Genomic DNA, 72,089 nt, shown 5'->3' on the forward strand with positions numbered 1-72,089 from the left:
CATGTTGGGTGCATCTTAAGGCTAATTCAGTGATGGGTTATTAGGGGCCTCTGGATCTCTGGTTTGGTAGGTATTGAGTGTCCTCAGTGTCTATCTCCTTCACCCTCATGCTGAAATCAGGTTCACTGAGAAAGCAGCACTCTTGCTCAATTCCTCTGTGGTTTCAGCTGGGGCTGGGGTAAAGTGCCCTGGGTTGATTATATCCTCAGGTCCCCCCCCCCATCTGAAAAAGAGAATCAGAATTTCCAATAGAGAGTGAAGTCAGTACAGGTAAAATGGGATAACCATTCTTAATTTAGAAAGAATTTAATGGGTGTAGGCTCTCTTATAGGCCATGATTAGTGGGAGCTTGACATTGGAAAGCAAAATCATTATCTGGATAGGATTCTGACTTGTTGTGTCCCGTTCCAGATATGGTTTCCTTTTCACTGAGCAGATATGTTAGCAAATCAAAGAACAGTTGGATATCCACCATGGCATTCTGCCACTATTGCACTTGTATGAGCATCACATCCAGTTGTTTGCTTCTAAGTAGCTTAGACTTTCAGTTGCTCAGACAGATGTTAGCCACTTTTCACTAGTAGCTCATGTAGTGCCTTCCAGCACTAAGTGGACTGTGTGGGGACTGGCTATTTCTTCACATCCTTGCCAACATTCGTTTTAATTTGATTTTTTAAAATGTTTTATATCTTTACTGGGGCAAGGTGGAATCTCATATTTGTTTTAATTTACATTTCCTTAATGGTAATGGATGCTGAACATTTTCTTTCGTGTGTGTTAGCTGATTGTAATTCTTCCTCTGAAAACTAATTGTGTAATTCTCTATTCAGTTCTCTGCCTGACTTTTGGAGTGGGTTTATTTATATTTTTATTGTTTAGTTTATTGAGTTATTTGTAGATTAGGCATCTGTCAGTGATATAGCTGGTGAAGATTTTCTCCCATCAGTGGGTTCTGCTTATGGTATGTTCATCTGTGCAAAAGCTTTTTAGCTTCATGAGTTCCTATTGGTTCAGTGCTTGTTTAATTTCCTGGGATACTGGGGTTTTGTTAAGGAAGTCTTGTCCTAGTCCTATTTCATGGTGCATACCTGCTATTTTTTTCTTCAAGTAGCTGAAGAATTTCAGGTCTTATATTGAGGTCTTTAATACATTTGCACTTGATTTTTGTGTGTGGAGACATGAATGGATCTAATTTCATTTTTATACATATCTTCATCCAATTTGTCTAACACCATGTGTTGAAGATGCTGTCTTTTCTCCAGTCTTCATTATTCATTACTGGCACCTTTGTCAAAGATCAAGCAGCTGTAGTTGCTTACCCTAAGGTCTGGGTCTTCAATTCTGTTCCATTGGTCTATGTTTCTGTTTGATTTCCAGTACAATGCTATTTTTGTTACCATGGGTTTGTAATACAGCTTTAGATCAAATGTGGTGATACCTCCAGAGGTGTTTTTTTTTTTTTTTCCCCCATTCTATATGAACTTTGAGATGTTTAAAAAAAAATCTCTGTGGGGAATGATGTTGGTATTTTTTTATTGGTATTATATTAAATCTGTATATTACTTTTGGTGGAATTGCCATTTTCACAATATACCTATCCAGGAGCATTGGAGGTCTTTCCATCTTCTCAAGTCCTCCTATATTTCTTTCTTGAGTGCTTTTTTTTTTAATTATTTATTTATTTATTTGAGAGCAACAGACACAGAGAGAAAGACAGATAGAGGGAGAGAGAGAATGGGCACGCCAGGGCTTCCAGCCTCTGCAAACGAACTCCAGATGCATGCGCCCCCTTGTGCATCTGGCTAACATGGGACCTGGGGAACTGAGCCTCGAACTGGGGTCCTTAGGCTTCACAGGCAAGCACTTAACTGCTAAGCCATCTCTCCAGCCCTCTTGAGTGTTTTTATGTTTTAATTATATAGGTCTTTCACATCCCTGGTTAGTGTTATTCCAAGGTATTTAATTTTTTTATTGTTGTTGAAAATAGGACAGCTTCACTGATTTCTTTTTTTGTATATTTTTCCTTTGCATATAGAAAAGCTACTGATTTTTATGCATTGATTTTTGTATGTTGCCACTTTGCTTAAGGAATTAATCACCTTTAGAAGTTTTGAGATAGAGACATTTGGGTCACTTATATACAGGATCATGTCATCTGCAAATAGGGCTAACTTAACTTCTTCCTTTCTATTTTTAATCCCCTTTATTACTTTCTCCTGTCTTATTGCTTGGGCTAGTTCTTCTAGTACTATGTTGAGGAGCAGTGATGAGAGTGGACACCTCTGTCTTGTTCCCAATCTCAGTGGAAACTCCTTGAGTTTTTCCCCAATAAGTATTATTTGGGCTTTTGGTGATTTATATATAGCCTTCACTCTGTTTAGATATAAACCCTATGTACCTATTCTTTCTAGTGTTTTGATCTTTCTAGTAGTGCTGTATTTTGTCAAAGGCCTTCTCTGCATCAATTGAGAGGATCATGTGGTTCTTATAGTTCAGTTTATTTATGTGGTGTATTGTGTCGACCGCTTTCTGTATGTTGAACCATCCTTACATCCCTGGGATGAAGCCTATTTGATCAAGTGGATAATACTCTTCATGGGCTGTTGAAGTTGGTTTGTAAGGACTTTCTTCAGGATCTTTGCATCTCAGTTGTAGCAGACAGCTTCAGTAACCTAAAACCAGTCTTAATGCCTGTTATTTTAACTTGCTTGAGTTTTCCAACTTAAATCCTTACATTTTTCAATCCAATATCTTTAGCCAAGCACTCAGTCCATTACAAATTTAACCTTGATCCAACTCTTTGGGCCTGGGTAGCAGAATGCAGCCAGCCCTTATGCCAGTAGCCTAGTTCCAACAAAGTCCTCTCCTTCCCCTTAGAAAGCTCATAAGGTAAGCCTCCAAGTTCAATTCTGTCTGCACTTAGCATTCTCAAACTCTCATCAGAATAGTCCATAATACTTGGTTTACCACTCCAGAAGGCATCTTCAGTTTCAAGTACCAAGTCCATGCCCTGCCCTCCAAAACAAAAGTCCCAAAGACGATGACCATCTCACATTCTAGTACCCAATTTCTGTTGCACACAGCTTCAGGTTTGCTGAGATGAATTTCCAAACCAGGCACAGTTATGGAGGAATGGATATTTACTGAAGCTTACACATCCAGGGTAAGTTCCATTATGGTTGAATAATTTGGCTCTGCTTTCACAGGTACAAGCAGTGAGAGAGAAGCCACAAGCCCTAAAGGCCAAAAGCCACAAGCCACACAGCACACTTCAGGAACTCCAGGGAATTAGGCATTTTGCATATCTTTAGATTGGAGTTTTAAATCCATCACAAGATCCTCCCAGTGACACCTCTTCCATCCAGATGGCTACAAATCAAATCCAAACTACAAACTAATAAAACTCTGAATATATTGGTGGCCATCTATTCAAACTGCCACATAAGTTCATCAGAGATATAGGCCTATAGTTTTATTTTCTTGTTGCATTTCTGTCTGATTTTGGTATTTGGGTGATGCTAGTTTCATGAAAGGAATTGTGGAGGATTCCCTGATCTCTGGTTATGTGAAACAGTTTGACAAAAAAAAAAAAAAAAAAAGGTTTTAGTTCTTCAATGAAGGTTTGATAGAATTTGGCTGAGAAGCCATCTGGTCCTGGGCTTTTCTTTGGGGGGAGGATTTGATTAATTTTCAATCTCCATGAATGTGATAGGTGTTTTTGGTTTTTTTTTTGGTGGTTTTTTTTTTTTTTTTTGGAAATTCATCTTCTCTGGGTCTAGTTTTGGTGGGTGGTATGTGTCTAGGAATACATCCATTTCTTCCAGATTATTCAGTTTTGTGGTGCAGAAGTTTTGGAAGTATACCCTGATGATTCTTCCAATTGCACTGATGTCTGCTGTGATCTCTCCTTTTTCATTTATGATTTTGTTAATTTGATATTTCTCTCTCTCTCTCTCTCTCTCTCTCTCTCTCTCTCTCTCTCTTGGTCAAATTGGCCAGGGCATTTCCAATCTTATTTATTGTTTTTTTTAAGAACCAGGTCTTCATTTCATCAATTTTTAAAAATTGTTTTCTTAGTTTCCAATTCATTAATTTTTCCTCTAGTCTTGATATTTCTTTCCATGTGGAGCTCTTTGGGATGGATTCTTCTTGTTTTTCCAATGTGTTTAGGTGGACAGTTAGGTTTTTAATTTGGGGTCTCTCAGTCTTTATAATGAAGGCATTCAGTGGTATGAATTTTCCCTAAGGACTGCCTTCAGTGTGTCCCGTAAGTTTTGGTAGGTTGTGTTTTCATTATCATTCAATTCTAGGAATTTTACAATTTCTTTTTTGATTTCTTCCATGACCCATTGATTGTTTAGAAGTGTGTTATTTAGTCTCCAGGAGTTGGTAGAGTTCTTGATGTGTCTCTTATTGTTAATTTCTAGCATTAAAACATTGTAATCTGACATGAATCCAGAAGTTACTACAATTTTCCATATTTTATTTAGGCATGTTTTATGGCCTAATATATGGTCAATTTTAGAGAAGATTACATGGGCTGCTGAGAATAATGGGTATTCTGTAGAGCTGGTATAGAATGTTTTGTAGATGTCCATTAGGTCTAGTTGATCTATGAGGTTGTTGAGCTGTATTATTTTCCTGTTGATTTTCTGCTTGGATGATCTGTCTGTTAATGATAGTGGAGTATTGAAGTCTCTGACTATGAGGGTGTTGGTGTTTATTTCTGTTTTATTGTCATGTAGATTTTGTTTTATAAACTGGTGCTCCTGTGTTTGGTACATATGTATTTATAATTGTGATGTGGTCATGTTCGATCATTTCCTTGATGAATAAGAAGTGGCCCTCTTTGTCCTTTTTAATTACTTTAGGTTTGAAGTTTACTTTTTCATATGTTACTATAGCAACACCCATTTGTTTTTTACTTCCATTTGCTTGGAATATCATTTTCCAACCTTGCACCTGTGGAAGTGTCTACTTTTAGTGGTGACATGGGTTTCTTGAAGATGGCAGATAGAAGGGTCCAGTGTTTTGATCCACCCTGATAATCTGTGTCTTTTGATGGATGAGTTAAGACCATTAATGTTTAAGGTTATTAGTTTGAGGTTTGAATTAATCCCTGCCATGGTGAGATGTTTTATGGAATTTGGTGGTTTCTTGTGTTTTGTACTATGATGAGCCTGGTCTATTTTTGGTTATCATGATCTTTTCCCTATTGTTTCTTGAGATTTCTTGTTTGGCTGGTCTGTGTGGAGTATTACCTCATGTATTCTCTGTAGGTTTGACTTTGTGTTCATATAATCATAGGGTTGATGTTATTTAAAATTTGTATTTACTTATTTTTTTAAATTTATATATTTGAGAACGACAGACACAGAGAGAAAGACAGATAGAGGGAGAGAGAGAGAATGGCCGCGCCAGGGCTTCCAGCCTCTGCAAACGAACTCCAGATGTGTGCGCCCCCTTGTGCATCTGGCTAACGTGGTACCTGGGGAACCGAGCCTCGAACCGGGGTCCTTAGGCTTCACAGGCAAGCGCTTAACCGCTAAGCCATCTCTCTAGCCCTGTATTTACTTATTTGACAGAGAAAGAGGGAGATCAAGAGACAGACAGAGACAGAGAAGAGAGAGAATGGGCACAGCAGGGCCTCCAGCCATTGCAAATCAATTCCAGACATTGTGCCTTTTTGTGCTTCTGGCTAAGGTGGTTCCTGGGGAATTGAACCTGGGTCCTTTGGCTTTGCAGGCAAGTGCCTTAACTGCTAAGCCATCCCTCCAGCCTGAGTTGATGTTTTTAATGGAAAGTTTTCCCTTTTGGGTTTTAGGGTTTCCATTGAGAAATCTGATGTTATTCTGATGGGATTGTATGTTGTGAGCTGTTTCTCTCCTTCTGCTTTTTAACACTCTTTCTTTGTTTTCATTATTAGGAGTTTTAACTATGATGCCCCTGGGAGAGCTTCTTTAGTCCTCTATGTTTGCTGATCTGTGGGCTTCTTGTATCTGGATGGGCTTCTCTTTTGAGAGATTGGGAAAGTTTTCTTCAGTAATTTTGTTAAATATGTTCTGTGTGCCTCTGGCCTGGATTTTCTCTCATTTGGGTTTACCCATGATTCAGATGTTTGGTTATTTTAGGGTATCCCACAGTCCCGTTGTATTATGTTCTCTTGATTTTTTAAGCTTAGCAAAGTTTTTGGCCTCCCAATCAATTTCTGCTGTCTTGTCTTCCAGGTCAGAGGTTCTGTCTTCCACATGAGTATCTCTGTTGGTGAGGGGTTGTAGAGAGGATTTTATAATTTCTATTTGATTTTTGTTTTCTGTTGTATTATTTTGCATTGTGTCCATCTAGCCTACTCACTCCATGCCATGCCTGCTCACACACCATCAAGCACAGGGAGCATGGAAGCAAAACTCTTATCAAGGGTATCTCTCCTCAGTGGTAGAAAAGGACACCTTGTCATAAATTCCCTGGGAAACTGATATTAAAAAAATATAGTAAAAAATATAGTAAAAAAATATAGAATCTGGTTCCTACCAGATAGAATCTGGTTCCTACCAGATTCTAGCCAAATCTCTTGATACTCTGTCAGCAGCATGTGGTCTCTTCAGCAACAGGGTCTTACCTTTTACCTCAGGTGAGTGAGTGAGTGCTTTGACAGAAGCATGTCTTGTTTGGGGGACCTTGTGGGTCTCTCTGATCAACAGGTTAATTTGGACTGTAACTGATTTCTGGTACTGGAAGTTTCAAGCCAGAGACAAATGTTTTAGGGTTAGGCTTCATCCCAACCTCTTGTGTGCCCTTTTTACCTGAAAAATCTCTGCATGCTCCTGTTGAGGATTGCATCATTTATTCTGCTATCCAGGAGAGTTTTCTATGGAACAAATTTATTTTAGATTCAGTTTTGTGTATACCTTACCTGCCCTCCCATGTACTTTTCCCTGAAAAACTTACATCCTTATTATGTGACCCTTGAGTTACCTATCAGATATGCCTTCAGTTCAAGGTGTTGCAGGTTAGAACCCACAGATGAGGAAAGATGTGGCATTTGTTTTTCTGAGCTTGTGTGATTTTGCTTAGTATGATCTGTTCCAAGTCTTTCCATTTTCCTACAAATTTTACTGTATCATGTTCCCTTATTGCTGAGTAGAATTCCATTGTATATATGTACCACATCTTTATTATCCAATCATCAAACAATGGGAATTTGGGTTGATTCCAGTTATTAGCTATTGTGAATTGAGCAGCTATAAACATGGTTGAGCAAATATCTCTGCAGTAGAGAGTGGAACCTTCAGGGTAAATGCCCAGTAGAAGAATAGCTGGGTCAGTTGGTAGCTCTATTTTCATCTTTTACAGGAGTATCCATATTGATTTCCATAGTGGTTGTACAAGTTCGCACTCCTACCAGCTGTGAATGAACATTCCTCTTTCCCCACATCTTCACCAACATTTATTGTGTGTTGATGTTTCAATGATTGCCATTCTGACTGACATAAGGTGGAATCTCATACTTGGTTTAAGTTGCATTTATTTCCCTGATGGTTAATGATGTTCAACATTCTCTTAAGTTTTATCCATTTGTCTTTTTTTTTTTACTCCTTTTCTCCCATACTTTGGGTAGTCTGTTGAGTCTGTTTATGGTATATTTGTCTGCACTGAAGCTTTTAGTTTCATGAGATCCCATTGGTTGAGTGATTGTAAAATTTCTTTGGCTATCAGGAGGTGTTATTCAGAAAGTCTTTGCCCACCCCTATATCATGGAGAGTTTCCCCAATTTTTTTCTTCCAGGCAATTAAGAGTTACAGGTCTTATGCTGAGGTCTTTAATCCATTTATAGTTGATTTTTTTTTTCTTTGAGAGGAAGAAGGGGCTTATTGAAGTTTACAGATAGAGGGAAAGTTCCATAATGGCAAGTCCATGACAGAGAAAAAGCCAACACCAAAAACAAGAGCAAAAAGCCCTGATGTTGATTTTTGTGCATGGTTAGTATAGTGGGTCTGTCTTAATTTTTCTACATTATCCAACTTGATCAGTACCATTTAATAAAGATGCTAACCTTTCTCCAGTTAAAGTTTGTAGTTCTTTTGTCAAAGATCAAGTAACTGTGGTTGCTTTAATTAGGGGCTGGAACTTCTATTCTATTGCATTGATCTATATGTATGTTTGTTTGCCAGTGCCATGTTGTTTTTGTTATTGTGGCTTTACATTTGGATATGGTGATACCTCCAAAGGCATTTCTTTTGCTGAGGATATTTTTGGATACCTGAGGCCTTTTGCCATTCCATATAAATTTTGAAATTACTGTTTTCCTTTCTTTGTGAAGAATGATGCTGGGATTTTTATTGGTATTCTTTGAATCTGTACATTGCTTTTGGTAGGATTGACATTTTCAAAATATTAATTCTACCTATCCATGATCAAGGAAGGCCTCTCCATCTTCTTATGTCCTACTCAATATCTTTCTTCAGTGTCTTTATGTTTTAAATATATAAATCATTCTTCTTCTTGGTTACTGTTTATTCCAAGGTATTTGATTTTTTATGGCTACTGAAAACGGGACAGCCTTACTGATTTATTTCTCTGTACTATCTTTTCCATATGGGAAGGCTACTGATTTTTTGCATTGATTTTGTATCCCGTCATTATGCTGAAAGAATTTATCACCTTTAGAAATTTTATGCTATAGTGTTTTGGGTCAGTTATGTATAGAATCTTGTCATCTGCAAATAGGACTAGTTTGACTTCTTCCTTTGCAATCAGTATCCCTTTTATATCTTCCTCCTGTCTTATTGCTCAGACTAGGATTTCTAGTACTATGTTGATGAGCAGTGATGAGAAGGACACCCCTGTCTTGTTCCTGATCTTACTGGGAACTACTTGAGTCTTTCTTCATTAAGTATGATTTGGGCTTTAGGTGCTTTGTATATGGCCTTTATTATGTTGAGATATAAACCCTCTATGCTTAGTCTCTCCAGTATTTTGATGATGAGATAATGTTGTGTTTTGTGGGTATGTGATGATCATGTGGTTCTTGTGTTTATGTTTATTTTTGTAATGCTACATTAATTGATTTCCATATGTTAAATCATCCCTGCCTTCCTGGGATGAAGCCTGCTTGATCAAGATAGATAATGCTTTTGATGTGTTGTTGAATTCAGCTTTTGAATACTTTGATCAGGATCATTTCATCTAAGTTTATCATGGATATAGGCCTGTAATTTTCTTTTCTTTTATTGCTGTATCTCTGTCTGCTTTTCATATTAGGGTGATGCTAGCTTCATAAAAGGAGTTGGGGAGCATTCCTTGTTCTCCAATTATGAGAAAAAATGGTTTCAGTTCTTCAATGAACGTTGTTAGAATTTGGCTGAGAATCCATCTAGTCCTGGACTTTCTTTTGGGGAAGAAATTTGTTTATCTTTCCAATCTCAATGTATGGGATAGGTTTGTTAAGGAAATTAATCTGCTCTGACTTTAGTTTTGGTAGGTGGTATGTATCTAGAAATTCATCCATTTCTTCCAGATTATCCAATTTTGTGGGGTAGAGGTTTTGGAAGTATTCTCTGATGATTCTTCCAATTTCATTGATGTCTGTTATGACCTTTACCTTTTTTATTTATGATTTTGTTAATTTGAGACTTCTATCTTTTTGTTTGAGCAAATAGGCCAGGGAATTATCAATCTTGCTTATTTTTTCAAAGAACCGGCAATTCATTTCATCAATTTCTTAAGTCTTTTCTTAGTTTCTAATTCATTAATTTCTGCTCTGATCTTGACTATTTCTTTCCATCTGGAGATCTTAGGGCTGGATTTTTGTTTTAGGTGGATGGTTAGGTTATTAATTTGAGATTTCTCTGCCTTTGTTATGAAGACATTCAATGCTATGAATTTTCCCCTTGGGACTGCATTCATTGTGCCCCATACATTTTGGTAAGCTGTGTTTTTATTGTCATTAAATTCTTGAAATTTTGCACTTTCTCCCCCCCCCCCTCCACTATATATTCACTGTTTAAGACTATTGTTCAATCTCCAGGAGCTGGTTGAATTCCTGATTAGTCTTTTGTTATTTTCTATCTTTAAAGCATTGTGATATAATATGATGCAGGCCATTATGTCAATTTGCATGAATTTGTGGAGGCATGTTTTATGGCCTAATATAAAATCTAGTTTTGAGAAGGTTTCATGGGCTACTGGGAAGAATGTCTATTCTGTAGACCTGTGGTGAAATGTTTTCTAAATGCCTGTTAGATCTAGTTGATCTACGGTGTTGTTGAACTCTATTATTTCCCTGATGATTTTGTTTGGATGATCTGTCTATTGGTGATAGTGGAGTATTGAAGTCCCCAGCTATGATGGTTTTGGTGTTTATTTCTGTTTAGTTGTCAAAAAGGTATTGTTATATAAACTGTGGTGCCCCTGTGTTTGGTGCATATAGATTTATGACTATGATGTTCTCTTGTTGGGTCATTCCCTTGATGAATACAAAGGCCACTTTTTGTCCTTTTTATTACATTTGGTTTGAAGTTTATTTTATCAGGTATTAATATAGAGCATCCACTTGTATCTTTTTTTAAATTTTTTTTTGTTTATTTAATTTATTTATTTAAGAGCAACAGACACAGAGAGAGAAAGAGTCAGAGAGAGAGAATGGGTGCATCAGGGCTTCCAGCCACTGCAAACGAACTCCAGATACGTGCGACCCCTTGTACATCTGGCTAACATGGGTCCTGGGGAATTGAGCCTCGAACCGGGCTCCTTAGGCTTCACAGGTAAGCGCTTAACCACTAAGCCATCTCTCCAGCCCCACTTGTATCTTATTTACATTTGATTGGAAAGTCATTTTCCATCCTTTCACCTGAGGACACATCCATATTTAGTGGTGAGGTGGGATTCCTGAAGACAGCAGATTTAAGGGTCCATTTTTCTGATCCACCCTGATAACTTGTTTGTTTTTATGGCTGAGTTAAGTCAATTAATATTCAAAGTTATAAATGTGAGGTTTGATTTAATCCCTTCCATGCTAGAAGTTTAGTGAAGTTGATGCTTTGAAATTTTTCATGTCTGCTCTAGTTTTGGTTATAGAGTTCATCCTTTTGTAGTCTCTTGAAGTTGGTTGTTTGACTTTTCTGTATGGAATATTTCCTGAAGTATTCTTTGTAGGTTTGTGTTTGTGTTTGTATAATCATAGAGCTGGCTTTGTTCATGTGGAATTTTCCTTTCTCCATCGATTATGAGGGATACTTTCACTGAGTACAGTACTTTAGGTTGGAAAACCTAGTTTTTTAAGACTTTGTAAGTGTTCCATTCCATGCCCTTCTGGCTTTCATGGTTTCCATTGAAAAATCCGAGGTAACTCTTATGGGATTTCCTTGGTATATAATGAGTTTATCTCTGGCTCTGTTTAGCACTATTTCTTTGTTTTCATTGCTTAGAGTTCTAACTATGATGTGCTTTAGAAAGCTTCATCTCTGGTCCTATATGTTTGTTGTTCTGTGAGCTTCTTATATCTGGATGAGCCTCTCTTTTGTGAGATTGGGAAAATTTTCTTCAGTACTTTTTTTTTTTTTTGGAGTTTTTTGTTTGTTTTTGAAGGTAGGAATTCACTCTAGCCCAGGCTGACCTTAAATTTACTATGTAGTCTCAGGGTGCCTTGAACTCTCAGCAATCCTCTTACCTCTGCCTCCTAAGTGTGAGGATCAAAGGAATGCCCCACCATGCCTGGATGGCAGTCATGTAAAAATTGCTGGCCGAAATCACCACCAAGAGCAGCTTGTGGAGGAAAATGGTTTATTTTGGCTTATAGACTTGAGGTAAAGCTCCATGATGGCAGGGGAAAACTGGTATGAGCAGAGGTTGGACATCACCCCCTGACCTCCATTAGGTCAGCAACAGGATAGTGTGCCAAACACTGGCAAGGGGAAACTGGCTATAATATCCTTAAGCCTGCCCCCAACAATACACTGCCTCCAGGAGGTATTTATTCCCAAATCTTCATCATCTGGGAATATAGCATTCAGAATACCTAAGTTTATGGTGGACACCTGAATCAGACCATCACATTCTGCCCCTGACTCCCATAAACTGGTAACCATCCATGATGTAAAAAGCAATGAATTCAGTCCCCATAGTTTTTATCAATCCTAATGATGTTCAAACATCCCCATAGTCCAAGGTTTTTTAACTGAGCTGTAACAAAAAAAAAAAAAAATCCCCAAAACTCATGATGACACAGAATAAACACTAAAAAAAGATGGCATTGGGCATAGCAAAGAAATATTCAACCAATACAAGATTTAAACCGGGCAAGCATCAAACTCTGTAGCTCCATGTCCAGCAACTCTAGTCAATGACAAGTCTCCAAGTCCAATAATTCTAACCACTGACAAGTCCCTGAAGTTCCAATTCCACCCCTCCAGCTAGGCTACTCACAGTCCTCCTAAACTTCATCAGGGCCAGCAGCTCTCCTAGGCAACCATCTCATGGTCCCAGCATCTCCAGTGGGTCTCCACTGCAACCAATGGTCCATCCTCATGGCTCCATCAGGTCGCATCCAGCAAACCTGATTCACACTGCCCATGGGCATTTACAGAACAAAAGACTTGCAAATTCAATGCCCCTCTCTTTCCTGCATTTTTTTTATACTCCATAATACTAGGTAGGATGCCAATTTGTTAATCCAGGAGCAGAGAATAAAGCAGACTTTGAAGAACAGGTCACTCTGAGCATTTAGGCCACTTCCAAAGAGTCTACATTATTACTATTGTCCCAATCTCAAAGGTTGTAATCCCTCATATAATTGCAGCTGAATGGGCAACTGTTTCAGTCTAAAGATTTCATTTTTTTTCTGTACCATGTCCCTCTGCTTACACCAGTCCATTTCTATGCAATGCAACTCTGCACAAATTCTCAGGATATGGGTACAACAGTGAGTCTTTCACATAAACTGCTTCTAACTCAGGCCAAGAAAAGCTCTTTCTCACCCTCACAAGCCAAACCTCACAGTTTATAGTTCTTACTGCATTCAGGTCTTTCAACTCACTGTGACTGGAATAGTCCATGAAGCTGTACTTACAGCACTTCAAGGTGTCTTTTAGGTCAATGTTTCAAATCCTTCCACATTTCTCTTGAAAATCAGCTCCAAAAGTCCAAAGCCACACAGTCAGGTGTCTAGCAGCAAATGACACCACTTCTCAGTACCAACTTTACTATTGTAGTCAGGTTTGCATTGCTGGCAGAAATCACCTAACCAACAGCAGCTAGTGGGCAAAAAAAGGTTTATTTTGGCTTACAATGTTGAGGGGAAGCTCCATGATGGTAGAGGAAAATGATGGCATGTACAGAGGGTAGATGTCACTTTCTGGCCAACATCAGGTGAGCAACAGCAACAGGAGAGTGTGCCAATCACTTGCAAGGAGAAACTGGCTATAATACCCATAAGCCTGCCCCCAACAATACACTGCCTCCAGGAGGTATTAATTCCCAAATCTCCATCAGCTGAGAACTTAGCATTCAGAGCACCTAAATTTTGGGGAGACATCAGAATCAAATCACCACACCTGGTGTTTCTTGGGTAATTTTGTTGAGTATGTTCTCTATGCCTCTGGCCTGGAATGTTCTACTTCTAGTGTACCCATGGTCTAGATGTTCAGATGTTTTAGGGTATGCCACAGTTCCCTCATATTCTGTTCATGTGATTTTTTTGAACTTAGCACAGTTTTTGGATTCCCACTTAATTTCTTCAGTCTTGTCTTTCAGTTTGGAGGTTCTGTCCTCCACTTGATTGACTCTGTTAGAGAGGGCTTTTAGAGAGGTTTTGAAAAGTTCTATTTGATGTTTGTTTTCAATTTTTTTCACTGTGTCCATCTCTTTTTTGAGGTCCCATTTCATTTCAAGGTCTGATTTTCTTGATGCTTCTTGGAATTCATTTTTGTATATGATCATATCTTTATTAAGCTTAATCAGCTGGTTATTGAGATCCTCTATTTGTTGACTCATTTATCTCCCTTTTGAGGTCTTTCTGGTTTCCTTCAATTAAATTAAGTCTAGTGAAAAAAAGCTGAGTGCTATAAGAAATGGCTGATTAATTTCATTTATGTGATTGTCAGTTTTTGTTGATTTGCCTCTAGTTCAGCAATTTTCTTGGTCAGGGTCACATAGCTTATTGTGTATTCATTTTGACATGGGGGCTTCCATTGTGGGACTAGGCATCTTTGGTGGAGCTCTCTGTTTTCCAAATTTTTTTTTTTTTTCACTGTAGTCTATTAGGAGGAAGCAAGTGTTTGTCCTTATAGGATCTTCAGTGAATGTTCTGTTTTAGGTTTGAATGGAACTTGAATAGGATGGGTTATAATCACAGATGTGCAGGTTGGGAGGTCACAAGTATAACAGGGGTATCTGAAACCTGGGAGATGGGAAAAGGGAGCTCAGGCCTACTCAGTCTGCTTTTGTACTCTTCAGCACAAGGGAACTGGGGGTTGCATAACCAGGAGCCAGGAATTCAGGAAGCAAAAGGCTTACTCTTGCAGGTTGCAGTCAGGGTCCCAGCAGCAGGGATAAGCGGCCAGGGATCTGGGAGTTGGGGAAGAACCTGAGAGCTCCGGCCTACTCACTCCTTTTTAAATTTTATTTTTAAATTGTTTTTATTAACAACTTTCATGATTATAAAAAATACCCCATGGCGATACCCTCCCTCCCACCCACTTACCCCTTTGAAACTCCACTCTCCCTCATACCCCCTTGCCATCTCAATCAGTCTCTCTTTTACTTTTGATGTCTTGATCTTTTCCTTCTCTTATGATGGTCTTCGGCAGGTAGGATCAGGCACTGTGAGGCCATGGATATCTAGGCCATTTTATGTCTGGAGGGAGCATGTTGTATGGAGTCCTGCCCTTCTTTTGGCTCTTACATTCATTCCTCCACCTCTTCTGCATTAGACCCTGAGCCTTGGAAGGTGTGATAGAGATATTGCAGTACTGAGCACTGCGGTCATTTCTTTCCATCACCAGGATACCTTCAGATTCATCCCAAGGCCACTGACATCTGAAAAGAGAAGATTGTCTACCAAAAGTGAGAGTAGCATTAATTTAAGGGTGTGAACATTGACAGAAGTGCTTAATGGGCAGTTTGATAAACATAGTGTATACATTTGGCCAGACAACATCAGATGTTACAACCCTAAGGCTTATGAATACACCTGTTTTAAGTTTTCCATATCAGGGATGTATTCCCTTCCCATGGAGCAGGACTCCAGTTCAATTAGAGGGCAGTTGGTTTCTACCATGACAGACATGCCACTATTGCACCCATTGGCTCATTTGGCCTGGCTGGCCAATAATAAGGCTTGCAATGTCCACTGATGAGTATGTTCACTGGTGATTTCTCTCCCATTGAACTGCATGCAGAATGGCTTCTTCCAGCTTTCTGTCAGCTGGTCTACATGGAGGAGGTTATCAGCTCAGTTCCAGCAAGTTTTCTCAGTGGCCTTGCAGCCAAAGTATATGGAGTTTTCAGCAATAGGGTCTTACCATCTATTCCTGGTGGGAAACCAAAGGCCTCGGCAATGGCCTATAATGTTTTGGGAGCATAAGGGATCTCCCTGACCAACAACTCACTGGAAGGTATTCCATCCCTGGCACTGAAAATTTTCTAGCAACAATCTCTAGCTCCTGAGTTTTCCATTGTCCAAAAAAGTAGGATTACATATGTTTTATTTATATCCTCTTAGATTTTGATTAGCTGTCCCTCCACCTTTCCTTTACTCAATCTCTTCCCCAGACCTCATTTTGGGCCTTTTCACCCCCATTAATCTATTCTTCTACTTACATATATACAATACCATCCTATTAAGTACCCCCCCCTTCCTTTCTCTTCCCTTTTTATCTTTTTTCTAGCTTATTGGCCTCTGCTACTGAGGTTTTTCCTTCTCACACAGAAGTCCAGTCATCTGTAGCTAGGATCCACATATGAAAAAGAACATTTGACGCTTGGCTTTCTGGGCCTGGGTTACCTCACTTAGTATAATCCTTTCCAGATCCATACATTTTCCTGCAAATTTCATAATTTCATTTTCTTTACTGCTGAGTAGAACTCCATTGTATAAATGTGCCACATCTTCATTATCCACTCATCAGTTGAGGGACATCTAGGCTGGTTCCATTTCCCACCTATTGTGAATTGAGGGCCAATAAACATGGTAGAGCATGTACTTCTAAGGAAATGAGATGAGTCCTTAGGATATATGCCTAGGAGTGCTATAGCTGGGTCATATGGTAGATCAATCTTTAGCTATTTTAGGAACCTCCGCACTGATTTCCACAATGGCTGAACCAGAGTGCATTCCCACCAACAGTGTAGAAGGGTTCTCTTTTCACATCCTCTCCAGCATATTTATGGTCATTTGTTTTCATGATGGTCACCAATCTGATGTGAGTGAGATGAAATCTCACTGTAGTTTTAATCTACATTTCCCTGATGACTAGGGATGTAGAACATTTTTTAGATGCTCATACACCATTTGTATTTCTTCTTTTGAGAACTTTCTATTTAGTTCCATAGCCCATTTTTTAACTGGCTTGCTTGATTTCTTATTATTTAATTTTTTGAGTTCTTTGTATATCCTAGATATTAATCCTCTATCAAATGTATAGCTGGCAAAGATCTTTTTCCCATTCTGGAGGTTGCCTCTTTGCTTCATTCACAGTGTCCTTTGCTGTACAAAATCTTTGTAATTTTATGAGGTACCAGCAGTCAATCTGTGGCTTTATTGCCTGAGCAGTTGGGGTTATATTCAGAAAGTCTTTGCCAAGACCAATATCTTGAAGGGTTTTCCCTACTTTTTCCTTTAGCAATTTCAGAGTTTCAAGTCTGATGTTAAGGTCTTTAATCCATCTGGACTTAATTCTTGTGCATGGCAAGGGAGAAGAATCTAGTTTTCATCTTTCTACAGATAAATATTCAATTTTCCTAACACCATTTTCTGAAGAGGCTGTCTTTTCTCCAATGAGTATTTTGGGCATTTTTATTGAATATCAGGTGGCTGTAGGTACTTAGACTTCCATCTGGGTCCTCTATTCTGTTGTATTAATCTACCTGTCTGCCTTTGTGCAGTACAATCCTGTTTTTGTTACTATGGCTCTGTATAGGTTAAAATCAAGTATAGTGATACCACCAGCCCCATTTTTGTTGCTCAGTATTATTTTAGATATTCGATGTTTTTTTTGGTTCCAAATGAATTTTTGTATTTTTTTCTATTTCCTTAAAGAATGCCATTGGTATTTTGATGGGGACTGCATTAAATGTGTAAATTGCTTTTGGTAAGATTGCCATTTTCACAAAATTGATTCTTCTGATCCAGGAACAAGGGATGTTTTTCCACTTCCTAGTGTCCTCTGCAATTTCTCGCTTGAGTGTTTTATAGTTTTCATTGTAGAGATCCTTTACTTCCTTGGTTAAGTTTATTCCAAGGTACTTTATTTTCTTGATGCAATTGTGAATGGGAGTGATTTTCTGATTTCATTCTCGGTATGTTTGTTGTTAGCATATAGGAATGCTACTGATTTGTGTGTGTTTATTTTGTATCCTTCTATGTGGCTATAGGTGTTTATCAGCTCTAACAGTTTGCTGGTAGAGTCTTTTATATATATAATATATAATATATATATTATATATATAATATATATATATATATATTTATTTAGCCTACTTGGTCCGGGTGAATGATCTTTTTGACATACTCTTGTATTCTGTTTGCCAATATTTTGTTGAGAGTTTTGCATATATGTTCATGAATGAGATTGTTCTGTAATTTTATTTTTTTGGTCTACTTTGCCTGGTTTTGGTATCAGGTTGATGCTGGCTTCCTAGAAGGAGTTTGGTAGGATTCCTTCTTTTTTCTATTTTATGGAAAAGCTTAAGAAGCAATGGCATTAGTTCTTCCCTGAAGGTCTGGTAAAATTCAGCAGTGAATCCAGCTGGGCCTGGACTTTTTGTATTTGGGAGCTTTTTGATAACTGTTCAGATCTCCATACTTGTTATAGGTCTATTTAAGTTATTAATCTCATCTTGATTTAATTTAGGTAGGTTATATAAATCAAGGAAATCATCCATTTCTTTCAGATTTTCATATTTAGTGAGGTATGTTTTTTATAGCATGTACCTAGGATTTTTGAATTTCTCTGGTGTCTGTTTGATGTTACCTTTTTCATCTCTAATTTTATTAATATGTGTTTCTTCTCTCTTTCTTTTGGTCTGACTTTCTAAGGGTTTATCAATATTGTTTATTCTTTCAAAGAACTAACTCTTTATTTCATTGATTCTTTGGATTTATTTTTATTTCTATTTCATTAATTTCTACCCTAATCTTTATTATTTCTTCCCATCTACTGATTTTTTGTTTGCCTTGTTCTTCTTTTAACAAGGCTTAAAGTGAAGCATTAGGTTGTTCACTTGCGACCTTTCTAATTTCTTAATATAGGCACTTAAAGCTATAAATTTACCTCTTAGAACTGCCTTCATTGTGTCCCAGAAATTTTGGTATGTTGTGTTCTCATTATCATTTGAGTCTATGAATTTTGTTTTTATTTCCTTCTTGATTTCTTCATTGACCCACTCATCATTTAGTAATGTATTGATTAGTTCCCATGATTTTGTGTATGTAGCTTTTCTTGCTATTGATTTGTAGTTTAATTCCATTGTGCTCAGATAGAATGCAAGGAATTATTTCAATTTTCCTGTACTTGTTAAGATTTGCTTTGTGTCCTAACATATGGTCTATTTTAGAGGATGTTCTGTGTACTGCTGAAAAGAATGTATATTCTGCAGCATTTGGATGAAATGTCCTGTATATATCTGTTAAGTCCATTCATTCTATGACCTCATTTAGTCCAGATGCCTCTTAGTTTATTTTTTCCTGGGATGACCTGTAAGTTGATGAGAGTGGGGTGTTGAAGTCCCCCACTACCACTGTGTTTGGTGTTATCTGTGACATTAGTTCTAGTAGTGTTTGTTTGATGAATTTGGGAGCACCCATGTTAAGTGCATATATGTTTAGGATTCTAATGTCCTCCTATTGGAGTATGTCCTTAATCAATATAAAGTGACCTTTCTTATCTTTTTTGACTAATGTTGAGCTGAAGTCTACCTTGTCAGATATTAAGATAGCAACCCCTGCTTGTTTTCTAGGCCCATTTACTTCAAACACCGTTTTCCAACCTTTCACCTTAAAATAATGTCCATACTTTGTATATAGGTGAGTTTTTTGGAGAAAACAAATTGTAAGATCCTGCTTTTTAACCCAGTCTGCAAACCTATGTCTTTTGGTTGAGCCATTAAGGCCATTGATATTAAGAGTTATTATTAAAAGGTGTGTATTTATATATTTGCTATATTTTTGTAGTTCTGGTTCTACCTTTGCTCTCTGTGTTAACTAATATTTGAGTATTGTTTGTTATTTCCAAGTTCCTTATATGTGTGCTTTTCCTTCTCTTTGCCATGAAGGATTCTTTCAAATATTTTCTGTAGAATTGGTTTTGTCTTAAAATTCTTCTTTAGCCTGCTTTTGTTGTGGAATGTCCTTATTTCTCCATTTATTTGAATGGATAGCTTTGCAGGATAAAGTAACCTTGGTTGACAGTTGTTATCTTTCAGAACTTGGAACACATCACAAGACTGGCTTTTAAAGTTTGTGTTGAATAATCTGCTGTAATCCTGATGGGCTTGCCTTTGTAGGTAACTTGATTTTTCTCTCTAACTGCTTTCATTTTTTTTTTTTTTCCATTGGATTGTATGTTTGGTAGTTTGATTATAATATGGATTGGAGAGGTTCTTTCCAGGTTTTGTCTGGCTGGTGTTCTAAAGGCTTCCTGTATCTGCATTTGTACCTCTTTCCCAATTTGGTGGAATTTTTCTTCTATGATTTTGTTTAAGATGCCTGCTATACCTTGGAGTGAAATTCTTCTCCTTCTACAATGCCCTGAATTCTTATGTTTGATCTTTGCATAGTGTCCCGAATATCTTGAAATTCCCATTCATACTTTTCTATTAGTTTGTCTTTCACTTTGTTGGACTGTATTAGATATGCCACCTGGTTTTCTAGTTTAGGTATTCTGTCTTCTTCATCCATTTGAGGTGAGATTTTCTACAGAGTTTTTTATTTCATTAGCTGTGTTCTTCATTGCTAGTAATTCTGGCTGGTGTTTATTAATTTTATTTCCTTATTTATGTCTTGTATTGATTTCTTTATTTCATTAAATTGGTGTCCTGAGTCTTCTTTGATTCCTTTGATTTATTCTTTGACTTCTTTGAACATCTTTACAGTCATTCTTTTGAAATCTTAGGCATTTCTTCTAACTCGTTCTCACTGTAGGTCATTTCTGATGCATTAATACTTTTAGGTGGATTTATATTGCCTTGCTTTTTAGTGTTTCTTGTGTTATAATGTAGATATTTTTGAATCTTGGATTAAGTTAATGCTTGGATTTTCTAGCTAGCTTGGTATTCTTAGCTGTATCAATTGATCTGATGTTATATATCTTCAGGGTAGGAGGTTAAGGTGTTAGGTGTGGCTCTTAAGACTCTCAGAGTATCTGCAAGGGTGTTCCTACATGTTTGGTTTGCCTGCTATGGTAGTATTCTAGTAGGCTGAGTGGAATAAAATACAGATAGATTCTCAAATATAACTAAACAATGTATACATTCAATGAAAGACAGCACCGAGTATTTATGCAAGAGTAGATATTATAACAACCAGATCCTCTATCCACAAAGAGGTTAAGATTTTTGGTCTGTTGAGGGTTCCAAGTCAGCTTGTGACCAAGTGAGACCCTTGCAATCCCAGTTACCTTTTTGGATGATTTTGGTCTCAGTTATGCATCCCTCTTTGGTGCCCTGTGGGTTCAAGTAGGCTGGCTGGATCACTGGACTTCTGTTCTGTTTTCTGGAGCTGGGCACTGGCTTTTCCTGTGGGGCAAGCTGAGCCTGGAAGCTGTGGCCCCACAAACCTGGCACCGCTGCTGCTGGAGCCTCATCTGCTGCTGCCTCTGCTGAAGCTGCTGCTGGATCCACTGCTGCTGTAGCTGTGGCTGCTGCTGCCAGAGCCAGCACTGCCAATGCTGGAGCTGGAGCCGGAGCCACTGCTTTGGCCTGCCTGCATGGGCTCTGGATGCCCTGGATCTCTCCTACTTCTCTGCTGCCATTTTAATTTCTTATACACCTCACTTTTTAGTAAAAGTGTGTATTTTGCTGGCTATTCTTTGGCTTTTTCTCCCCTATGCTGATTTGGTGTGGTTCCTAAGCCACCATCTTAACCGACAGTCATCCTATTTTTATTTTTATACAGAGTTTTATTTAATTGTTCAGTGCCTCTTAACTATATGGTCTGATCTCAAACTTGTGATTCTGACTCAGCTTCCCAAATAACTGGGGTTACAGGTGCATATGACTCTGCTAGGTTTACTTGTCCATGTTTTATAATTATCATAACTTTAAATCTGAAGTTTTGCTTTTATTTGCTATGCTTTTCATATTTCAGCTCAGTAGAGTCAAGCCCAGAAACCATATACCTGTGATCTGGCAGATGTTTCAGTATTCTAATTCAGAAGCTCATAAGCACAAATCTCCCCCTGAAATGTTTGTATTCCTGTACTGGGGAGAGCAGTAACAACTCCCACATGTCAACATTTTCAACACTTTGATATTTGGTGGATTAACATATTAATTTCAGAACTAAAGGCCTTTTCATAGTTGTAGAGAAATTATCTCCCTTATATATATCACCAAAATATTTTGCTTGTTGTGAACTCATTTTCATGGAAAATCTTATACTGTTCTGGGTACCATATACTCATAACTTAAGTTATTCTAAATATAACCATGACATATTAGTATTCTAAGGGCAACTAACTTGTCTTCTCTATCTCTTACATTGACTTTCTGACTTCTGTTATGTTATGAATTGAATACGGAATGCAGTACTGAGATTTTAAGTACTATATAGTCATCAAGACATTCAAGAAAGAGATTTGAAGGAAAGGATCACCACCCCCCTCTCTCACACACACACGCACACATACATATATCTTACTATAAGATATAACTTACTCAATATTTGGTCCTTGAAATGATTCTTAATAAATGATTGAAACCTGTCTTTTCTTTAAATTTATGGGTGTATATAGATAATAATAGAAACTGTGAAAATAGGTCTTGAAAGGTAGAATGAATTTTCCAAGCCAGGCATGGTGGCGTACGCCTTTCATCCCAGGACTTGGGAGGCAGAGGTAGGAGGATCGCCATGAGTTCGAGGCCACCCTGAGACTCCATAGTGAATTCCAGGTCAGCCTTCATTAGAGCGAGACCCTACCTTGAAAAAAAAAAAAAGAGAGAGAGAGAGTTTTTCAGTTGTGAAGCAGCAGGGAACTTTATTAAGCACAAAGTGATGGTAAAGGTTTAAGTACATGACCAAAGGGCCAGTTGGCCACTTGAAGTGAGAATGCTCAGGTGTCCTGGTTATTATATAGAGCTTCTTTTTATAGGATTTTAGTGAAGAATAAACTGGTTGCTAGGGGCATAGTTTGGGTAGTACTGTAGTTTGATTGGCATGTTTGGGTGTAGCGTAGTTTCTCTACTATACATGCTTCTTCTGGTGATGCATCTGATTTTAATCACATGTATTCCCATGATGCATAGGCACTGAATGGTAAATGGAGGGGTTCTCCCTATTTACTTTTGTTCACTGAGAAGGCACAGTTTGTCTTAGTGCACATGTACCCAAAACTCATTCATGCTGGATGGCTCTCTGCTGTCTGATCTGGACCTAAGAACATACTTGCATAGGTATAGATTTAAAAAAAAAAAAATCATTGCTGAGAGGAAGGGAAAACTAGTTTGTTGTGTCAAAAGGATGTATGAGATGTACCATGCAGCTCAGTACAGTTGGATTCCCAGGTTCCCACAGGTTTTTAGGTGCACTGTGTAAGAGGAGCGCATATTTGCTTAAACCAAGCAGGGTCCCAGGTGGCTAAACTATTCCCTGTGTTTGCCTGCCTCTCAAGCACTTTCTAAGCTGGGCATGTAGGAGGGTCATCATTCAAGGTCAGCCTAGGCTGCTGAGTAGATTGTGTTTCAATAAATAAATAAATAAGTAAATAAATTTCCATACCTGATGAGTTTTAAAATTAAATTAAGAGTTTGAAAACTTTTAAAAATATATTTTTTTAATGTTTTATTTTGATTTATTTATTTGAGAGAGGGAAAGAGGGAGGGGGAGAGAGAGAGAGAGAGAAGACAGGGCATGCCAGGGCCTCCAGCCACTGCAAACAAACTCCAGTTGCATGTGCCCCCTTGTACATCTGGCTTACATGGGTACTGGGAAATCGGACCAAGGTCCTTTGGCTTTGCAGGCAAGTGCCTTAATTGCTAAGCCATCTCTCCAGCCTGGAGATACTTTTAATATTCTTTCCACTCTATACCGTTGTGTTTAATTGAAATTACTTCAGGTTTTCTCCTAAGCCAAAATAAAAATAAAAATAAAAATAAAAATAAAAAAAGATAGCTAAGAAAGCAAACCAGAGTTCTCATCATTTTTATATCTTTTGTAACTATTTTCTATGCAAGTAGTAGTATTCAAAATGAGAGCAAGTTTCTTCAATAAAAAAATTATCTTTTCTTCAATTTTCTTCATCAATTTTATTTATTTTTTATTTATTTGAGTGTGACAGACAGAGAAAGAAAGAGAGAGCGAGAGCAAGAGAGAGAGAGAGAGAGAATGGGTGCACCAGAGCTTCCAGCCACTGCAAACGAACTCCAGAAGTGTGCCCCCCATTATGCTTCTGGCTAAAATGGGTCCTGGGGAATTGAGCCTCGAACAGGGGTCCTTAGGCTTCACAGACAAGTGCTTAACTGCTAACCAATCTCTCCAGCCCTCGTTTCATTAATTTTAAGAAGTTAAAATGAAAATTATTCTTTATTATACACAAACTTGAAGATAAGCCATTATTAGTTTCTTTTCCTTAGCACTGAGAAAATTTTATTACACTCAACAGTTTGAATTAAAGCAAGAGAATACCATAGCTCCTAATTAGAGAAAAAGCAATGTCTCTTAGCTTATACTTAGAGTTATTCTTAGAAAGTTATTGAAGACATAATAAATGTATCTATCATCTTTTTCATTAGTGATGTTATCAGAATTGTTATTCTTACTATAGAAATGACTGCGCATTATGGCAAATGGGATTCTTTTTTTTTTTTTTTTTCAGTTCTGGTGATTGGAAATACTGCTTTTCTGCATGAAGCAACTATACACTTGAATGACCCTTAGATGATTGGCATGGTCAATGTTCTGCAGTTAGATACTTTAACCACATTTCTAAAACCTAGAAGTGTTGAGCTGTGTAGATACCAAAGATTAAGAAAACAAAGTAATGCATTGGACTTAAACTAGTGTGCATTCTATTTAATTGAGCTGTTTACTAATGTTTTGTTTTAAATAACCAGGAGGGTGGGCCAGGAATTTTCCCAGTGGTTAGAGGTGTGTGTTTGCAAAGCCTGAAGCTCAAGTTCAATCCCTCAGCCTTCACTTAAAACCAGATGCACAAAGGGGTACATGCATTTGGTGTGTTTGTAGTGTCAAGAAACCCTGGAGATTCCTCCCATAACACACAGAGGTACAAATAAACAAAATGTATTTCAAAAAAACAACTGGAGGGCCCGTTTTTTCTGCAAGTTCCCAATCTCAGGAATGAAGAAGTCCCATGTGCCCTACTGCAGAGCCAGCCTGACATGCCACCTCTAATACTTGGATGGGCGTGTCAGCCTCTGGAAAGACACACATTTCTTCTTGGCTGTGATTTTGACATTTCACCTGGATATTTCCTGTCTTTGTAGGAGTGACCTCGCCCCTTTACTCTTTATCTTCTCTTTGTCAAGGTCATCTTCTCTCCATCTGTTCCTAGAACTGCTTATAGCCTTCATCAAGAAGCTCAGCCAGGCTGCACTTTCAAGCTAATTCTAATCTGAGCAAGAGGTTCACCGATAGCTTCTGAAAGTAGTGTAGAGAGCTGTTCTTGATCATATAATCTACATATTTGGGATTTCTAGCTAAACTGCACAATCTCTGCCCCACAAGGAAACAGTTTCACAGTTAGGAGACAAATATGCCCCCGCCTAGGAGTGAGGACATAAGTTCAGAGTCAATGGATTTATTCTGTTTGAATTTATTCATGCAATTAGTTTTCTTCTCAAAGTTTCCTCTCTGACATAAATTTATGCCCCCAGCCTAGTCAACTTGACCAGAACCCTTATATCCTACCTAGTTTTGCTAACTAGTTTCACAAAAGTGTTCTTCTCGTATCTGCTTTTTGTCTCTTTGGGAATTGGCTGGTTAATAGACCTTCATCCAAAAGACCCAAATTTAAATCAGATTGGGGTAACAGGGTATAACAAACACACACACACACACACACACACACACACACACACACACACCTCTGAAGTGAAGTTACACTTCTTTGTGTATTTTATTCAATGTCTCAGCAGGCCTCACAGAGATATACTGATAGACTGTTGAAGTATGAGCAATTCTTTACCACGCTTACACGTGGTTGCCTTGGCTATTGTCTTTACCTACTTTGTAAAGACAAATGCATGTCAGTTAGTCTGAACAGACTGGAAGTATAGAACTGCCACATCTATGTGATAGAGATCTTCTCTGTTTCCTGACCAGGATAGGAGTATTTCCCTATGAAGTCAAGATGGTCATGAGTGAACCCCACACTTTCTTCATAAAATTGGGAATTTCCTTAGTTTGAGATTCATAAACTGTGACACAATCTATTGTGTTTCCAGTATCTACCTGGGAACTTGTCCTGTGTTTCTTCCATGGAACTTGGGGAGACATGGAGCAACTGATTCTGAAATGGTGCCCCTTGCTCTTCTACCAGCATTGTTATTCTGATTCAGGACTTTATTGACTTTTGGTACTACTTAGAAAACTGTGGCAGGCTAACATAGCAGGTTCCTCAGAGTCTTGTTACTATTCAACTGATTCTATACAGTGGGAAAAAAGTAAATTTTGGAGTAACCTATATCAGCATTCCAATTCAGTTGCTCATGTGATTTGTCATCTCAGAAATGTAACTCCTGTCCCAGTTTCCGCATTTGTATCATCGTCCGAACGTTGCTGTTGAGGGTGGGGAAATGCGCGCATGTGAGCCACTTCACATATTTCCTGAATAGTGAGGTAAGGACAGAAACCAGGACATCTGTTCGCAGAGCTGTTCTTCCGGCTGCACCACATGGAGCCGGCAGAAAGGAGCACCAACTTGCTCCTGCCTGTTTCATACATTTCAGATACAGTGACTATCACAAATAAACCTTTCTCTGCAAATCTCTCATTAGATAGTTTCAGAGAAAAGGAATGTTGATGCAAAATTGGAGCATTTACGTAAATTTTGAGGGTTTGCCCGGATGGAGATTCTTGCTTCCTGGCCAGCCTGGCATTTTGCATGGAACATTTTTCTCAAGATGCAAAGAACTTACTTCCTTAATATCTTCAACTTGTTTTGGTGGTAGAATGTATGAAAACAGGTTTTGCATTTAACATCCAGTGAATAAAATCCTCAAAGTACATATAGTACAATGCTTGCCAAAACATTTCCAGTTTATAATTATTCACTTAACTCTAAAACTTTCCTTAATTCTGCAGGAAAAGATCATGAGAAACATTGTATGACTAATCTACCCTCTTAAAATACAGTTACTAATGTTTTCAGAGAAAAATGTCTGTGTACTTTCAGGAAGCCATGTGTTCTACATAGCTTCGTGGTCTGTGTGCTGCTATTCTTAGAAGCATGTGAACTGATTTACTACATTATTACTTCCACTCCAATGTCCACTATGTCTTCAATGAAATCCAAGTTGCAAAATGTTCATATAATCTGTTTGATTTAACCTGGACATCTTTTAGAGTCCTGTTCAACTATGACTGTGCCAGCCTCTCAGTCTTCTCTTAATAAGAGATCTGCAGGCAACATGTGCCTTCCCTTAAATTATTAAACATTTTTTTTTCAAGGACTACTTAAAATCCAATTTCCTTGTCTGGATCTGACTCATGAAAGTAAGGTGTGTTTTTAATTTAACACTGAATCTAATAGGTAATTTCTACAAACTTAATATTTTACTATCTGCATTTGTTTGTAAAAATATAGGTCAGTTCAATTATTTCTATGATATTTAGTCTATTTTCTCTTGTTCACTTTTACATGACCACTTTTTTATTTTTATTTTTTGCATGGGGTCCTGGCCTTGAACTTGCTGTGTTCACTGAGTGCTAGGGTTGCAGGAATCTGTTTTATATATGATTGTTTATTTTCAAATATTTTATTTTTAAAGGCTTATTAAAAAAATGTTTATTTATTTGAGAGAGAGGCAGAGAGTAAGAGGGAGAGAGAAGGGGCACGCCAGGACGTCCAGCCACTACATACAAGCTCCAGATGCATGTGCCACCTTGTACATCTGGCTCATGTAGGTTTCATGGAATAGAACCTGTGTCCTTGCTTTGCAGGCAAGTGTCTTAACCACTAAGCAATCTCTGCAGCCCTGTTTTATGTAATTATAAGTGGTTAAAATTATATTAATTTAATTTTATCTTTTCTTTCATTTATGTGCATACTGTCTTCTTGATCCAAAAACAGATGAGTGCTATTTATACAGTTGGATGTGTTATACGGTTACATATGAAATAAATAATAAATTAGGAAACTGATAAAGAGAAAAGAACCACACATTGCTTGTAAGAATTCAAGCAAAAGAGGATGTCAGTATAATTTAGGGATTTACAATAAGAATATCAGAAAGATTCTGTCATTGTCATCTCAGAAATATGAACCATGCAATGTAACTCAAAATAGACTCAATAAAATTTTTATGATAAGGTGGGCATGGTGGCACATGCCTTTCATCCTAGCACTTGGGAGGCAGAGGTAGGAGGGTCACCGGGAGTTCGAGGCCACCCTGAGACTACATAGTGAATTCTAGGTCAGCCTGAGCTAGAGTGAGACCCTACCTCAAAAACAAAAACAAACAAAATACAACAACAAAATTATGACAACTACAGGCTTATTTTGTAGAGCTTTTTGTATACAAAATTCTTCAGTGTAGGTACTGTGGTTTGGATGAGTGTCCCTCAGATGTCCCTGTATTACATTGCAGAGAAGTAATAATGGGAGGGATTCTGGACCTTTATAAATTGAAGTGTCATGGGTTACTAGGGGTGAAAGAGTATAATTGAACCCCAGTGTCATTGTCTTTTTCTTGGTATCAGAAGTTACTTGTTTGACGGATCCAGAAAATTGGAACCAACCACAACTGTTGTTGCTGCCAATGGAATTTAACAGGTGGTTTTCAGTGTGAGACTGTTGGTAGAAGTGTGGATAGTAAAGAGAAGGCTGAGGCTTCAGATGGAAAGGAGGGCTTCATTGGGAATTGAACTTGTCTCATTATGTCAATGGATTTGAATGTATTTTACCTGTGTCCTGATTCTTGTAAGAGGAGATAGTCCAACTAAGAGACTAGTTTATCTGGCAGAGATTTCAAGGCAGTGAAGCATTCAAGCCTAGCTGTGGGAAATGTTCCTGTTCTTAGGTAGTTTTATAGGGAGAACATGGAGTAAGAAAACCTAGCGTGGAAGGGAGAATTCTGGACAAACCTACGGAGCACTGAAGAACAGAAGACAAGCTCTTTGCCTCAGGACAATGAAAGAGGTGCAGCTCAGGCTACTGCACCTATCACAGACTAGTAATTGAAATGCAAACTGGCTTCAAAAGATTTTCCAGAGAACTGCTTCAAAAAAGGAACAGGGGTGGGGGTGGAGCAGTGGAGAGCTACTCCACATATCAGAGCTACTTAGAGTTCAGTATCCCTGTACTGTGTCCACACAAGCTGCTAGTGACATGCTCTTAGGTTGCTACAGACAAGGTTCACATAGACCCAGGCACAACCTCTGCTGGTAGCAAATGGTGGTGGTGTCCAGGTGATACCAGTTTGCAGACAGGCAGAATATATGAGTTACTGGATCATCTCACAGAATTTCAAAGGAAAGGCTGGCGGGTCAGGACGTGTGTTGCAGGGTTAGAGGCCCTGTGCACAGCCCCGTGAGACACAGCATAGAGGTGCTATGGAGAGAAGCTGAAGCTTCTCTTTTCTCTTGCTCTATACTCTTTTATTTTGCACTAGGAGAGTTTTGTTGTTTTTGTTTTTGTTTTTCTCTGTGCCTGCCTTACAATGTATCTTATTTTGTAAAAACATTTTATTTAGCCATTTTATTTATTTATTTGAGACAGAGGTGGGGGGGGAATGAATAGGCGTGCCAGGCCTGCAGCCACTGCAAACTAACTCCAGACATGTGTACCACCATGTGCAACTGGCACTAAGCAATCATTAGCTGTTCATGGTGGTCAATGTGCAAGGAAATGTAATTCATAAAAATGATTATTTAGCCAGATGTAGTGGCACACACCTTTAATCCCAGCACTTGGGAGGCAGAGGTAGGAGGATCACTGTGAGTTTGAAGCCACCCTGAGACTCCATAGTGAATTCCATGAGAGCCTGAGCTAGAGTGAAACCCTACCTCGAACACCCCCCCCCCATATATATATATATATTTGTCTCTTTAAATGAATTTTTCATTTAAACTAACTTTTTAAAACTCTCTTGACACCTAGGTGTGGTGGTGCACACTTTTTTTTGTTTTTATTTATTTATTTGAGAGTGACAGAAAGACAGAGAGAGAGAGGGAGAGAGAGAGAGAGAGAGAGAGAGAGAGAGAGAGAGAGAGAGAGAGAGAATGGACATGCCAGGCCTCCAGCCACTGCAAACGAACTCCAGACGTGCCCTGCACCCCCTTGTGCATCTGGCTAACAGGGGTCCTGGGGAATCGAGCCTCAAGCCGGGGTCCTTAGGCTTCACAGGCTAGCGCTTAATCGCTAAGCCATCTCTCCAGCCCAGGTGGTGCACACCTTTAAGCCCAGAACTTGGTAGACAGAAGTAGGAGGATCACCTTGAGTTCGAGGCCACCCTGAGACTACAAAGTGAAGGTCAGGTCAGCTGGGGCCACAGTGAAACCCTACCTCAACAAACCAAAAAACAAAACAAAACAACAACAACAACAAAACCCTCATTTGACAAGCTTCATCTTACCTAGAATGCAATTAACAGGTTATAATTATAGAACTTTTCCACAAATTACATAACACACAGTGATGGTTAACCCAACAACTTTGTGTGTGTGTATGTGTGTGTGTGTGTGTTGGAATTAGCTAGGCAGTTCTGTCCTCTATAAGGTTGGCTGGTGTTACAGTTATCTGAGGATCCCATTGAATTAGTACATACACAACACCTCCCTTAAACCTTGCCATTGATCCTGACTGCTGGCTGGAAGCTCAGCTGGGCTGGTGTATCATAGTACCTTGGGATTCTGACAGCATGATGGCTTAGTTGTAAGAAGGAACATGCCAAAAAAGATCTCAGAGTTGAGAAATCGAAACTGCCTCCCTTCTTAGTGTAACATGGAATGAATGGTTGGTTACATTGTCATTTTTGCCATATTCAGTGGGTCAGGGCCATCAGGAGTCAGCCCAAATTCCAGAGAATGAAAAACAAGTTCTATCTTTCAGTAAGGTGAGTAACCAAGAATCTCCAGCTGCATTGAATAACCACAGAAAGTTCATTTACTTAGCCAGAATTACTTAGCCAGAAAGGGTTTTCAGTGAGCATGCTTTAGGTAGTGGGGTTGTAGCTATGAAGAAAAACTGCCACGAAGCAGGTAGAAACCCACATTCTTTGTGAAGCTTTCATTTTATTAGAGTAAGAAAATAAGAATCTATGTAGTCTATCAGACAACAGGTGCTATGAACCCATCTGTGGCTATTTTCTAGTGTTCCATTACTTATGGTTCTGAGTAAGATGAACAGAGAAAAATATCACTGAGGAAACTCATGAGATAAGAAAGTTTTATGTATGTATTTGTGTATTTCAGACCATTGAAAGTTAAAAATGTATATATGAAAATTAACAAAAATATTGGTGTATATTACTTTATAGGTACAATGCAGATATTTTGATATTTTTAAACTACATTGCTCTGAAAATGACTGATCCAAAATAATAAATTTTGTTTACTTCTAGAAGCAGAATTTGATATTGCATAAAATTACTTTGATGTGGGAACAACTCTGAGATGCATTAAATTAAATCTGAGCATCTGCTTTAGAAAAAGATCAGAAATTCTATTATTTTTTTTTTTGTTTTTTGTTTTTTGAGGTAGGGTCTCACTCTGGTTCAGGCTGACCTGGAATTAACTCTGTAGTCTTAGGGTGGCCTTGAACTCATGGCAATCCTCCTACCTCTGCCTCCCAAGTGCTGGGATTAAAGGTGTGTGCCACCATGCCTGGCCAGAAATTCTATTGTTATAATTTATCTTTATTTTAAGTGATATTCACAGAACATAAAATGCACATATTAGTAAGGTACTATATGCTGCTTAAATACATGTATGCAGTCTATGCTTTTAATCATGTTAAACATGTCTGCCTCCTTACTTATCACTGACTTATGGTGAAATCATCCTAGCTCGTTTTTATAGTTTTTTTTTGAATGTACAGGGCAGTATTGTTATGTATAGTCACCCAACTTTGCACACATAAGCTTTTTATTCCTAATTGAAACTTTATACCCATGGAGCACATGGCTGATACTACGTTGGAGAAAGCTGTGAAATATAAATGCTATTCACCAGAGGGTGCTATTGTCATCTGAAATGAAGCGCATTGCATCACAGCCCAACCTTGATGCTCTCAGGAGCTTAGACATTTGTTAGCTCTGTCCTTTCCCATTTTTAAAAAAATGTCTTTCCCTTTCTTTTGTTTATCCAGCAATGCCAATGTAACTTCAGGCACACCACACTGAAATCAGCTGTAAGCACTAGAAGTATCAGTAGCAGCAATTATGATGAGAGGTAAACATGTATGTGATTCACCAAATGGTGCAGACATATATTACCGAATGTGTTTTGCTAAAACACATATTCTGCTTTAAGTTTACTTCACCTTATTATGATGGAAATTACTAAATATAGTTGTTGTACATTGTCCTATAAAGGAATGAATATTTGATTTTATAAGCAAGATGCATGATAGTACATGTTGCAGTCAGGATCGCATTGCTGGTAGAAATCACCCAATCAAGAGCAGCTTGTGGGAAAAAAAAGAGGTTTATTTTGGCTTACAGACTCGAAGGGGAAGCTCCACGATGGCAGGGAAAATGATGGCATGAGCAGAGGGTGGACATCACCCCCTGGCCAACATGAGGTGGACAATAGCAACAGGAGTGTGCCAAACACTAGCAAGGGGGAGCTGGCTATAACACCCATAAGCCCACCCCCAATAATACACTACCTCCAGGAGGTTTTAATTTACAGTTGCCATCAACTGGGGAGACTAGCATCTAAAACACCAAAGTTTACGGGGGACATCTGAATCAAACCACCACATTCCGCCCTTTGTACCCATCAACTGATAATCGTACATGATGTAAAATGCAATGCACTCAGTCCAACCTTAAAAGTACCCATAGTTTTTGTCAACCTCAATGATGTTCAAACATCCCCATAGTCCAAGATCTTTTAACTGAGCCATAATACAAAAAAAAAAAATCCCTCCAAAAAACCGTAATGGCACAGAATAAACATTCACACTACAAAAGGTGGCATTGGGTATAACAAAGAAATATTCAGCTAATATATGATTTACAACAAGCACTGCAAACTTCAAACTCTGTAGCTTCATGTCCAACAACTGTGGCCAGTGACAAATTTCCAATTCCAATAAGTCTGACCAGCAACAAGTCTCTGAAGTTCCAATTCCACCCCTCCAGCTAGGCTACTCACAGCCCTGGAAAACATCACTGGATCAGCAGCTTTCCTTATCAGCCATCTCGTGGTCCTGGATCGCCACTGGGTCTCCACTACAATCCATGGTTCATCCTCATGGCCCCATGGAGTCTCTATGCAGGCATCCAGCAAACCTGCTTCACATTGTCCGTGGCCATTTCCAAAACACAAGACTGTGTTGCAAACTCAATGACCCTCTCTTTGTTGCATTTCTTATACTCAGCAATACCAGGTAGGGTGCCAATTTGTTATTCCAAGGGGAAGTAAAGCAGACTTTGAATAACAAGAGTACCATGAGCATTCAGGCCCCTCCCTTCAAAAGAGTATACATTCTTCCTGTTGCCCCAGTGCAGGTAAACTGGCCCAGTCTCAAAAGTTGTAATCTCTCAATTGCACCTGAACTAACATGGCCACATCAAGCTTCTCACACAAACTGCTAGTCCAGTCCAAGCAAAGCTCTTTCTCACCCTCATAAGCCAAACCTCACAGTCCATAGTTCTTACTACATTCAGGTCTTTCAACTCTGACCAGAATAATCCATCAAGCTGTACTTACAGCACTGTAAGGCATGTCTTAGGTCAAGTTTTCAAATCCTTCCACATTCCTCTTGAAAATCAGCTCCAAAAGGCGAAAGCCACACAGTTAGGTGTCTAGCAACAATCCCACTCTTCAGTGCCATTTTACTGTTGCAGTCAGGTTCACATTGCTGGTAGAAATCACTCAACGAAGAGCAGCTTGTGGGAAAAAGTGGTTTATTTTGGCTTACAGGCTGGAGGGGGAAGCTCCATGATGGCAGAGAAAATGATGGCATGAGCAGAGGGTGGGCAAAATAAAGCCTTCCTCCTGCAAAGTGTTTGTGTCAGGTATTTTGGTCCCAGCAACATAAAAGTAGCTAATACAAGGACATTACTCTTCACAAGTCATGATGGCCTGTTGTTTCTTTTTTTTTTTTTTAATTTTTATTCATTATTTTTTTTTTCCGATGTAGGGTCTCACTTTAGCTCAGGCTGACCTGGAATTCACTATGTAGTCTCAGGTTGGCCTCGAACTCACAGGAATCCTCCTACCTCTGCCTCCCAAGTCCTGGGATTAAAGGTGTGCACCACAATGCCCAGCCATGACCTGTGTTTGCTACCTATGAATATTAATAATAATAGCACCTATCTCAAAGACTTGTATGGATTATATGGAAAATCCTGTGACACATGAGGACAACCAGGTTTATTTATTTATTAATTTTTAATGAGACCCATGGTTAGGTAGCTGGTTTTGCCAGTTTACTCCTGATGCTAGGAATCTGGAGTCAGGAAGTTTGGAATTCTCCAGGAAGGGACTTAAAGGGCTCCCTAAGGTGGTAGAGCCAAGGCAGAGCCAGATCCTTCCGACCTGTACTAAAGTATGATGACCTAGGTTTTCTCCTACTGGACCAAGGACAATTCCTGTACTTAGGCAAGAGATCACCCCTAAGCTGCCTGTCTAATTTCTATCTCCTATCAACTTAAGAGACACACTTATGGGCTTGTCTGGGAGGGCTTTTTAGACTGGGTCAATTGAGGTAGGAAGGCTCACCTGAAAGGTGGGTAGTAACACCAGACTATGGGCTGTGGTCTTGGACTGAATAAGAAGGAGAAAGTGAGCTGAGCCCCAGCAGAGAGGGATGGTGCTTGGCTTCCTGACTGTAGAATAGAAGCAAAGTGATCAGCTGTCTCATATCTTCCCTGCCATGTTGGACTGCACCTTCAAAGTGTGAGCCAAAATACACCATTGATGTTCAAACATCCTTCCTTGAGTTACTTTTGTCAGATATTGTGTCATAGAAACAAGAAAAGTAGCCAATACAGAAAAGGCTACAACTTAGCCTAGCAAATTTTCATTTAAGGTTCTTTGAATCTGCTTAAGTATTCACCTATTCTGGGTGAATTCAGAATCTTTCTTTGAATACTTTTTTTTTTTCTTTCATAAAGGAAGTGTTTGTTTTCAGAAAACTGTCTAAGTAAAGGTCTAAGTAACCCAAGAGTTTATTTGGCAAATGTAATCCTAAAAACAGGGTATTGAGAGTTCTTATTCTTTCTGCCAGCTCCTGAGATATTTTTTCATGCAGTGTTGCTTTTTCTCATCTTCTAGGGTCCCTTGTATAGCCCATGTCTCTCAAGATAAGAAGAAAAACAATCTCCTCACTTTCTTTGGAAGAAAGGCAGCCCTCTTTTAGCATTGATTCTTCTATTTTACATTTTTCTAACTTAAATTTTCATAGGCATTTTTTCCTTGTAAATAAAAACTTTGAACATTTTAGTGACTCTACATTATTCTATTTGTTTTAGAGAAAGAGCAAGAGAGGGAGGGAGGGAGAGAGGAAGAGATGGGGAGAGAGAGAGAGAGAGAGAGAGAGGAAGGGAGGGAGGGAGAGGGAGAGAGATAAAATTGGCACACTAGCGCCTCAGCCACTGCAGTTGAACTCCCGACACTTGTGCCACCTCTTGAAGAAGTGCGACCTTTGTGCATCTGGCTTATGTGGAATCTGGAGAGAGATGGATCATGGGTCCTTAGGCTTCTCAGGCAAGCATTTTAACCACTAAGCCATCCCTCCAATCCCACATTATTCTATTTATTGAAATAAATAACTTTAAATCAAAATTTTTGAGCATTTTTACTATTGTAAGTTTGATCCGAAACAACATTTTTTGGTCACATCTCAGCTTATTCAACAATGCTTATTTTAGTCTAATGTTTACAACACTATAATAATAGTTTGGCTTACATGTTTTCACTGAAAAAAAAATTGTCTTTGGTTATAAAAATGGAGTCATCATAAACTTAGAAAATCAGGGAGCTCTACATTCTGGCCCAGCCTATTTCAAAATCCGGTTCCACTTGTGTTGTTACTTCCTATTAAGTAGGCTCAAGTAGTAGTTTACCTGTAGAGTTTGCATTGTCTGAGGTCCATTTGCATATTCAAGGAAGTGTATCTGCATAGCATTTTTTTGTTTTCTTACTTGCATGTTGTTATCACTTATTTTAGGAAGCTACTACAAACAAATTCCAGATGCATGCGCCCCCTTGTGCATCTGGCTTACATGGATCCTGAGGAATTGAATGGTGATCCTTAGGCTTCACAGTCAAATGCCTTAACCACTAAGCCATTTCCCCAGCCCCAGATAGAATAATTCTTCATTGTCTGGCCAGAGTAGGCTATGACTAAAGGGTGGATGGACCTTGTACCTGCTATTGACCCATTCAGGTCCCCTCCCACCTACTCAGCTTGCAGAACTTTACTTCTTTGCACTTATACCTCTCCTTAAAATAAATTTTTAATAATTTGCTTCTGGTGTGTATGCTTTTCAGTTTGCTAAATGTGGATAAGGGCTTGGTTGGGCTCTAATCTCACTAGGAGCTCACTTTGTGGCTTTCCTTCTAGTATCATGCCCTGCTATTCTGTGTGCTGTATGTAAATAAATAAGAAGGAATGGGGTGATGGCTCAGCTGTTTAAAGTGCTTGCTTGCATAAACTGATGCCCAGATTGGATTCAATTTCCTACTAGTAAAGCCAGATGCACAAAATGGTACATTTGTCTAGAGTTAATTTGCAGTGGCCAGAGGCTTTGATGTGTCCATAATAACTAATTTTCTCACTCTTCTTCCCTCTCTCAAATAAATACCTAATATTTTCTGGACTGGAAAAATGGCTTATTGGTTAAGGCACTTGCCTGAGAAGGTTAAGGACCCAGCTTCTATTCCCTGGTACCCATGTTAAACCAGATGCACAAGGTGGTGCATGCATCTAGAGTTCATTTTCAGTGGCTAGGGGCCCTGGCATGCCCATTTTATCTGCCTGTTCCTCTCTCTCTCCCTCTCTCTCTTTCTCAAATAAGTAAATAAAATATTCAAAAATCAAAAAAATTCTAGGGCTGGAGGGATGGCTTAGTGGTTAAAGCATATGCCTGCAAAGTCTAAGGATCCAGGTTCATTTCTCCAGGTCCCACGTGAATCAGATGAACATGGTGGCACATATATCTTGAGTTCATTTGTAGTGACTGGAGGCCCTAGCACACCTATTCTCACTCTCTCTCCCCCTCTGTCTCTAACAAATAAAATCTAAAGAAAAACACCCTAAACAAACAAATAAATAAGACAGGAGAAAATAAGTGAAATTCCAATTTGGTGCCCTATTGATAAAGGTTGTTATGAAGAAATGTTGTTTGCATTCTCCTTTGTACAAACAGAAAAGAAGGACCAACCTTCTCAGTTCTCCTTTTTATGTATCACTGAATAGAAAGGGGGAAAGGACCAGGAATTAAGATCCCTGAAGACCTCCTACTTGAAATTAAATGTGTGAGCAGAATGGGTACATGAAACTAGCAAGTGAGTTTTCAGATATCTCATGCTATGTGTAGAGGGAGGTGTTAAGTTCAATAGGAAGGACTGTGATTTCTTAACAAAGTAAGAGAGGTCTGTAGGTTTCTTCTGTGTTGGATTTTGCATCTATCAGAGTCCTTGTGACACAGTCATGATCCATGGAGTCTAGTGAGTGTTCTATAGGTATACCTCTGGGTGCTGGCAGAGGAGAATCACCCTAGAAAGTTTATTACATAAAGACTGATGAATGTTGAATACTAGAGTCTGAGGTTTATGAAAACTGCACAGGTGCCAGCTTTAATGACTAACTCAGAGAAGGACTGACTCCTCAGGCCCCTGCTACTAGATGATATATATAGACATTAAACCAAAAAACAAAAAAAAAAAAAGGTCTTCAAATTAAAATAAACTGAACCCATTTTACTGAATTCTGGGATTATTTCAGCAGTTTGGGAATGATAGACTGTTTTTCTTTAATCACACCCAATATATCAATATTCAGCTAATCACATGGGATTTCTGGTGAAGGTCAGAGCCTATGTATCCACCTGGCAGTGGCCAGTCTTAAGTCTTGCACTCAGCTAAATTGTGACCATATCTTTTTTTTTTTTTTTTTTTTTTTTTTTGAGGTAGGGTCTTACTCTAGCCCAGGCTGACCTCGAATTCACTATGTAGTCTCAGGGTGGCCTCAAACTCAAGGCGATCCTCCTACTTCTGCCTCCCTAGTGCTGGGATTAAAGGCGTGTACCACCACTCCTGGTGCACTTATTAATGTACATGATTTTGTATTTATCAGGGATACTCATTCAAACTATCACAAGCACATATGATAATATTATATATTTATATAAATCTTAATAAATCTTAATTAATTATCTTAATAAATGCAAGTGATCAAAACATCTTTCAAGAGTTCATAGCATCATTTAAAACTAGCTATCTTTGGGCTGTAGAGATGATAGAGTGGTTAAGGCACTTTTATGCAAAGCCTAAGAATTCTGATTCAGTCACCCAGTATCCATGTGAAGCTCAATGCACAGGTGGCACACACATCTGGAGTTTATTTTCAGAGGCTAGGGTCCCTGAGGTGCCCATTCTCTCTCTCTCTCTGCTTCTCTCTCAAATAAATAAATAAATGAATATTTTACAAGTAGCTATCTTTATAGTAAAATACTTATTTTGGAGTCACATATCTCTTTATCTCCTTTCCTTCATATAATTACTGTTCTTACAGTTACAGAATATACATTATTAGAGTATCTTTTGAGTACAGAAAGATAAGGGACTTGAGTTTTGGCTCTGATGCCAAAATAATCAAGTCATCTTAAGTATGTAGTTCTACATTTGACAATATCAACTTTAAAGACTACAGAGCACTGCAAGAAGTACTGCCCCTTCAACCATTGTTGACTTTGATGGAGAGAACTAATAAAGCATAATGCAAAAGAGCTCCTTTCCTGAGGGTGCCATTCCATGACACCTTTAGGGAAAGCATTTTCTGAAAAGAAGAATGGGTTCTTATGGAGTTATCTTCCTTCTTATTATTGGTGCCATTTTAAACTTTCCCTTCTCTACTGCAGACAGACATTTTGTCATTGAGGGTGGATAACAAACTATTAGAAATGCAAACAAGAAACAGTTAATTCCTAGAATGTGTGAAAGAAGAAAATATTACTCTCTCTCTTTCCATATACATATGGTACCTTGAACTCATATCCTGAGGGTATATAGAGGTGCATTACCACATCTGAGCACAATGCAGATAAGTAGAAAACTCAAGCATCAAATCAATTCAGGATGCAAAGGTCACTACAATATAATACAAGAAACTCAAAGAATCAAGACAATGCAGTCCCACCAAAAACTATAAATCCATCAGAAATAATGACAAATGAGACTGTTTTAGATGAAATGCCTGACAAAGATCTCAAGAAAATGGTGGTATCTATGCTCAAAGAAATCAGAGAAGAAATGAAGGGAATCAAAGAAGAAAACAAAGGAATTCAAGAAGAAAACAAACTTCTGAAAGAGAACACAGGAAACCAGCTTAATGAAATAAAGAGGTCGTTACAAGACATGGCCAAGGAAATAGAAATATTGAAGAAAAACCAGGCTGAAATCCTGGCTCTGAAGAATACAGTCAATGAAATAAAAAAGTCTGCAGAAAGTCTCACCAGTAGAATGGATGAAGGAAAGAACAGAATATCTAAACTAGAAACCAGGTGGCAGATCTAATACAGTCCAACAAAGAGAAAGACAAGTGAATAGCAAGGTAAGAATGGGAATTTCAATATACCTGGGGTACTATAAAATGATCAAACATAAGAATTCAGCGTATAACAGAAGGAGAAGAATTTCAATCCAGAGGCTTAGTAGGTGTTTTCAGCAAAATCATAGAAGAAAATTTTCCTCAAATTGGGAAAGAAATACCAATGCAGAAACAAGAAGCTTTTGGAACACTAAACACACAGAATCTGGAAAGAACCTCTCTTCACCATGTTGTAATTAAACTACTAAATACACAAATCAATGAAAATATATTGAAAGCATTTAGAGAGAAGAAGCAATTCACCTACAAAGGCAAGCCCATCAGAATAACTGCAGATTACTCAACACAAACTTTAAAAGCCAGAAGGGCTTGGAATGATGTATTCAAAGTTCTGAAAGATAGCAACTGTCCACCAAGATCACTTATCCTGCAAAGCTATCAAAATTGATGGAGAAATAAGGACATTTCACAACAAAAACAGGCTAAGGGAATTTATGACAACTAAACCAGCTCTACAGAAACTACTCAAAAGGATTCTTAATGCCAGAGAGAAAGCAAGACACACACAGGAGGAAATAGGAAAATTAAACCACTCTCATCAATGGACAGGTCACCCTGGCAAAAAATAAACAGAGAGATACTTGAATTAAATGATGTCATGGAATAAATGGGCCTAACAGATATCTACAGAACATTCTACAGAATATACATTTTTCTCAGCAGCTCATGGAACATTCTCTAAAATACGCCATATATTAGGACACAAAGGAAATCTTCACAATTATAGGAAAATTGAAATAATCCCTTGTACTCTATCTGACCACAATGGGATTAAACTGCAAATTAGCAATGAGAAAAGCTACAGAGCATACAGAAATTCATGGAGACTAAACAGTACACTATTGGTCAGTGGGTCATTGAAGAAATCAAAATGAAAATCAATAAATTCATTGAATCAAATGATGATGAGAATACAACAGACCAAAACCTTTGGGACACAATGAAGGCAGTCTTTTTTTTTTTTTTTTTTTTTTTTTGAGGCAAGCCCAACAGAATGCCTTATTTATTTATTTATTTATGTTTTAATTTTTACTTATTTGAGAGTGACAGACAGAGAGAAAGAGGCAAATAGAGGGAGAAAGAATGAGCATGCCAGGGCCTCCAGCCACTGCAAATGAACTCCAGACACATGCACCCCCTTGTGCATCTGGCTAACGTTGGTCCTTGGGAATTGAGCCTCAAAACGAGGTCCTTAGGCTTCCCAGGCAAGCGCTTAACTGCTAAGCCATCTATCCAGCGCTGAAGGCAGTCTTAAAAGGGAAATTTATAGCTCTAATTGCCTATATTAAGAAATTTGAGAGTTCAAAAATAAACAATATAAAGCTCCACCTTAAGGCCTTGGAAAAAGAAGAACAATGCAAACCAAAAAGCAGTAAGTGAGAAGAAATCATAAATATTAGGGCAGAAATTAATGAAATAGAAACAAACAAACTACAACAACAACAAAATCCAAAGAATGAATGAAACAAAGAGTTGGTTCTTTGAAAGGACAAACAAGATTGATAAACCTTTAGCAAGTTTGACCAGAAGAAAGAGAGAAGAGACAAAAATTAATAAAATTTGAGATGAAAAAGTCACCATTACCACACATACTAAAGAAATTCAGAAAATCATAAGGACATAATTTAAGAATATACATGCCTCTAAGTTTGAAAATCTGAAAGAAATGGATGATTTATTCATATGACCTACCAAAATTAAATCAAGATGAGATTAACCATTTAAATAAACCTATAACAAGTGCAGAGATCCAAGCAGTTATAAAAAGTCTCTCAACTTAAAAAAAAAAAAAAAAATCCCAGGTCCAGATGGATTCACTAGTGAATTTTACCAGAACCTCATGGAAGAACTAATACCAATGCTTGTCAAATTTTTCCATAAAATAGAAAAGGAAGGAATTCTACCAAACTCCATCTATGAAGCCAGCATCACCCTCATACCAAAACAAGGCAAATACAGAACAAAAAAGGAAAATTATAGACCAATCTCCATCCTAAACATATATGCAAAAATTCTGAACAAAATATTGGCAAACAGAATACAAGAATATATCAAAAATATTATTAACCCAGACCAAGTTGGCTTTATCCCAGTGATGTAGGGATGGTTCAACATATGCAAATCAGTAAATGTAATACATCATATAAGTGGTCTGAAGGACAAAAATCACCTGCTCATCTCAATAGATGCCAAAAAGGCATTTGACTAAATCCAACATCCTTTCATGGTAAAAGCATTACAGAAACTGAGACTACAAGGAACATATGCCAACATAATAAAAGCTATTTATGACAAACCTACAGCCAACATAACACTAAATGGTGAAAAACTTGAAGCTTTTCCACAAAATTCAGGAACAAAACAGGGTGTCCACTGTCCCCACTTTTATTTAATATAGTACTGGAAGTCTTAGGTATAGCAATAAAGCAAGAGACACTCATAAAAGGGATACAAATTGGAAAGGAAGATATCAAATTATCATTATTTGCAGATGATATGATTCTATACATAAAAGACCCTAAAAACTCTACCTGCAAACTGTGAGAGCTGATAAACACTTTTATCAACATTATAGGATACAAAATAACTACACAGAAATCAGTGGCTTTCCTATATACTAATAACAAATGTGTAGAGAATGAAATAAGGGAATCTCTCCCATTCACAATTGTCTCAAAAAATTAAGGTACCTTGGAACAAACTTAACTAAGGAAGTGAAGGAGCTCTACAATGAGAACTTTAAAACACTCAAGTGAGAAATTGCAGAAGACACAAGGAAATGGAAAGATGTCCCATGCTCTTAGATTGGAAGAATCAATATTGTGAAAATATCAATCTTACCAAAAGAAATCTACATGTTTAATGCAACCCCCATTAAAATTCCAATGGCATTCTTCACAGAAATAGCAAAAAAAAAAAACCCCAAAACTTCATTTGGAAGCACAGGAAAACTCGAATAGCCAAAATACTTATGAGCAACAAAAATAAGGCTGGTGGTATCACCATACCTGATTTTAAGCTATATTGCAAATCCATACTAACAAAAATACCATGGGCTAGAGAAGCTTCTGGCTCACAGTTGGCTGGTCTGTGCCACTAGCTGGAAGGGTCTCACCCTAGCCTAGGGTGACCTGGATTTCAATGTAGTCTCATGGTGAACTTAAACTCGTGGCAACCCTCATACCTCTGCCTCACCAGAGTTGGGATTAAAGACATGCTTCACCACCATTGGCTTATTTTTTTGTATTTCATGGTAGGGTCTTACTCTAGTCCAGGTTGAAAATTTTTTTTTTCATTAATATGAGGGAGTGAGGTTAAGAGGTAGAGAGATTGGGCACATCAGGGCCTCCACTTACTGCAAGTAAAATCCAGATGCCTGTACCACCTTGTGCATCTGGCTTTCATAGGTACTGAAGAATTGAATCTGAATCTCACTTGAGCCCCAGACCGACCTGAAATTTTTGCTGTTGTTGTTGGAGGTAGGGTTTCATTCTAGCCACGGCTGATCTGGAATTTACTATGTAGTCTCAGGAAGGCCGAAAACCATCTATCTCAGCCCAGGGCCCTGGAATTTTATATTTTGCTTTGAGGCAGGGCATTACTCTATAGCCAGACAGGCCAGGAACTCAAGGTAATCCAAATGGAATGTCAGGTGTGAGTCCGCATGCCTGCTGTGGTTTGAGCTCCAGGACCTCCAGAGCCTCCATCGCTCCCTGAGGAGCTGGTGGCTGATGACCGTCACCAGGGAAACAGAGGCACCTTCAGTGTTTACACACTGATTGATGCAGGGAGCCAGAAAAATGGAGGTGATGGCGCGAATTCAGCGGTCCGAGCGAGAGGATCTTGTCTTTGAGGAAGAGGACCTTCCCTATGAGGAAGAAATCATGCAAAACCCATTCTCTGTCAAATGCTGGGTCCGGTACATTGAGTTCAAGCAAGGGGCTCAAAAGCCCCGGCTCAATCAGCTATATGAGCGGGCACTCAAACTGCTGCCTTGCAGCTACAAACTGTGGTATCGTTACTTGAAGGCACGCCGAGCACAGGTCAAGCATCTCTGTGTGACTGACCCCGCCTATGAAGATGTCAACAACTGCCATGAGAGGGCTTTGGTATTTATGCACAAGATGCCCCGCCTGTGGCTTGACTACTGCCAGTTCCTCATGGAGCAGGCATGTGTCACACGTACACGCCGCACCTTTGACCGTGCCCTCCGGGCTCTACCTATCACACAGCACTCTCGTATTTGGCCACTGTACCTGCGTTTTGTGTGCTCCCACCCATTGCCTGAGACTGCTGTTCGAGTCTACCGGCGTTTCCTCAAGCTGAGCCCCGAGAGTGCTGAGGAGTACATCGAGTACCTCAAGTCAATTGACCGCCTGGATGAGGCTGCACAGCTTCTGGCCACTGTGGTGAATGATGAGAACTTTGTATCCGAGGTTGGCAAGTCCAAGTACCAGCTGTGGCTAGAGCTGTGCGACCTCATCTCCCAGAACCCAGACAAGGTACAATCCCTCAACGTGGATGCCATCATCCGTGGAGGGATTACCCGCTTCACTGACCAGGTGGGCAAGCTCTGGCTCTCACTGGCAGACTACATCTGCCTAGGCCACTTTGAGAAGGCCCGGGATGTGTATGAGGAGGCCATCCGCACTGTGATGACCGTGTGGGACTTCACACAGGTATTTGACAGCTATGCTCAACTTGAAGAGAGTATGATTGCCGCGAAGATGGAGACCACATCTGAGCTGGGACGGGAGGAGGAGGATGACGTGGATCTTGAGCTACGCCTGGCCCGCTTTGAGCAGCTTATCAGCCGACAGCCACTGCTCCTCAACAGCGTCCGGCTGCGTCAAAACCCACACAACGTCCATGAGTGGCACAAACGTGTGGCCCTGCATCAGGGCCATCCCCAGGAAATCCTCAGCACATACACAGAAGCTGTAAAGACAGTGGACCCCTTCAAGGCCACAGGGAAGCCACACACCCTGTGGGTCGCATTTGCCAAGTTTTATGAGGACAATGGGCAGCTGGACGATGCCCGTGTCATCCTGCAGAAGGCCACCAAAGTGAACTTCAAGCAGGTTGATGACCTGGCAAGTGTGTGGTGCCAATGCAGGGAGCTGGAGCTCCGGCATGAGAATTATGATGAGGCTTTGCGGCTGCTGCGGAAGGCAACTGCACTGCCTGCCCGCCGAGTCGACTATTTGGATGACTCAGAGCCTGTGCAGAACTGTGTATACAAGTCACTGAAGGTGTGGTCGATGCTTGCAGACTTGGAGGAGAGCTTGGGTACCTTCCAGTCAACTAAGGCCGTGTATGACCGCATCCTGGATCTGCGCATAGCCACACCACAGATTGTCATCAATTATGCCATGTTCTTGGAGGAGCACAAGTACTTTGAAGAGAACTTCAAGGCATACGAGCGTGGTATCTCACTGTTTAAGTGGCCCAATGGGTCTGACATCTGGAGCACCTACTTGACAAAGTTCATCACCCGCTATGGGGGCTGCAAGCTGGAGCGGGCACGGGACCTTTTCGAGCAAGCTTTGGATGGCTGCCCCCCCAAATACGCTAAAACCCTGTATCTGCTATACGCACAACTGGAGGAGGAGTGGGGCCTGGCCCGGCATGTCATGGCTGTGTATGACCGTGCCACAAGGGCTGTGGAGCCTGCCCAGCAGTATGACATGTTCAACATCTATATCAAGCAAGCTGCAGAGATCTATGGCGTCACCCACACCCGTGGCATCTACCAGAAGGCTATTGAGGTGCTATCTGATGAGCATGCCCGTGAGATGTGTCTACGGTTTGCTGACATGGAATGCAAGCTTGGAGAGATCGACCGTGCTCGGGCCATCTATAGCTTCTGCTCCCAGATCTGCGACCCCTGGACAACTGGGGCATTCTGGCAAACGTGGAGAGACTTTGAGGTCCAGCATGGCAATGAAGACACCATCAGAGAGATGCTGCGAATCCGCCATAGTGTGCAAGCCACATACAACACACAGGTCCACTTCATGGCCTCACAGATGCTTAAGGTGTCAGGCAGTGCCACAGGTACTGTGTCTGACTTGGCCCCTGGGCAGAGCAGGATGGATGATATGAAACTTTTGGAGCAGCTAGCAGCTGAAGCAGAGCGAGACCAGCCTTCTCGGGCCCAGAGCAAGATTTCATTTGTAAGGAGTGATGCATCTCGGGAGGAGCTGGCAGAGCTGGCCCAGCAGGCCAACCCTGAGGAGATCCAGCTGGGTGAGGATGAAGATGAGGACGAGATGGATCTGGAGCCCAGTGAAGTCTGACTGGAGCAGCAGAGTGTGCCAGCTGCTGTGTTTGGGAGTCTAAAGGAAGACTGACCCACCCTTCCTCTCCACAGCCTCTCCCCCATACCACCTTTGTATACAGCCCTTCCTTGGACATCAAAAAAAAAAAAAAAAAAGATGTCAACAAAGAAGGGTCAGGCGGCGGAGGACAGACAGGGAAGAGGCTAACAATGATAGAAATTGGACTGTATTCACTGAGTACAAAACTAATTAAAAAAATTGCTGCCACAAACTAAATTTAAAAAACCATAGTAAGATAGTGAGGCATTTGGCAGGTTCCACTGTTTGGGTACATGTCATCTTTATAGTGACACGGGATCTCAAGGAAGCAGGAAGCTCTGATTTCCACATGATAACTACTCAAACCACTGCGGTGGTCATAAAGGTGGAGGAATATTGTAATGGGTATGAGATGCAGAGAAGTTACTGGCTTGTATTCTGCTTCTAGTTTTCAGCAATGGAAGTCTGTCTCATCCATGTCTTTGTGCGCTTGGCCTCCATCCCACCTTTCCAGTGGGGCAGTCTCCATGGCCTGTCCCTGCTCACCAGTGGCCCGGATTTCAGTTTATCATCAAACACCGCAGTCCCATTCTTCTGATGGCTTTGAAAGAAAGGAAGCAAACAAGACTCATGCACAGGCTGAAAACATGACCATAGAGCAAGACATATGCTCACCAGCTCTGGTGGTCTATGCTGCAGAAATTCCCTGGCCAGGTGACAGGGTTTCATGTGTGTTTGAGAGGACACAGTGCTGCGGAGGGAAACCTCCCAAGGACACTCTGTTTGGAGGCACAGCTCCCAGATGTTCTGTTGAGGCTGATGAAATGAGAGGAGAAAAGAGCCATACATCTCCTGGAGCATTCTGAAAGCCTTCTAAGGAAAACACCCATTTGTTTGCAAGAGTTACGCATGCCGTGCGTGAGCATTTTCAGTCAGGGAATCCGAGAACGAAATGTGGGTCACCTACACGTCCTTCCCTGCAGTGCCCCTAAAGCATATTGTGAAAAGGCCCTTCATGCTTCTCGTAAGACTAGGACTAAAGACCATTTGACAATCATCCTTTACTATCTTGAATCATAGCATATTTTAGGAAATGTTGTTTCCTCATTATTTCCTAGGGTGCCCCCTGCAAATGGAAGAGTTGTCTAAGGTATTTTCCTTCTGAAGTGACAACTCCGATATGCAGCAAGCAAGTGAAGAAATGGACAACAGGTGGGCACAATGGCGCATGCCTGTAAGCCGAGCTCCTAGGAAGACTGAGATGGGAGAGTCGCTTCAGTCTAGCAGTTTGAGATCAGATGCATCGTGAAGAATCAACCCTATTTTGTAAAAGAAAAGAGTAATAAATTCTTAAAACTAAAAAAAAAAAAAAAAAAAAAAAAAAAACACCATGGTATTAGCGCAAAGACAGACATGCAGACCAATGAAACAGAGTAGAGGACCCAGATGTTAATCCAAGCAGCTACAGCCATCTTATTTTTGACAAAAATGGCAAAAATATTTATTGGAGAAAAGACAGCCTTTTCAACAAGTGGTGCTGGGAAAACTGATCTACATGTAGAAAGATGAAAATAGATTCTTGTCTTTCTCCATGCACAAGAATCAAGTCCAAATGAATCAGGGACCTTAATATCAGTCCTGAAACTCTGAAACAGCTAGAGGACAAGGTAGTGGAAATCCTTCACCATATTGGTGTAGGTAATGAGTTTCTGAATATAACCTCAATTGCTCAGAAAATAAAATCACTAATCAACTACTGAGATCTCATGAAATTACAAAGCTTTTATACAGAAAATGACACTGTGAATAGAGCAAAGACACAACCTACAGAATGGGGGAAAATCTTTTCCAGTTACACATCTGACAGAGGATTAATATCCATAATATACAAAGAACTCAAAAAACACAACAATAAGAAATCAAACATCCCAATTAAAAAATGGGCTATGGAACTAAATAGAGTGTTCTCATGGGAAGAAGTACAGATGGCATAAACATCTAAAAAAGTGTTCTACATCCTTAGCCACCAGGGAAATGCAAATTAAACTACCTTGAGATTCCATCTCTCTCTCATCAGAATGGCTGCCATCAAGAAACCAAATGACAATAAATGTTGGCAAGGTAGTGGTTAAGGGGGAACTCTTTTGCATTGTTGATGGGAATGTAATCTGGTGCAGCCATTTTGAAATTCAGTGTGGAGGTTCTTGAGACAGCTAAAATTAGATTTGCCATATGATCCAGCTAAAGCACTCCTAGACTTATATCCTAATGACTCTTCTCACTACTTTAGAGATACTTGCACAACCATGTTTATTGCTTCTCTATTCACAATAGCTAGGAAATGGAACCAGCTTAGATGCCCATCCACAGATGAACAGATAATAAAGATGTGGCACATCTACACAATGGAGTTATATTCAGCAGTATAGAAAAATTAAATTATTAAATTTGCATGGAAATGGATGGATCTGGAAAGAATTATATTAAGCGAGGTAACCCAGGCCCAGATAGCCAAATGCCACATGTTATCTCTTATATGTGGATCCTAGCTATAAATATATATATTGTGTGTGACCTGGAACCAATAATCAATAGCAGAGGCCCATAAGCTAGAAAAAAGGTATAAGGGAGGGAGGAGAGGGAAGGTCTTAAAAAGATGGTTTTGTATGCATGTAAGTAGAAGAACAGATTACGGGAGGGGAAAGGCCTTAGTAAGATGAGGGGAAGAGATTGCATAAAAGAAAGATGAGGGGAGGGTCGGTCAAGATTGAAGATACTCAGAATAAGACATATGAAAACCTACTTTAGGCACCTCCCAAGCTTTTGCATTCATAAGGACTTCTATTTAAATCTTACTCAAGAGTTAAAATTGTCTTTCAGTTATGTTATAAGTGTTTCCTTGTAGGCTTCATTTCCTGGGCTAATTTTGTCTACTGTTTGTTAAAAGTTAGATGGAATACTGACTAAGCTATGTATTTGTATATATTAATGATAAAATATCTCATTTTGAATTATATTTATTTTATAGCCCTACATGAAGTAAACTGAGAACTTTGAATTCCTACATAAACTTTAGAAAATTTCTGTGCAAGAACCTAGGAAAACTTCTGGGTAAGATGGCAGCATAAGAGCCATGCTGAACTAGCCTAGTGAGGGATTTAAGCAAAAACACACTCTTCTTCTAAGAAGTTAAGGTGCATAGGTTTTTTTATTAGCCATAGCAAAGAAGCTGGATAGACCAAAATCCACCAGAAAGTAAGAAAACAGCCAGAGTCCCACTGAGGTGCTTGTGTACCTCAGTGCCAAGCTGTAAGGGCAGAGAACAAATGAGGGGATTTTCCAACCTCATCAGCTGCCTTTCAAAGTCAAGAAACTTGAAGGAAAGACAGTGGCAATCAGCTAAGGAGCCACTGAAAGAGGTTGGACCAACTAAGCAGTTCCAGTATAACTCCAGGCTTCCTGCACTCTACTATCTCCAACCATCAGAACAGCGAACCTCCAGACACATTCAGCCTCTGGTGGCAGGGCATCCATAACAGTTGACCAGACTACCAGCTCTGCAGCACAACATGGAGGGATCGAAGTGGGCACTTAGCTTTGGTGAAATTTGAAGCCACTCCCCCCATAAACAAGGACAACTGACAAAAAAAGCAGGTACATAGGCCTGCACTGGAAGTACTAATCTCTCCTTTCATGTCAGGGCTGTATTTGGGGGGTTCACTACTGGTGCCTTTGATGCTTTCAGATTTATAGGGCCTTTGTCTTTTATTTTTGTCATTATTGGGGGCAGGGTCTAATTCAGATCCAGACCCTCCTGGAACCCAATTCAGAATGGAAATCTTAACCTCCCATCTGACAGGAATAAGGGTGTAGAGCAAAACACACCCTTAGGGATTTGGGCTATATAAGTCTATATGTTTATTTTAATCCTCACACTTTCATACTCTGGGCTGGCTTTAATTGAATGTATATATTGTCCAGTTATTTAGAATTTACTCCACCCTGCCCACTAGAATAATTGAATATCAAGAAGACTCAACATCTAGGATTGCTTCTGCAGTTGGATTACAGTACAAGAGCTACACTTAGCCCCTTGAACTCCTGCTCTGAAGGTATTTAACAATCTAAAAGCACTTCGGCTTATTAGAAAATCCAAGCATTAACTCAACTCAGGATGCAAAAATTGCAAAACTATAATACAAGAAACACAAAATATCAGGACAAAAAAATCTCACTAAAAAAATATAAATCTATCAGAAACGGCCCCCTAGTGAGGCTGTTTTAGATGAAATGCCTGACAAAGATTTAAAAAAAAAAAAAAGATTTTTCTATACTCAAAGAAATCAAAGAAGGAATCAAAGAAGAAAAGAAAGGAATTAAAGAAGAAAACAAACTCCTGAAGGAAGTCCAAAAGAATGAAGAAAACCAGCTTATGAAAAAAGGAAGTCATTACAAGACATAAGTAAAGAAGTAGAAATACTGAAGAAAAACCAGGCAGAAATTCTAGCTCTGAAAAATATAGTCAGTCAAATAAAAAATTCTGTGGGAAGTCTCACAGTAATGGATGATGGAGAGAACAGAAATTATAACTAGAAGACGAGGTGGCAGATATAATGCAGTCTAATAAAAAGAAAGACAAATTAATAGGAAGGTATAAATGAGAATTTAAAGATACTTGGGACACTATGAAAAGATCAAACATAAGAATTCAAGGTATAGTAGAAGGAGAAGAATTTCAATGCAGAGGCTTAGTAGGTGTTTTCAGCAAAATCATCAAAGAAAATTTTTCCCAAACTTGAGAAAGAAATACCAATGCAGGTACAAGAATGTTTTGTAACAACAAACAGATAAAATCTGGAAAGAACCTCTACTAAACACCCAAACCAAAGAAAATATATTGAAAGCAGTTAGAGAGACAAAGCAAGTCACCTACAAAGGCAAGCCCACCAGAATAACAGCAGATTACTCAACACAAACTTTAAAAGCCAGAAGGGATTGGAATGATGTATTCCAAGTTCTGAAAGATAACAACTATTAACCAAAATTACTTTATCCTGCAAGGCTATCTATGAAAATTGATGGAGAAATAAGATCATTTCACAACAAAAGCAGGCTAAAGGAATTTATGACAACTAAGCCAGCTCTACAGGAAATACATGAAGGAATCCATGCTGAAGAGAAAGCAAATACACGCATAAGGAAATAGATAAAAATAAACCACACTCAAATTACAGTTAAAACAAGTGAGTAAAGGGAAAACAGGAAGCTTTACAAACCAAGAAGAATGAAAAGAATAAACACAAACCTTTCAATAATAACTCTTAATATCAATGGCCTCAATGCCTGAACCAAAAGACACAGGCTTGCAAATTGGATTAAAAAGCAGGATCCTGCTATTTGTTGTCTCCAGGAAACTCATCTCTCAATAAAATATAGACACTGTCTTAGGGTAAAAGGTCAGAAAATGGTATTTTTTTATTTTTTATTTTTAAAGTTAGCTGAGGTTAAAATGGTTTGCTTTCCAATGAATTCCTTAATATCCTTTAAATTCAAGGTTAAAGACTTATATAAAAAAGGCCTACACCTGGCCTTACCAGATAGTTTGAGTAACAATATATACACTATAGAATGACAGCTGCTCTTTTTACCAGACCATGGCTTCCCTATCAGATACAGAAGCAGTGATGTTATTTTCAAATTATGCATTTCAGATTTTAGTTTCTAAAGTACATAGATTATTCACACAAAATTATTCACATAAATTTAGAATTCTTTTTTTTTAATTTTTTTTTAAATTTATTTATTTGAGAGCGACAGATACAGAGAGAAAGACAGAGGGAAAGAGAGAGAATGGGCGTGCCAGGGCTTCCAGCCTCTGCAAACGAGCTCCAGACGCATGCGCCCCCTTGTGCATCTGGCTAACGTGGGACCTGGGGAACCGAGCCTCGAACCAGGGTCCTTAGGCTTCACAGGCAAGCGCTTAACTGCTAAGCCATCTCTCCAGCCCAAATTTAGAATTCTTATTCCGATCTGATGAAGCACTTTCTTCTATGAAAATTTTCCTTTTTAATCTTTCCTTTGACATCTGAGAAAGATCCAGAACCTCCTGATATGTGGCTTATATTATACATTCTTTAACACATTTTAAAAGTTACAAATGACATATCCATAACGTATGTCCTTGTCTGTCACAGAATTACTTAAGCAATATTCACGTACACCTGTGCTTTCTATGTTTACATTACTGTAGAACCAATTTTTACCTTTCTTATTGAAAGTTTTATTAACTTTATCTACAAAGATTTCTCAAATACTTTATATATGAGACAAAACATCATTATGAAAATATTAACTGCTACTATAGCCTTTTCATCTTTCATTTCCTGCATTTCCTGTCAACCATGCAAAGTCCCATTCTTCCTAGCTGCTGACGGATGTGCATCATTGTCCTCCCGCCCATGCTGGAGCACACGGTGCACACCGAGTTGGCTGTGAATGAATTGCTGCAGTCCTGGTATTCATCACGTCCAGTTATTTCAACTGTAGGACTACCTTGTTAACAGCTTCCAATGAAGTTATGAGTATGTTCAGCTCTTCCTTACTCATTTCAACAGAATATGGCTTCACGTCACCATTTTCTTTCACATCTAGATGAAGGTTTAACAGTGGCATTTGTAAAGTGGCAATCTTGTCACTAGAGAGTGCAAGCTTTAACTGCCAATCAAAGTCCTGTAGCTGAGCAGGAGAAATTTGCCACTGTTTCTCCTAAAAGAGCCTACTTAATTTCATCTCTTCTACTTTTCAAGTATTTCAAGACAGTTTCTTAATGGCATGAATTCAATTGACTCAGTTGTTGAAGTGCCTCTTCATCAGAAAAATTTTTACTGACAGCTTTGAAAAATTTGGTCACATCCTCGATAACATTCCTCCACTTGGCCGAATCCCAAACACAGAGATAATCCTGGTTACAGACACATAGATAAATGGAACAGAATACAGGACCCAGATGTTAATCCAGGTAGCTACAGCCATCTGATTTTTGACAAAAATATTCATTGGAGAAAAGACAGCCTCTTTATCAATTGGTGCTGGGAAAACTGGATATGTATATGAAAAAAGATGAATATAGTTCCTTGTCTTCTCCATGCACAAGGATCAAGTCCAGATGGATTAGGGACCTTAATATCAACCTGAAACTCTAAAATTGCTAGAGGAAAAGGTAGGAGAAGCCCTTCAATATATTGGCATAGGTAATGACATTCTGAATATAACACTATTGCTCAGAAAATAAAACCACTACATAACTACTGGGATCTCATGAAATTACAAAGCTTTTGCACAGCAAGGGGCACTGTAAATAGAGCAAAGAGACAACCTGTAGAATGGGAGAAAATCTTTACCAACTATGCATATGACAAATAGAGAGTTCTCATTGGAGGAAAGACAGAAGGCATAAAACATCTAAGAGTTTTCTACATCCTTAGTCACCAGGGAAATGCAAATTAAAACTACTTTGAGATTCCATCTCACTTCTGTCAGAATGGCTATCATCAAGAAACCAAATGACAATAAATGTTGGTGAGGATGCAGTAAAATAGGAACCCTTCTACACTGATGGTAGGAATGTAATCTGATGCAACCATTGTGGAAATCACTGTGGAGGTTCTTGAAACAGCTAAAAGTAGATTTATCATATGACCCTGCTATACCACTCATAGGCATTTATCTTAATGACTCTTCTCACTACCTTAGAGATATTTGCACAACCATGTTTATTGCTGCTTTATTCACAATAGGTAGGAAATGGAACCAGCCTAGATGTCTCTCAACAGATGAAGGAAAAATAAGATGTGGCACATTTATAGAAAGGTGTTTTATTCAGTGGTTAAAGAAAAATGAAATTATGAAAATTGCTGGAAAATGGATTGATCTGGAAAGTATTATACTAACTGAGGTAACCTAGGCCCAGAAAGCCAAGTGTCACATGTTCTCTTTCATATGTGGATCCTAGCTACAATTGTTTAGACTTGTGCATGTAACAGAGGCCAGTAAGCTGGAAAAAGGTTGTACAGGATGAAGGAGAATGAAGGACTTTAGGTGATGGCATTGTATATATGTAAGTATAAGAACAGGCTACAGGGACAGAGGAAGGAACTGAGTAAGAGAAGGGTGAGGGAGGCCCAATCAAAATTCAAGATATTCTTTTTTTTTTTTTTTTTTTTTTGGTTTTTCAAGGTAGGGTCTCACTCTAGCCCAGGCTGACCTGGAATTCACTATGGAGTGTCCGGGTGGCCTCAAACTCATGGTGATCCTCCTACCACTGCCTCCTGAGTGTTAGGATTAAAGGCATGTGCCACCATGCCCGGCTTCAAGATATTCTTAATAAGACATATGAAAGCCTACTTCTTTGGATAATGGCACGTTCAGAAGCCATAGGTTGCTACTAGAAAATTCCAGTGTCAGGGATGGGATGCCTTCCAGTGAGATGATGGCCAGGGCGGCCCCTGCTGCCTTCAAAACATTGCAGTCTTTCCCCAAGGCCGTTGGTTTCCCATGAATAACAGATGGTAAGACCCTATTTGCTGAAGACTTGACATGCATGGGCAGCAAGATCACTGAAAAATCAAGGTGGTGCTGAGTTGAAAAACTTCTCCCTGTAGACTAGCTTACTGAAAGCTCAAAAAAGCTATACTGCATGCAGTCCTATGGGAGACAGAAGTAATCAGCATTGAAAACAGTGAACACTGGAAACCTCAAGTTTGGCCTGACAGGCCAAATGACCAAACAAGTGCAATAGTGGCATGTCTGCTATGGTGGAAACCAGCTGCTCTCTAATTGGACTGGAGGCCCATCCTATGGGAGGGAATACCTGCCTGGTATGGAAAACCTAATCAAAAGCCTATGACAGGGGAGGTCATGACCCTTAGGGGTATAAAGCATGCTTTTGTCTGGATAAATGCATATATTATTCTCACCAAACTGCTCTGAAAACACAGTTAACATTAATATGCATATATTAAAGCTACATTTTGGTTAGAGAAGCTTCTCTTTTCAGATGGTGGTGACCACTGGGGTGACCAAAAAGACAACATAGTGCTGAGAAGAAGTGATAGAAGAGTGTTGAGCATTGAAACATCTCTGTCTCAACCTCCAAGGCTCAGGGTCCATTGCAGAAGAGGTGCAGGAAAGAATATAAGAGCCAAAGGAATGGTACCACTTCTTACAATGCAACTGCCCAGACAGAAATTGGCCTTGATATCCATGACCTCACAGTGCCTAACAATACCCTCATAATAAGAGAAAAAGGTGATGACATCAAAATAAAAGAGAGACTAATGGAGAGAGGGAAGGCATATGATGGAGAGTGGAGTTGTGAAGGGGAAAATGGGGAAGAAGAGGGAAATACATGGTTTATTGTCTGTAAGTATAGAAGTTGTCAATAAAAACATTAAAAAGAAAAAAAAGAATCTAGGAAATAGTTAGAGTTTTATCACATATGCTTTCATGTTGTTTTCTTTTCTAAACCTTAGGTTTAGTTCAGTGTTATTTTCTCATTTTGAAATATCTGGAAAAGCAAAATCCACCATTAGGAAAGGACACATTGTTAACTTTCTGTTACTATACTGAAGTATCTGAGGCAATTAAATTATAAACTAAAAAAGTTTGTCTTGGGGTTGGGAATATAGCTCAGTGGATAAAGAGCTCACTACTCAAGTTCACAGTTCAAGTCAGAGTATCTGAGATGGACCCTCAGAGCCCATGTACAAAGCTAGAAGCCAAGATGGATTTCTGTCATCTCAGCATGCTGACAATGACAATGATGTGGATACAGAGACAGAAGAATTTCCTCAGAAGCTCCGGAGGGTCACATTAAAGAACAGCAGAGAGAGAGAGAGAGAGAGAGAGAGAGAGAGAGAGAGAGAGAGAGAGAGGAAAAGGCAAGGGACTGACCTAAAAATTATCCTCTGATTTCCACATGCATGCTGTGGCATGTACATACCTTCACTCATGCATGACCATGCACTCACCACACATACAAGCACACACATACTTGCACTCACATACAAAGTTAGAAATCATTGTTTCCACTCACTATTTTGGGAGTTCCAGGCCCACATCTATTGGCTGCGTGGACTGGAGCTAGTAACAAGGCAACTGACCATGCTAGGAGCATGTGGTACTGTAAACCACTCCTCATGAGCCAGGAAATGGAACAAGAGAATGAAGAAGAGATTCTGTCTCCACAATGATGGGACAGAGTGCATAAAATTAATACCCATGACTGTTCTCTGGCTTCCACACACATGTGCCTGTGCCCATACCTATATGAGTATGAGTCCACCTGCACACTCCACACACACACATGCATGCTGCAAAAAAAGACAAATACTGGAAATAGGGTAGCAATGTAACTCACTTGTAGAGTTCTTGCTTAGCATGTATGAACCCTGGGTTATGCCCCAGGATGGGATGCACACTTTTAGTGCCAGCACTCAGGGGGTACAGGTAGCTACATAGTGAGTTTTAGGCAAACAAGAGCTACATGAAACCCTTTCTCAAAAAAGTAAAGCAAAACAAAGAAAAGCTGGAAAGGTATTCTAAATCTGTGGGTTGGAAGCAAGTCTTATGAAGATATCAATCACTGACAAATGGACTTAAAGATTCAATACAATTTCTGTCAACATCTCCAGTTTCTTTTTCCAAAAATTGAAAAGCTTATTGTAAAATCCACATAGAAATATAAGAGTCCATGAATAGCTTTGGTAATCTTTCAAAAGAACAGGTTAAGAATTGATGCTTCTTAATTTTAAAACTCACTCCACAAAACAAAATAAATGGAATATGTAAACCTTGTGTGGTTGTTTGAATCAGGTGTCTCCCCTAAACTCATGTGTTCAGAATGCTGAAAGCTAGTAGTAAACTGGAAATTGGAGTCTTGCTACAGGAGGTGCTTTGTTGGGGGCAAGTTTGTGAGTATTATATCCAGTTTTCCTCTGTCAGTTTTTGGCACACTCCCCTACTACTCTTGTTCCCCTGATGGTGGTCAGGAGGTGATGTGAAGACTTTGCTCCACCATCTTTCCCCGACCATCATGAAGCTTCCCTGAAAGTCTGTAAGCCAAAATAAACCCTTCCATCAGCTGCTTTTGGTTGCATTCTTTGTACCAGCCGCATGAAGGTGACTACAGCACTGGTTCTCAGTGGTGTCAGAATAGAAAGAAGCATGTAGATAAATATAATACAAGTGAGGATCACCAATGAGCACATTTATGAACAAGATGTTTAACCAAGGGTGCCAAGACAATTCAGTAGTGAACGCATAGCCTGCAGCTAGTGCCACTGAGACAATGGGATATCCAAATGTAAAAACAACGTTAGACCTTACTAACTCACACTGCATGATAGACCTACATCTATAAACTTCTTGAGAAGTGAAATAAGTAAACATTCCTGACCTAACATTGGGTGTTGGTTTCTTATGGGGGACAACAAGCATAAAGGACAGAATAAATTTCAGTGCAATGTGTAATCCAAGCACCCAGAGCAGACGTTCCTGTTTTAGCTCCATTCCTGAGAAGGAAACATTTAGCCTATTACCAATTGTAATGAAAAGAACTTAACTTATTTTTTGTTGTTGTTTTTTTGAGCTAGAGTCTCACTCTAGCCTAGGCTGACCTGGAATTCACTATGGAGTCTCAGGGTGGCCTTGAACTCATGGCAATCCTCCTACTTCTGCCTCCCTAGTGCTGGGATTAAAGGCATGCGCCACCATGCCCGGCAAGAATTTAAATTTTTATTTTTTATTTATTTTTTATTTTTTTTATTTTTATTTTTTTTATATATTTATTTGAGAGCGACAGACACAGAGAGAAAGACAGAGAGAGGGAGAGAGAGAGAATGGGCGCTCCAGGGCTTCCAGCCTCTGCAAACGAACTCCAGACGCGTGCGCCCCCTTGTGCATCTGGCTAACGTGGGACCTGGGGAACCGAGCCTCGAACCGGGGTCCTTAGGCTTCACAGGCAAGCGCTTAACCGCTAAGCCATCTCTCCAGCCCAAGAATTTAAATTTTTGTATATGTAGTTTGTTGGGTGAAATTTTTCCTTCTATCTAATGTATTGTGTTTTTAATATGATTGTTTGAGTTTTCTCAAATGTTTTTTGCATCTTTTGTAATTATGGACATTTTCTTTGGTTTATTAATAGATCGTGTGTCATTTGGATGTCAGACTTTTTAAAGGGACTTGGAAGACAGCACAGTCAGTAAAGTGTTTGCCTTGCAAGCATGAGAACCTGAGCTCAAGCCCCAGATATCACATTAAATATAAAACCAGGAGTGGTGACATGAACTTGTTATCTCAGCTCTGGGGAGGTGGAGACAGGCAGGCCCCTGGAGTCCACTGGCCAACCAGTCTAGCCTAATTAAGTGAGAGACCCTCTCTTCAAAAAAGGGGCTTGAGTAAAGATAGCGGATAATTGTCTTCTAGCCTCCACATGCATACACAAACACATACTTGTATATTTACATACACATGAACACACATGCATACATGTACATACACCACACACAGTCCTTTTTACATGACCAGGATGACTTCTTCTTGGTTGTAGTGCGCCTTCGTAAATATTTTTGTATTGGTTTGGCCAATATGTTATTGAGGATTGTTGCATCTTTGTATTTCAATAATGGTAGCCTTCAGTTTCCTTGGGACAGCTGTAATTGGCTTTGGTTTCAGAATAGCTGGCATCACAACAACAGTTGTGATTGGTATTTCTACTATCCATATTTTCTGAGGGAAGATTGATATTTCTCATTATTTAAATCTTTATAGAATTTATCAGGAAAAGTCAGTTTTGTAGTGGAAATAGAATTACAAATATACTGCTGTTAGGCTGACCTTTCACATACTTCCAGAGTACTTGTGTAGAAAGACTGCAAGTACAAGTGAAGTCAGACAATTTATTTCTTAACCAAACAGTTAAAAGAAGTTCAGATGATGTCAAGTCTCCACACCCTTGGTCCCATAGGATGACACTAAGCCCAGAGCCCAGCTGACACATAAAGGCCAGACATCAGTCTGTCAAGAAGGGACCCCTAAACTGCATTGAAGCAGACTTCCACAGAAGCCACTGGCTGCATTCTAAGGGGAGATGTGGTTAGAAAGAGCTATACTCAGTGAACACTGGGATGTTGGATTAAAAACAGTCGTGTGGCAATCTCCTGGAAGATAGGAATGAGGGCATCCAGGCAGCCACTCCTCAGCATGCTTATCACCCTGTGTTCTAGGATGAAGCCCAGACATTGCAGCAAAATATGTACTATTCTACCTATATTTAGACTTTCTCTTTTGTTAGAGAAAAATCTTCAATCATTTGTGATAATATCTTTCTCCCTAGAAATTTGTCCATTTCTTCTAGGTTTTTTAATCTGTTGGCAAAGGACCAGTTTTACAATTGTCTTGTTTCTGTAAGGATAGCATTAGCCTCCCACTTTCTTTTCAATACTGGTAATTTACATATTGTCTTTTAAAAAATATTTTATTTATTTATTTGTATTTTAGGTGTGTATGGGTGTGCCAGTATCCCTTGCCACTATAAATAAACATGGGATGTTTGGGCCACAATTTGCTTCTGGCTTAACATGGGTACTAGGGAATTGAACCTGGGTTATCAAACTTTTCCAGCAAGTGCTTTTAATTGCTGAGCCATTTCCCTAGTCCCTTGTGTATTTCTTTTCTTTTCTTTTCTTTTCTTTTCTTTTCTTTTCTTTTCTTTTCTTTTCTTTTCTTTTCTTTTCTTTCTTTTTTTTTTTTTGTAGTCCAGCCTAGTTGCAAATCTGCTGATTTTTATTAATCTTGTCCTTTCATTGGGTTTTCTTAGATTTTTAGTTTCTCACACCACTTCTTTTTTATGGAATCATTTTCACCTTATTTTCTTAGGTGAACACTTACAAATTATTACAAAAATTACATGCCATGTAACCATTTTCTTTAATGGCATTCTACACACTTTGATATATTGTAGAATTACTTTTTTAGAGTCTGTGCTATATTCTATAAGGAATGATGAGTTCAGGTATTGGTTTTATTTCAAAACTAGGCCAAGACTTCTGAAGACATTGTAACGTTTGGATCAGTTGAGTCAACTATTTGTGAGTGGCAAGGCTTTTGATACTCCCAGCTTGATTTTCATTCTTTATCAAAATTTCCAGCCAAAGCTAACAGTGGAATGTTTTCAAGTGCCAAGAGCAGAGAAGAACAAGGTCTCTTCAAGATTTTGGAAAGAGTGATTAACAACTTAGTAAGAAATTTTTCTCCCCCTAACAATTGGATTGTGTTAACTATAACAAGCCTTTTGGTATAGCTGTCCTGAATAGACATTTTTTTTCTCCATTTTCTCTGACTCTCTCCATGGCCAAAGTACAAAACATGTCCCCAAGGCAACAGATACAAGCATGGAAGTTGTTACCATAATTAGTACAGAATTCTAAAGTCCATGCTTTTGTTAGTAGAATGGTATCACATAAGGGAACAAGGCATATATCTATTAGAGGGAACATGAGTTCATTTGTTTTTGTCAATAGTTTTTATTTACTTATTTTTTTTTTTACCTAAGTTGTACTCTAATTTTTATGACAGGTGTCTTGAATCTTGCATAACACACAGTTGAGCTGTTGATGAGCCTATTCTTGTTTTGGTAAAGAAATGCTAAGACCATAATCCTGGCTTCAACTAGTGAGGTAACTTTACAGGGACTACGCATGGACAGAAGGGATGGAAAAGGAGAAATCATGACATAAAAGGGGATGCATTTAACTTGTTAGATATTAACTTCTCTCTTTGTAATGGAGATTATTGTGTCAGCTAGCTACAGGTATTTTATATTGCTGATGTATTGTAGAATGGGAGTTTTGGATTCAGGGCAGGGTGTGGTTCCTACAGGAAGATTAAAAGCAAACAAATCAAACAATACCATCTGTTGAATGCCTAATATGTTTCATGTCCTCCTCTTCTCTTTCCTGACCTCCCCCTAAGTCTCTTCCTTATATTTTGGTATCAGCAATTTTCATGTTGAAACTTATACTTTCATTATTTCTAAATATGATATCTCTCCTCATTTTAAATTTAGTTTAATAAATTTTATGACACAAGAAAACAAATTGGTTTCAAGCTGCAGGTAGAAAATTAATTCAATTTTGATTTTAAAAAAGCTAAAAGTCTACAAACACATGCCTACAAAACCTGCACATATTTATATTTTATTTATATGAATGTATTTAAGAGAGAAGAAAAAGAGAGAGGGAGAATGGGCACTTCCGGGCCTCTAGCTGTTTCAAATGAATTCCAGATGCATGTGCCACCTTGTGCATCTGGCTTATATGGGTCCTGAGGAGTTGAACCTGGGTCCTTTGGCTTTGCAGGTAAGCACCTTAATCACTAATCCATCTCTCAAGCTTCAAACCTGCACTTTTATATGACAAAAAAAACAATGAAATTTCTTCTGTGTTGTGATCAAATATTCTTATCTTGCCTTTGTGCATTTTTTGCATGTGTGTGTGTGTTTGTGTATGTGTGTGTGTTTGTGTGTGTGTGTGTGTGTGGTGTGCCTGTATATGTATGCATGTTCACATAGGAGTGGATACACATTTGTGCAGGTATGTTTTGAGAAGTTAATGTTGGGTATTTTCCTCAATCATTCTCCACCTGTCTCTCATAAAGGAGTCTCTCACATAAACCTGGAGGATGCTGATTCTGCCAGTCCAGCTAGCCACCTTGCGCCCAGGATCACTGTCCCACCTCCCCAGTGCTGGGGTTATATTTCTGTCCTCATGTTTGCATGGCCAGTGCTTTATACAATGATCCATCATTCTATAACTACTTTTGTGTGTGTGTTTTTTCCCCTGAAACAAACAACAACAGCAACAAAAATCTCCACAACTCCCGAAAGCTTATGTTGTACTTATTTTTATTCTCTCGGTGTGTGTAAGAGTATACTTTGGATATAAAAGTACTTACTCTATATCTGTTAAATTGAATTCAAATGAGCAAAAGATCATGTTGAACATCTTAGTTCTGTTAGCTACAACCAGAAAAATACAAACAAATGATATTTCAAAAATGCTGTGGAGTGTAGAAAGACTTAAAATAAGGGGCATTAGAGTAAGTAAACAAACAATAGCTGAAAATGTGTTTGGAAATGATGGCTTTGCAAGGACAAAAACTTTACAGGTATAAAAAGTTTCAGTTACAGCAAGATGAACTATAATTACAACATGCAATGCATTTGGGCTTGTAAACAAAATTGTTTAATTTTGAGTGATGTGTCATGTTCTAGACACTGAGCTGTCAAAAAGACTGGTTGGACTATTAGTATTTTTTGGTTTCTTGTTACTGTTGTTGTTTTTGAGGTAGGATTTCACTTTATCCCAGGCTAACCTGGAACTTATTCTGTAGTTCCAGGCTAGCCCTGGGCTCACAGCAATCCTTCTAACTCTGCCTTCTGAGGGCTGGGATTAAAGGTATGCACCCTCCACACCCGCTCAGCTGAACTACTAGTATTTCGATATGCAATTTCTGCTTGCTCACCAAGGGCATATGTACTCATATTACAGCCCTGCTTTGCCATGCACTTTTCCATTACTGTCCCAGGTTTCTGAGCCTGGCACATCATAGCAGAGTCAAGTGGATAGGCACTTTATGTGCAGTGATCCAGATGTTTTATCCTCAAGTTATTTACACAACTGTCAGAATTATAAGAATTTAAAGAGAAATTTTGTTTGATCACACTTCTTTTTTTTTTTAAATATTTTATTTATTTGAGAGCGACAGACACAGAGAGAAAGACAGGTAGAGGGAGAGAGAGAGAATGGGCGCACCAGGGCTTCCAGCCTCTGCAAACGAACTCCAGATGCGTGCGCCCCCTTGTGCATCTGGCTAACGTGGGACCTGGGGAACCGAGCCTCGAACCGGGGTCCTTAGGCTTCACAGGCAAGCGCTTAACCGCTAAGCCATCTCTCCAGCCCTGATCACACTTCTTTATGTGACACAAAGGTAACCTTTTTAACTTCACAAAGAAAGCATTAAAAAGCAAACAGCACTCGAAAGAACTATTGATATACAGAGAGCAAAGGCCTGTGAAGAGCTATGACTTGAACTCAAGTTTTATCAATAGTTGAATGAATTTCATGAGAAATCATGTATTCTCTTATCTCCAGAATCACATATCCTTTTATCTCCAGAATTTAGAATCTTCATCTGTAAAATAAATGAGGTTGTGTTAGAGACTTCTAGTTTAATTTTCTGTATTTTAAGTGAATACTCAAACTAATAATACAAATGTTAACATGAATGCCATGAAGTAGGCATCCATCTAAGTAAAGACATGGATGTCTTTGTCCAACAGTGTTCATGTAAAAATGTAGTGTTTTTTGGTTGGAAATTGTGAGCTTTTTCTTAAATTGCAAATTTGCTTGTTGTGTTCTTGAAGATGTCCTCAATTCTAAAAGAAATAAAAAGCAATCACTAAGTTTAAAGGGAAGCAGACATGATTTTGGTAATTGCCCCTACTTTGTAATAAAAACCACAGTTGTTCTTAATATCTTCAGGGTATTCTATGGGCAACAATTAAGTATTCTGGGAAGAGAACATTGAGGATAAAAATCACTTGAAGAGCTGCTCTGATTATTACTCTTAGACTATCCACAGTTCTTTTCCCAAGTGCTTTTCTGGACTCAAAACACATTTACTGCATTTCTGTTCTCCATTTCTCTCATGGTGAAGCTGTTACTTTTAGCCAGCCCACAGTTTTTTATTCTTTAGGATGCAATTGTTTAGTTCAATAATAGCTTAGCTAAGGAAACTGTGAAACAGTGTGTGGCCTGTCACCATTGTGGCCATCAAATCTTCTAATTGCTAATGGAAAAAAATTGTGTTGCTAGCGGTAATATAGCAGCACATACAATTATAAGCAAAAAAAAAAAAAAAAAAGGAAAAAAGCAAAGAAGAAAGCTAAATATCACCCCAAATGCCAGACTCTGAAAACAAACAAAATCACCTTTAGGTAAATGTTTTTCCAGACATTATCTATGCTTCTGTGTGAATAGACAGACATGCATTCACTAAAGCCCATACACATGGACAACAATGGCTTTATAACAAGAGGTCATATAATAAATGCTAGTTGAACATTACTCAAATCGAATAAGCAGGAGCCATAAGCCTGAGGCTAACATCATAAGTGGAGTCCCATTAGTTAACCCTGACTTAATTTACCGTATCATGAGTAGAGTAAGTACCTGAATTATGCCAAGTAAATGCCAAGTTTCAGCAAATCATAGGCAGTCAGCTCATCATACCATATCCAAGCAGACAGAGTCCTCAACTGTAACTGATTAAGCAATTCTTTGCTTTAGTTGTGTCTGACTGTAACAGTTCACTGTTCACATTGCTGGGTGGAACCCTCTTACCCTCCCCTGTTTCAGGATGCTAACTGATGAGACAAACACTGGAAAATTCAATTTGGACACTGTAATATCATATGTGGGCTTGGAACAGGCCCTGCCATTACCCACAAGCACAAAAGAATCAGGTGGAACTACCTGACAGGCTCACTGTGTCCTCTCCTAGCAACAGAGTTATATGTGAGTGGCTCCTCTGCTTAAAATTCTGTATTTATGTATTTTTTATTTTATTTTTTAAGGTAAGGTGTTACTGTAGTCCAGGCTGACCTGGAACTCATGCTTTAGTCCCAAACTGGCCTCAAACTCAGAGCAATCCCCTTACCTCTGCTTAAGTGCTGGGATCAAAGACATGCATCACAACACCTGGCTATATTTGCATTTTGAACTCTCCAGATATGTTTGGGCAATCCTGTCATTGTGTAAGAGTCATGATCTGATTGTATTTGATTGAAAAAATGGGCTGGTTCCAGCTAGAAGCCTCAGAAATTTCCCATTGGAATGTGACTCCCTCTGTATAAGGTCTCTGGAATACCATTTTCTGGAATAGTTTTAAAAATTATGATCCTAATATATGAATATAATTTTTTAAACTTTTTAAAATTTTACTTTGTGTGTTGAGAGAGAGAGAATGGGCATGTCAGTGTCTCTAGCTGCTGCAAACGAACTCCAGATGCATGTGCCACCTTGTGCATCTGGCTTACATGGGTCCTGGGGAATTGAACCTGGGTCCTTTAGCTTTGCAGGAATGCACCTTAACAGGTAAGCCATCTCTCCAGCCCAAGGCCTGGATATTTTTTATAATCTATATTAACTTTATTAAAGACAGTTTATAATGATGGTAGCCACAGTGAAGATATTTTAACCTACATAAATTCATATACTTGTGAGTGAATTGAGAAAGGGATACAGTCTAAGTGACATTCAGAGATATTGTATGAATCAAAGACTGCCTTTCTTTAAATTCCTTACACTAAGCAATGCAATATTCTCATTTTCCCACAAACATTAGTCAAATGCTTCCATTTGGGCCAGTAATCTTGTTGCATTGTCACTCCCCCAAAAAAGTCAACCAGCTATTTTGTAACAAACTAGCAACCTTGCATTGTTATATGTTGCACATGACTAAAATTTTTAAACAAAAGCTAGAAGGTGGACTTCTGTTTATATGTTAATGAATGCCAATCATCTGAGTGTGATGCTTTTACCCCTGTATAATACTTTCAAATTTAAATTGTCAAGGAGATCCATTTAACTTATTTAAAAATAAGTGCTTATTTAAATGAAGTACTTCTTAGATTCTTAAAAAAATAGAAATTAACACAAAATAACTTTTCAAACTTATGTGTTCTGGGAATATATTTCCCCAAATAAGTAAAGAAATAAATGCATAAACAAATAAATTTTTTGCTAAGGTATGTTTGTTGTGAGACCTTTTTCTGAGGAGATGAGAATAAACATCTAGAAACCTCGGAAAGGACACTAATGACAGAAGCAACTTGATTCCATGCAAATCTAGCTTGGTGAACCATTGAGTTCAACTGGGGTTACCTAGAGGAGCACAGAAAACTTATGGGTGGCTGCATCGCTGAAGAAAATGCCTCTATTCCTCAAGCAGCTGTTAACGGTCTATGTATCCTTGGAGAGAGGTGGAGTCTTGTGAGCCCCTCTCCTCTCCTTGCCAGAGTTAATGGGCTCAATCTTCTTTGAGTCCCCTTGGGATAATAACCATGGCTGCCAGCTTAGTTTAAGATGGCAATGGTCATGCCATGTCTAACATTCCATAACAATGTCAGTTTAATTAAAATAGACTTCGAATTTTGAGAGAGAAATATAATATTGACATGCAATTTTTCTTGCCTAAGTTCATTAGTAAAATAAGTTCATATTATCTGTATACCACAAAAATTTTAGGAAGAAAAATAACAAGATGATATCTGTCCAATGTCTAGGCTTCACAAGCAAAATTGCTAGTGAGTTAAACAGATGTAAGATATAACTAAATTGATTATAAGAAGGAAAGAGCTCTACAAGGAACACAAAGTGTACTTTTGGTAAAGTAAGTGACAAAAGTATGAGGGTTTCTTGGTGTTAGGGGAGTTAGAACATAAGTTCTCTTTTTAAGTAGAATGACTGGTGGGTCTAGAATCAGAAAGAGGATATGACAAAAAACCCAAATGAGTAAAATGAAGTAATAATTTGTAGAAGGGGAATATTAGAAAGGGAATTTTATATGTGATCAAACTGGTTAAGATTAGGAGGTACTTGCTTATTATGAGATTTTCTTAGAATTAAGCATTAATTCCAACAGCACCCAGATTTAAGAAAAAAAAAAAAAAACCTAGAATTTGAATGTCTGTTAACACAACAGGTTTTTCTGACGTCCTGGCCTTCTCTTAATATATAGTTAAAACAGGGTTCTTCTTCAAATTTGGGTAGCTGATGTAGAAAACAGAATCAAGATAACTTCTTGCACTTTATTTGTCATAACTAGGTTTTTGGTTGCAAAACTGAGTCCTCTGTCCTAAAAGTGTTAAGACATTTTTATTTATTTATTTTTTTACCTACAAGGAGATAACTTTCTGTGTTTTACCTCTGAGGTTTCTGATCATAATTCTGGTTAAATCAATGATTCTTGTCTCATACTGACCTGTGATCCTATTTAAATCAAATATCTTAAATGCTTGCATTTTTAGTAAGTTCCTTAAGGAAAATTCTACGGTAATATCTTTTGGTAAGTAAGATTTTCTTGGAGTAATGTTTCCATATGTTCTCTTGGGATATCTCAAGAGAATTTATTCTATCTGCTTACCAAAGAGAGCTTTTAAAGAATTTATTCTTCTTAAAAGGAAAGCTGCTAAGCTAACTAGGCTTATATGATATGTAGAATTACATATCATTTAAAAATAAATGAATGAAAATCTTATTATGGTGAACATGAATATGACTACATTGAGTATGTAACTAACATGTGTTCCAGGAGCTATATAAATTTCCTAGCAATCTGATAGTTCTGGTATAATGTGATCAGTCATAGTTCTTGTTATTAACTTAAAATATTGTGCCTTGCATAAATAATAAAATTTTCTTGTCAACTGCATGCTACTAAACTCTCATGAGATATTTGACCATGGGCATCTTAAATCATGTTGTCTACAGGCAGTTAATTGTTTTATTTATATGTACCTCTAAAACTATTGAGCATGACTATAAACCTAAAGTATTTGATCAAAATTTTTGGGTAAGAGTCTGACCAGTTCATGTATCTGGTAATTTTAAATTAAAACCATTGGATGGGAAAGGAATTCCTAGAACTCAAATGAAAGAAACTAGTTGGCTTATAAACCACTAACTGAAAATATACAGTGCAAGAATTAGTTGAGCCAGGTGTGGTAACACACACTTTTAATCCCTGTATTTGGGAGGCAGAGCTAGGAGAATCACTGTGAGTTGGAGGTCAGGCTGAGACTACATAGTGAATCTCAAGTCAGTCTGGCATCAAAAGACCATGTATCTGCATTAGATGAGGGTCAAGTAAGAGACACAGCTCTTAGGCAGGCCTGGGCAGGTTTTTTCTGGAAGGATTAATTGAGGAGGGAAAACTCTCCACCAGAGTGGGCAGCCCTTCCAGAGGCAGCCTATATTAAAGAAATTCTAGGAAAAAGTGGGTTTTTTGTCCCTGTCTGCCTTTCTCTCTTCTGGTGTTTGCATCTTCCCTGGGGCTGCCATGTTTGCTGACATTACCCAGCTTCGTCAGGCAGCCTTCCAACATGGGCTGAACACCGGCAGCAATCCAGGAATCCTTCAGCCCCTCTGCATCAGGATGGGACTGCTGAAGCACCCAGCATAATTGAACAGTACCCGGTTTCAGACTCTCCAGTGTGCAGACTGTCATTTTTGGATTGCCCAGCTTGAACTGTGTGAACCAATCTAACAAATATTTTTTTATCATACCTGTTATTTTATCAGTTCTGTCTTCTAGAGAACCCTCACATACCAGGTGATAGGCAATATTTATTTTATTTATGAGAGAGAGAAAGGCAGATAGAAAAAGAATAGGTGTGTTGGGCCTCTAGCCACTGCTGATGAACTCCAGATGCTTGTGTTATCTTGTGCATCTGGTTTACGTAGGTATTGGGAAATCAAATTTGAGTTGTTAGGCACTGCAGGCAAGCACCTCAACCTCTAAGCCATCTCTTCAGCCTTGATGTTCAAGATTCAATAATCAGTAGTTTCTGTGAGAACTTAAGGAGATTTTTGACGTAATAATGTTAAACATACATCATTGTGTGATCATACACATCCTCTAGTTTACCTTGAAACAAATTCTACTGGTCTCCCAAGTGTGACTATTAGTTCACATTGTATATCTGGTTCTTTCTGTCAGGCTATGTTTAGATCCATATATTGAACTTCTTTGTTTAAATCTTAACAGTATGCAAAACCAATAGCAATGGATTAAAAGTTATTAATACTACAAATAGAATACAAAACCTCAATGAAAAATAATTTGACAATCTATAGACAAACTCATTACTGTAATCAATTATCATAGACTCTGCATACAACAACTTAATAATGGAGTTTTGGCTAAATATAACCAATGCTTCCATATTGTGACTACTAACATAGGGAACTCTTGTGCTCCTACAAAATGCATTTCTGTCCATGGAGAATTGAGAAATCAACAATATATACAGATAATGTCTCAGAGAGTACAAATTGAGGGCCAATGTCAGTTAAGCATATCACAATCCTCATCATTCAATAAGGAATCAGAAACTGAAAATTGGTCATAATGTCCCTTTTGCAACAAATAGGATTTTTGCAGCAGGCACAAGCCCTTCTAGAGGGACACCTTTTGGTAGAATGTCCCTTTTCTGGCTGAGAGTGAATATAAATGAAAGTATGATTAGAACCCACATTGTGTTCATTAGTTACATAGATGACTCTACTGCCAAGGTTATAGCAGCTTCCCAGAAAAAAAAAAAAAATGTCTTAAATGCTCTTGCTAACACTTTTATATAACAGAATTACTTTGGACTACATGTTGACTGAAAAGAGGTGCAATATGTGTGATAGTTAACAACTGTTGCTGCAGATAGGCAAATATGTCTGAATGGTAAAATCTCAGCTGTAAGCAACCAATAAATTATGTGGTTAAAAAATTCAGTTTTTCTTTGATTTTAATTTTTTAATTGTGTTGGTAGGGAGGCTTCTACTTAGAAATACAATTCAGTCTCTTCAAATTGCCTTCTCTTTAGTCTTCACACTGGTCTGCCTGCTGAGCAGTTTTCTCTGCAGACGTTTCCATGTACATGTGCACCATACCCTGTGCTAAGTGATCTCTTCATGGGCAGACAACAAAACCATGAGGAGAATGTGAAGAATCATGCACTTTGCCTGATGAGGTGATTTTGAATTCCACAGGTGTTTACCACAATAGCACCAGAAAGAATGGAATCAATGTCCATTATTTTGGTCAATCTCAGAGGACTGAGATATTGTTAAATAAACAAAAATCCACAAGCCTGAGGTTTTAAAAAATAATTTGAGTTCCTACATGATGAGCTATAACTTTACTTATTATTATTAACATTCTATGCTTTGTAGGTGGTTTTAGTATGTACCCAAAGAGTTCATGTTTTGTGACCTTGATTCCTAGTGGTGATGTTGCATGGTTGTGAAGCACAGCTGGTCCATTGGAGGAGCTGTCCCCAGAAAGGAGTGAGGTAGTTTCTATGTGAACCCTGTAAGGGTAAGACTAAGCTTGACCCTGCTACTACTCAGTGTCTTTCTGCTTCAAAATGTGGTCTCCTCCTCCTCCATGCAATCCTGCAAGGAGATAGCATCCACCATAATGTCCTCACTAGAAGGTAGAACCATGAAGTCCCCCAGTTTGGGGCTTTTAGACTCAAAACTGTGAGCTAAATAAGCCTCTTTTTTAGTTACCACAGGGATTTTCCTCAGAAATGAAAAGAGGAACTGATATAGAAAATTGGTACCAGGGAGTAGAACTCTTTCCATAATTATGCCTGAAAATGTGGATACACTTTTTGGAATTGGGTGACAGAAAGAGGTTGGAATAATTGTATCTATCAGGCTAGAAAAATTTTAGCATGCTATAAATGAAGTGTTGTGGGAAATCCTGGCTAAGAGATTAGAAGATGAGAATAACTGGTCCCAAATGAAATAAAGATTCAATTGAAAATTGGGAAAAATGCCCGCTTTGTCACATCATTACAAACAACTTAGCTGTACTGTGTGTATGCCCCAGGACTTTAGGAGGGCTGTAATTAAGAATGATGCACTAATTTATCTGGCAGAGGGTATTTAAAACAATAAAACATTTGAACAATATCCTGGGTATTATTGACCACTTACAGTCATAATTGTGAGTCTTGAGCACTAAATAAGCAAAACAGAGATTTAGAAAATACAGTCTCATGAAAAAAGAGATTAAGGATAGGAGGGTGTGGCCAAATACCTAACCCATGTTATGGATCATGAAGCTGTGTTTTAAGTTGTGTGACATTTAGCAAAAGATCTTAAGAACACATCAAAATGTCAAGTCCACTACTTTCATCACATGCCCCAGTGACTGGAAGGTATCATTTCATAGAACTACCAGAAACTCTTTGGGGACTCACCATCCAGGATCAGCTCAGGAGTTGTTTTCCTGTGTTGGACTGTGAAGGACTCAGATTTGATTGCAGTAGTTCCAGCAAGCCATGCTGTAGCTTATACCAATAGTACACTTTTAACTATTCTTATTTATTTTCAAGCAGAGAGATAAAGGGGGACATGAGACAGAAAGAAAATGTGCATACTAGTGTCTCTAGCTGCAAACAAACTCTAGATGCACATGCTACTTTGTGCATCTGGCTTTACATGAGTCCTGGGGAATTGAACCTGGGTGATTAGGCTTTTCAGGCAAATGCCTTAACCACTTAGCAGTCTCTCCTGCCACAGAAACACATTATTAATGCACACATGCTTATAGTTCTGCATATATGCACAGTGTAATACTTGTGGTATCATAATGGCTTCCATCAAGACTCTAAAGGAAAGTGTGGGTGGTCAGGTAGAGTGTGGCTGTAGAGTAGCTGTTCCTATAGACAGTGTGTGGTGGTGGTGCCCCGGGGATGTAGAGTGACTGGTCAGTATGTAGGAAGTCCTAGGTCTAATACCCAGCACCACATAATCTGGATGTGTGGCACATTGTAATCCCAGAATTTGGGAGGTATATGCAGGAAGATCATAATATTGAGGTTATCATACTAAGAATCCTAGTAATGGAGAGTGTGTGGTGGTTTGATTCAGGTGTCCCTCATAAACTTAGGTGTTCTTGAGGTTAGGTTCCCAAGCTGATGGCAATTGGAAATTAAAAACCTCCTGGAAGCAGTGTATTGTTGGGGGCGGGCTTATGGGTGTTACAGCCAGTTTCCCCTTGCCAGTGTTTGGCACACCCTCCTGTTGCTGTGGTCCACCTTATGTTGGCCAGGGGGTGATGTCCATCCTTTGCTCACGTCGTCATTTTCCCTGCTGTCGTGAAGCTTCCCCCTTAAGCATGTAAGTCAAAATAAACCTCTTTTGCCCACAAGCTGCTTTTGGTTGGGTGATTTCTACTAGCAATGCCAACCAGACTGCACAGACTATCAACATGCCACACTCACTTGGGAAAGCTGCCAACCTTAGCATGT

At 38.9% G+C, this 72,089-nt stretch overlaps 1 protein-coding gene across 1 annotated transcript; it reads left to right on the forward strand.

Annotated features, from left to right (window-relative positions):
- Positions 1–43,414: 43,414 nt before the first annotated feature.
- LOC123463482 (pre-mRNA-splicing factor SYF1-like) lies at positions 43,415–45,913 on the forward strand. The gene has a single exon (XM_045159366.1). The coding sequence runs from the start codon at positions 43,415–43,417 to the stop codon at positions 45,911–45,913; it is 2,499 nt and encodes an 832-aa protein (XP_045015301.1).
- The last annotated feature ends 26,176 nt before the right edge of the window (positions 45,914–72,089 follow it).

This window comes from Jaculus jaculus, chromosome 9 (assembly GCF_020740685.1).
Source record: "Jaculus jaculus isolate mJacJac1 chromosome 9, mJacJac1.mat.Y.cur, whole genome shotgun sequence".
In the NCBI taxonomy this organism is placed as follows: domain Eukaryota; kingdom Metazoa; phylum Chordata; class Mammalia; order Rodentia; family Dipodidae; genus Jaculus; species Jaculus jaculus.

What these genes read in the sequence shown, in the direction of transcription:
- LOC123463482 (XM_045159366.1), top strand. Translation starts at nt 43,415, where the DNA reads ATGGAGGTGATGGCGCGAATTCAGCGGTCCGAGCGAGAGGATCTTGTC.